At 37.4% G+C, this 72,089-nt stretch overlaps 4 protein-coding genes, 3 long non-coding RNA genes and 1 other non-coding gene across 8 annotated transcripts in view; 3 read left to right on the top strand and 5 right to left on the bottom strand.

The window, feature by feature from the left end:
- The window catches only part of LOC143722404 (uncharacterized), a 5,346-nt gene extending 4,268 nt beyond the window's left edge, over window positions 1-1,078 (top strand). Inside the window, exon 3 of the long non-coding RNA XR_013196879.1 lies at window positions 237-1,078. This is a non-coding gene — a long non-coding RNA (uncharacterized LOC143722404). The remainder of the gene's footprint in view (window positions 1-236) is intronic.
- An 8,921-nt stretch (window positions 1,079-9,999) lies between these two features.
- Window positions 10,000-11,462, bottom strand: foxd7 (forkhead box D7). The gene has a single exon (XM_077213811.1). It carries the CDS (start codon window positions 11,211-11,213, stop codon window positions 10,293-10,295), a length of 921 nt encoding a protein of 306 aa, XP_077069926.1. The 5' UTR covers window positions 11,214-11,462; the 3' UTR covers window positions 10,000-10,292.
- Window positions 11,463-34,333: 22,871 nt separating this feature from the next.
- Window positions 34,334-51,741, bottom strand: LOC143721480 (uncharacterized). The gene is made up of 3 exons (XR_013196741.1): window positions 51,692-51,741; window positions 50,113-50,381; window positions 34,334-34,789 (listed from the first exon to the last, which is right to left on the bottom strand). It is a non-coding gene; the product is annotated as an uncharacterized LOC143721480 (long non-coding RNA).
- On the top strand, window positions 50,082-50,684 carry LOC143721481 (uncharacterized). The gene is made up of 2 exons (XR_013196742.1): window positions 50,082-50,198; window positions 50,271-50,684. It is a non-coding gene; the product is annotated as an uncharacterized LOC143721481 (long non-coding RNA).
- s1pr5a (sphingosine-1-phosphate receptor 5a) lies at window positions 51,709-55,729 on the top strand. Its single transcript, XM_077211900.1, has 2 exons — window positions 51,709-51,913; window positions 52,979-55,729. The coding sequence occupies exon 2, from the start codon at window positions 53,216-53,218 to the stop codon at window positions 54,413-54,415; it is 1,200 nt and encodes a 399-aa protein (XP_077068015.1). The 5' UTR covers window positions 51,709-51,913; window positions 52,979-53,215; the 3' UTR covers window positions 54,416-55,729.
- Window positions 55,730-56,990: 1,261 nt separating this feature from the next.
- spc24 (SPC24 component of NDC80 kinetochore complex) lies at window positions 56,991-60,824 on the bottom strand. Its single transcript, XM_077213810.1, has 6 exons — window positions 60,739-60,824; window positions 59,620-59,813; window positions 58,858-59,002; window positions 58,178-58,282; window positions 57,298-57,374; window positions 56,991-57,212 (listed from the first exon to the last, which is right to left on the bottom strand). Exons 2-6 carry the CDS (start codon window positions 59,792-59,794, stop codon window positions 57,106-57,108), a joined length of 609 nt encoding a protein of 202 aa, XP_077069925.1. The 5' UTR covers window positions 59,795-59,813; window positions 60,739-60,824; the 3' UTR covers window positions 56,991-57,105.
- Window positions 60,825-61,288: 464 nt separating this feature from the next.
- kri1 (KRI1 homolog) lies at window positions 61,289-71,381 on the bottom strand. The gene is made up of 19 exons (XM_077211899.1): window positions 70,951-71,381; window positions 70,236-70,312; window positions 70,039-70,144; window positions 69,838-69,940; window positions 69,610-69,670; window positions 68,500-68,549; window positions 67,885-67,975; window positions 67,682-67,759; window positions 67,446-67,558; window positions 66,713-66,845; window positions 66,493-66,588; window positions 66,044-66,214; window positions 65,790-65,865; window positions 65,148-65,254; window positions 64,887-65,058; window positions 64,593-64,723; window positions 63,365-63,429; window positions 63,055-63,150; window positions 61,289-61,978 (listed from the first exon to the last, which is right to left on the bottom strand). Exons 1-19 carry the CDS (start codon window positions 71,024-71,026, stop codon window positions 61,489-61,491), a joined length of 2,292 nt encoding a protein of 763 aa, XP_077068014.1. The 5' UTR covers window positions 71,027-71,381; the 3' UTR covers window positions 61,289-61,488.
- Window positions 64,435-64,533, bottom strand: LOC143722507 (Z30 small nucleolar RNA). Its single transcript, XR_013196915.1, has one exon. It is a non-coding gene; the product is annotated as a Z30 small nucleolar RNA (small nucleolar RNA).
- Window positions 71,382-72,089: the final 708 nt, after the last annotated feature.

Below are 72,089 nucleotides of genomic sequence, written 5' to 3'. Positions count from 1 at the left end.
ATGGAGAACAGGCATTTTTAAAAATGAGGGATTGAGGCCGATTGTACTAGAAAAAAAGATGTTTTACCCCAAATCCTGTGCAGCTTCCTTTGAGCTTGGTCTATTGGATTAAGGATCAGAAGGGAATAAGCATCATTTTTTCTTCTGATACAAAGTGTGAGGTTTGGCTAAGTGTCCACTATGAATGCCAGCTAATGATTTTTTCTTCCATAACTCATTCCAATGCCTTTTAAAAGTCCAGGTCCAAGTTCTTCTACGCCGCTGCAGACGTTAACGGGAGAAGAGCGGAAAACCAAACCAAAGGTTGAGGAATTGGTGAGGTTAAGAGCCAGTCTCCTCGCTGCTGGTGGTCCTCAAACCTCATGTAGTTCCCATAGCAACACCCAGCGGCTGAGGGTGAAGGGGATCTCGAATAAACCACCTGACCGTAGGCAGCCTGACCATCACCACGTCAGCATAATCAAGCTTTGGGCCCATTGAAAAAACACGGCAACAGTAACCAGAGACTGCAACGCACATTAATCCAGTTCTGTAGCCTCTGACCCATTTGTTAATTATGCTTCCTGTTCTCTTCCTGATTACATGACAGCAGATTTTTAGCTCATTCACAAAGAAATCAGCTAATTGTGCAACTCTGGTTGGAGGGGGTGGGGGGAGGCATCATGTGATGTTATTATGCTTTTGTTAAATTTATAGTTGAAAACATTTTTCATTCAAGAAACGCCACATTGTTGTGTTGCACAGTGAGACTTTGACATTTCAAAAATTATTAAAGACCCATTGTGGTGAAAATAAAGTTTTTAATGTTGTTTATATGTATATGTGCTATTTTTAATATGTTTTGAAACCAAACATGTGCAAATTCACAAGTCAACACCAGTGTTGGGTGTTTTCTACTTAGAACTGAAGTGAAAAAAGACAAAAAAATGCCGTTTGAAATCATTGGTGTTTCTTAAGTCACAAACTACCTTAACCAACCCACGTCACGAGGGGGGTAGGCTTTACCATATCGTCTCAAGAGAAGCCAGGTTATCCTTGTACATTTTTCTATTGATATGAAAAATAGGGTATATTAAGCAATATAGTGGAGTGGGTGCATTATGTATATGATGATGTCTATTATGATGTTATGATGAACTATATGTCTTTCTCCACTGACTGAGTTATTCATAGTGTTTTTAAGGATGCTGATTTTTAGAAAGCAGCTGTCTGGCTCTGAGATGGCGAACGAGAACATGGTTTTTGTGACATTAGCAAAACATTATTAGCTGTTTGATAACATAGTCAAGCCAAAGGGTAATCATAATAATTACTGTTATGTCTGACGTTGTAGAGAGAGATACATAAAATGCATTACTATGCTGATGCATCGACTTAGACAAGCCTGTATGAGTGAATGGAGGCGGGGCTCATTTGCATATTAATGGGTCCACATATACTAAATTAAGCAAGGGTGTAGAATTAGATTCAAGGCATGAATAATTTTTTTCAAAGGAAAAAACTATTAAATATGTCATTTTGGTGCTCAAAGATGAGTTTTAAGGGCTAAAATTACTGACAGCAGAGAATAATTTACATTTGAAATTTAGCTTTGGCCAGTCCATACTACTATTGACACTAACATTACCATTTAGAAATAGTGTGAATATGCTGTGCTGTTATGGATTCTGCAGTAGTCTGATTGTTCCGAATAAACTTAGGACATTTTACTTCAAATGTAACTTTTTTTTAAATCTGTGTGTATACTACAATTTGAGATGGCCTGTCAGTTGTCTGATTTTGCACACATATATGTGTTTGTATGTATGTGTGTGGAACTTTTTTATAGTATGTTGTATAACTTACATTTTAAAAAGTGACTAAAAACCTTTTTTAAACAGTTCCGCTACATTTATTTATGCATCATAACACTTATTTACACTTACTTACTAAACATTTGAGCACTCTTCATTGTGCACTGCTTACTATATTTTGCAGAAAGAAGTCCACAGTGTTAGTATGCTCTTTTATAGCAGCAGGTTCCTTGACCCAGTGTGCACTAAGCGTGAGCATCAGGTCTCCATGTGCATGAAAGCAGCAGGGTGCCTCAGAGGTTAGCAGACAACCATACACCACTTCTTAACATGAACACATTAAGCAGTCCTAATTAAATTTCTCTTTTTCGTTCTCTATGGGCCATTTGCACTTCCTTTTTTCTGTCTCAATCTTTCCCATTGCCGTTCATTCATCTGCTCTGCCCATTGGTGGAGGAGCATGGCTGACGTGTTAGCTCATTCCCCTTCTGGGTGGCTTTCCTGCTGTATTTCACTGTCATCTACTGGCAAATTGATTTTGGCAAAGAAACCAGCTGGGGTGGGAATGGGGAGGGGGCAAACGCATGCACACATTTCCCACATACATTACACATTGAAGCACTGGCATACATGTGCACGCAAATGCATGTGCACTACTTGGTCATCCCTCAAATAAGTTTGACTCAACAGTGAGCAGAGGCCCTTTGGTTCTGGAAAAAGGATACAAGCCCACTGACGAAAGGCGAAGGGTGGAGGTGTGGGGTGATTTATAACTCAGTTCAGAGCAAATGGAGAGGCAGAGCGGCACAAGTTTTGCCAGGAAAAGCACATGCGTGTGTGTGGTGCTCATGAAAGTGTGTGTGAGCGGAACTGGTCATTTGCGTGACATCCATGGCTACATCAATTGCTGACATCACACAACATCTTCTTAGTCTTCCCTGTCATTAAGGATGTGCCCTGATCACTCTGTCCTAGTCTCTTGTAGTAGATCATTATTGTCCCTTTAAAGGGAAATTATGTTGCCGTGTCAGATTATAAAAAGGCTGTTAACACCTGGTATTAACATCCATCTCTGGTGAGCCGATCACAAGTGGACAGCTGAGACAGATTGCTGTTTACACTGGGTGTTTTCATGCATCTCAAATGTGTCTCCTGTGAGCACTTGTGATCAGATTTCATTGATGGGAGAGTCTCGGACATTTTACTTAATATGTCAGTGTGTTGCTTCTAATTGATAAAGCGCCAAAAGTCAACACTTGGTTGCTTTTTATTTTATCGTTTCAGTCGGAATGCTTTTAGTCGAGCACCTGGCTTTGTATTCTAATGTTATTGGATCAAAAGAGAGTGTGTTCTGTGCTTGATCAATGATCTTGTGAAATTTGAGATCTAGTTTCAGCAACAACGAAAAAATTACTTAATTTTAAAACCAGTCTCAAATCTGATTATCTGATCACTGTTCCTCACTGGTGGAATGACCTGCCTAATTCCACACAAGCATTTTCAAGAAACAGCTAAAGATCACATCTCTTTTGTGAACACTTTGTATTTTCATTAGTCACATGTCTTCCTTTGTTTTTGCTTTCCCGCCACTCATTTGTTTCCATGGTAACCCTAATTAGTTCACCTGTCTTACCTGTTACCTCGTTAGTCTTGTCAGCTGTGTCTCGTTTCCCTGATCTGTTTCCTTATGTATTTAAGCCCTGTGTGTTGCTTTGTTCATTGTCTAATCGCTGTCCTACTAAGTGTGAACTTTCTGTCAGTCTGTACCTGTTTGAATATTATTGTTAGTAAAAGTTTGCATTGGAACATTTGATTCTCCCTCGTCTGCCTGCACCACACCGTGACAGGTACATTGTAGTGGCCTAGTGTTATTTTTACGTGTACTGTTAAGTAAGTTTGTTCTTGTTGACAAATGTAAACGTACAAACACACAAGCCAAACAGACATAGTCTGTTATTGAGAGGGAGAGACATTATTTTATTTAAATAAATCTGGTTTTGACCAATATCGTATGTTATTGCCTCCAATAATAAAAGTTTGAGAACTCAAGCTAAAAAATTCAGCGAGTTATAGGTGCTGAAGCAAAAAAGTGTTACAACCATCCCCGGTCTCCCCATAGTTTTTTTTTTATTATATAATTCCCCAATAAAGAAGCAAATAAACAAACCAACCAGCTCTAAGAATCGTATTGGATTATAAACTTTAATTTTAAACTAAACAATACAAGGTGTTATTAAGTAGGTTAATGAACTACATCCCATGAAGCATTGCAGTATTTTATAACATAGGCTTCATGGGAGTGGGTGGTCTGGAACATAGATATGTATACGTAGATGCCACATTCGACTGCTCCGGACACGTCGGCACCCACCATGTTGGAACGGTCAGCGTGTTGCCACTCACAGTAAGTGACAACACACAGTAAGTGGCAACACTGGTCTATAGAGCAGTCGAATGTGGCATCTACGGACTCCATTACGTAACTCGCCAGACTTCATGGGAGTGGGCGGAGCTAAAGAGATCTTTTGGTGCTTTGCTTGTTTCGACTCTCTGATGGGGGAATTTTCTGTACAGCATCATGAGTAATGTAGCTAGTTTTCACCACAAATTCCACTGTTAACACTTTCCCTGCGATTGATGGAAATTTCCATCATTTATGAGACAACGCTTCCCTGCCAATGATGGAAATTTCAATAATTTATGAGACGCTTCCCGCAATTGACGGAATTTTCCAGCTTTCTGTGTTTTTACTGTTTTACGGTAAGGGGCGGTTACGCATCTTCTGAAAGAGTACTGAAACTCCTGATGAAAACACAAGCGAAGAAGAAGCAGAAACAAAAGGATATCATAATGTAAGCAGATTCATATGTATAAAATAATGCGATCATCAACATTAAACAGCATATAAATCAAAAATGACTAATATTACTGACTAATATTACTGAATGAAATGTCGACCGAGGACGAGCAATAGGAATGCGCAAGCTTTGGGGGTGTTGAAGGAGAAAATGAATGGATATTTTACTTCTAGAACCTGACTGTTGCACTCAATTGTCTGATGGATCTTGATGTGGGATTATGGGTTGTGTAGTTCCACAGAGGGAATTTAAGAAAAAGTATATCACATTTTTACAGAAGCATATCCTCATTATTTTTTACATAAGAGCAGGTTGATATATACGTTTTTCGACATATATACGATCTATTTTCTTGAATTTGCGAGGCTTCCGGTGTCATCCGGTTTAGCTGAACAAAAACAGTCCATTATGCTGACTGAATGTCAAAACTGTTTTACCGTTTACTACATGGTGTTATTCTTAGTTATTTAGACTACCTATAGCAGCTAATGAATCTGAAGTCTCACACATCCACCGAAAATAGCTTAGTGCCTTGTTCCATGTTGCAAAATAAGTTGGATATCATTGCTTAAAGTCCCACTGTGGTGGAGATCAAGGAATGTGGTTTATATGTCTATGTGGTGTTTTTAATATGCTTTAAGACAAACCATGTGCAAATTCAACGCAATTGAGTATTTTCTCATTAAAACTCTCTCAAAAACACGGTTTGAAATCGCTGGTGTTTCTGACGTCACAAACTACCTTGTAACCAATCAGGTCAACGTGTGATCGTCCACGAGTGGATCTCTGAGCTGGTGTGAGTGAGTGGAGGCGGGGCTCATTTGCACATTCAAACAACTGTGTATACTAAATTAGGTAAGGTGTAGTTACAGTCACGCTATTTTAAGGCATGAGGATTTTTTTTTTCAAGTAAAAAACGTTTAAATATGCTATTTTGGTGATTGATGAGTTTTAAGGGATACAATTATTGACTACTAGGGGACTTCAACGTTTAAATTTGATCTAAGGAATTGACCTATAGTTTCATCCCTTAAATCACTTTATTACCTTTGCAGCTCAAACAATTAAATAGGCCTACGAGGAAAATTATTTTCATTTAATTTCATTTATTATACAGGAAAATTTAAGAGCAAAAATTTAGTTACAGTAAACGGGCCTGACTCAGTTTAAAAACTGGTTTCCAGCAGGTTCCTGTTCTGCAGCAACATAGAACAATGAACACAATTTCAACACATTTATACAGGACATTATTATTGACTAGACAGATACAAACAAGTAAAACATTAAATACGGGAAAACAAGACTAAAAACAGTACATAATCAATGTGTACAAGTATGACTATTAAGAAGAAACAGTTTATGACTTTTTGAAATATGTGAAGGGCGAAAATGTTCGAATGTGATGGGGAATGTCTCTCAGATTTTAGTGTAAATATTGAATAAAGATTTCTCACCGTAGTTGTTTTTGTATGGTGGAACTGGAATGAGTGCCTGTGAGACTGACCTAGTAAAGCGTAGTGGTCTCATATTGTGTGTCGGAAGAAAACATGTGTGCCGGTGAAGAGCTATTTTGAATCTGAAAATAAAATGCAACAACGTGACTGTTTACGTAGTTCTGTTAAGTCAAAGCATTTGTGCGTGTGAGCGCACTGCAATGATGAGACCACTTTGGAAGATTACTGTGGATCTTAAGTGCTCGGTAATATGATGAGGGAACAGAATTTTCCTCTTCTGGAAGGTGCGTGGTTGGAAGGAGTCGGATATCCCAGAGAGCACCGCTGCAGCTCTGCGTCTTTGTTTTGCGTGATTGGAGAAGAGAGGAGACCTGCACGAGCTGGTACAGGCTTTGAGAAATGATTTTAACCACCCTGTTTAACTTGGCATGAGGAAACAGAGGAAAGCGCCTCGCGGGTCAGGTACAAGCAGACCTTTAAACCGAACCTGCACGTTCTTTCCCTTGTAAAAGCAAACCGTATCGGGTGTAAGATATGAATTATAATTCATCATCGCTAATAAGCTCGGGACTCATGCGAGCGAAGGCGCTGGCAGCACTGCTGGAGGGTGTCATATAAATAGCAATTCATCACAATCACAATATTATTAACATGCTTAATGTGACACTGATGGACCGTGAAGTAGAGTTTTCACAGATGACGTATTCAATTTCAGACCACAAATGTATAGGGCTTATTATGATTTCTGTCTTAGTACATGAAATTACTTTATTTTGATTTAAGTTATGGGTCTTAGACGACTGTTTGACTGGGGAAAATATAATCTCGCAGATTGTTTTTGAGAAAAACAAACTGACAGATGGGAAAGACGATAGCCTTAAGCAAGATGTGGGAGCTGGGTCACACATATGCTGTGATGGTCATTGTTGAAATAAATATTTGTCTCTATATCTCTGCTGGGACGCGGCTAAATAAAGGCAGTTATTCAAAGCCAACAACAGTGGAATCTTCCTGTGGGTGATCTAAAGACAGCTGTACACATTTACACTGTGAATTTTCTTGTGCTCACACACTCACAAAGACACACTCTTTTGTTTCCTTTATTTTGTCAGGTGCGGGGAATTAAGTCTCAGGTTGGCCTTATAACTTTGGTTTTGGCTCTTAACGCTTGTTTTCTCTCTCTCTCTCTCTCTCTCTCTCTCTCTCTCTCTCTCTCTCTCTCTCTCTCTCTCTCTCTCTCTCTCTCTCTCTCTCTCTCTCTCTCTCTCTCTCTCTCTCTCTCAAAGATGAATTCAGGGCATTTAGTTACCAAGCTCTTTGTCCAATCATTTAAATTAAAAGAGAAAGGCTGGTAAATGTCAAACACCAAACCACAGTTCAATACCCTAAACATAGCCTGTACTATCATGTCAGAAAATTAACGGGAAGGTAGTTTTACTGACTCAACATTCCTAAAGGAACACTGAGTTATAGTGCAATATAAAACACAGACACAAATGAATCATTTCTGTCCAGCTGATATAACAGACATCTGACGTTTTATTCACATAAAAAGAAAATATATTAGGCTACTGCTTTATATCTGACGGGTCCAACATTTGTGACCAGTCTTAATTATTTTATGAAGCATTAGCTCCCCCGTGGCATTGGGACGGTCATCGAACAGAAAACAGGATTAAAGCACGTGATTCCATGAGTTGAGATGAATTCCACCCATCATGGCAGGACGGCACACCAAATCACAAGCTTGCATTACATTCATTTAGTGAAACAGCACACACACTCAATTTATAAACACTGAAGGACGCTAAATGTAGCCATGCGTGACATTCCCCCTCTCTCTCCTGGCGTTTTGCTGTAATTTAGCTATACCGTATTGTTTTTTTAAGTATTATTTTACAATGTATTTTAAAAATTCGATTAAAGTTCGACTTTTTAACTAAAAATAATTTTAATTTAACTTTGGATTCACCATTCTGCAACATAAAATGCATATTACTACTTTATAAATAGACCATTTTAATTTGAGGAAAAGTCACCCCCCCCCCCTCCCCCCATCCCCCTCATTATTTGCAATTCCTTAACGTTATAATAATAGTAGGCTAGTATTGGTAGGAGTTAATATCATTCAAATTCATTATAATGCATAAAACAATTAAAACTCAGCGAGATGTGAAGCATACCTATAGCCTATACATAAATATTAATATATTTAATAAACACATAGGCCTACAGTATTTGTTTTAACTCTTTTCCCTCAGAGACACTGACCACATTATCTTTATTGTCTTCAGCTGGAAGTACCATGTGCTTCTTTTCTTTCCATCGCCACAAAACTGTGTATAGGCCATTTGACATTATAGCCTGCACAGATTAAAAAGCGCATTACTTTACACTCTGAATAATAAAGATTCCAAATGAGTGTTTTAGCATCCAAAGCCTTCATGGAAACGTCAAAGCCAATAATGAACCTTTTTTCTTTCTTTTTAAGAGTTAGAGTGCACATAAAATCTGTGCACAAAAAGTTGTCGTTATTCTGGTCTATTGTTTCCCGGTAGAAATATAACTTCTTAATAATTTTATGAATTTGGTGACAAAATGATTTGATCATTATGAAATCATAAAAAAGTTAATAATTTCAAGAAATAAAAAGAAGGCCCCAAGATGCCTCCTTTTGACTAATTCAGGACTAATAATAGACTCCGAAGGGGGATCAAAATGAAGCATGCGGTCATGTGATTATATTGGCTGTATGCTTGTTGTCTTTGAAATCGACAATTGAAAACTAACAGGGTCAAATGATTTTTCATACTAATAGAATAAACACATGGGCATGCGCACATGCAGCTGTCAAGACTCCGCTGAGCGTTTGGAGATGATTATTTACAGTGTGTGTTCAGATGGAAATCTGCTCATGCTCAGGCGAGATGTGTATTTGTAAAGCGCATTTGAGACTGATCTGGTTGATTTTTTCCGTTTTGCAAGCTTAAACTAATAAACCGACATGAGAGGTTCTCACATGAGACACGTGTTAAACTTCTTTAGATTTTTTTTATGATGGAGATAGGATATAATCGAACATCCATTTAGTATATCAGTATCTGTGGTTGGTCAGAGATGCCAAAATGTCCCACTGTAGATGATTTTCAGAGAAATCTTACGTCTATGAGGTCATCATTTTAACCATAGAAAACAGCATGCCATCCATTCATTTCAAACGCTAAATTAAATCAGTTCATTGAAATAAATTCTAAATATAAATAATTATGGCTGTTACAAACTGAAATACAGGAGGTGTTTTATAATGCAAAATATACCATAACAAAAACCCTCCAATAAATAATACAAACCCATATTCCCTTTAACATCTTCACACACTTTTCCCTTTTAAATCATTATAATTCACTTTTGGTAATTATGTTGTTATATATTTAAGGCCTGATTATCATTTTTACGTATCGAAACTGAAAGGAAAGCACCTTATATTTTACCCTCATATTTTTAAATAAGTTGGGCACTTTCTAAACCCTGGTTATATTTCTGACAAACAATATGAGTTTAGATGTATGCCTATATGCGTCTCAGAATTGCCTATTTTATAAATGTGAATTCATATTAATGAGAATGAGATTATTCATAATGAAAATTCAAAATGTTATCAATCGATTTCTTACCTGATCTTACCTTTTTTGGGGGGTGGTGGTTGCTTATTTAATTGTTTTACCCTGCGTGAACGGAAAAATGGCCCTGCAGGATTTACAGCATACATTTTGCAAGTAAATCACAATGTGTGTTAATCAGGAGAAAAAAAACACATATGACGTTTTCTGGTTGTAGCTCATAAAGAAAAGAAACATTGTCCTTGCCAAATTTAATAAATAAAGAATCACGACGTTTATTGTGCGTTTAAAAATGCCAGTTTATTTCCGTCAAAACGCGAAAAGGAAATTCGTCATTTAAATAGGCTAGCTGAATCATTCGATATTTAATCATTCCAACAAAATAACATGCATCAATAATCATTTTCAGCATGTAACAGAAATACATTCACTGAATGGTTTCCGGACAGAAAATAAACTCAAAAGTTCGTTAAAATGTTCGCAAACATTCGACGCGATGCTCTGGATAAATGAAGTAATTCCTGAGAAAAAATAGGCCTATAGTTTCGTGTCCAAATATGCGCTGAATTAGTCATTGACACTAGCCAGGTGTCTGTGTTTAGATGACAAATCCACGTGGCTGTGCACATTTTGTAGCTTCTGGTACTCGTACTGAAAATTGAGGACCCGAGGGAAGCCCACTGGATTAAACAGTGATGAAGACGCGTATGGAGAGGTCGGGGCCAATGCACAGGCGAGGCCAGGGGAGACAGGCTCGATAGCCACTGTTTGGGACTGCGGGAAAGACTTTGCTGCTACAGAGTTCCTCGAGAAAAGCGTGGATAGAGCCGGTAAAATGCCGCCAACAGGTGGAACCCCGATGGGTTGATGGAAGCCAAACGGGTAGATATCCAGACCCGGTACTAAGTGCGCGCAGGACGCGCTGAGCCCGTACGTGCCGTAGCTGAGGTTCGGGAAAGCGCTCGGCTGCAGCGCTTGATCTCTGAACATCCCAAATTTGAAGTGCTGCCGTTTAAATCGCTTCCTCCTCCTCAGGAAACTTCCGTTCTCAAACATATCCGATGAATTGGGATCCAGAGTCCAGTAATTACCTTTCCCGGGATTACCCGGCTCGCGTGGCATTTTCACGAAGCAGTCGTTTAGGGAGAGATTGTGTCGGATGGAGTTCTGCCAGGCTGGGAACTTCTCTCGGTAGTACACGAACCGGTGGCTGATGAAGTCGCATATCTCGCTGAGGGTGAGACGCTTCTTTGGGCTCTGGAGGATCGCCATGGTGATCAAAGCGATGTAGGAATAGGGCGGTTTCACCGAAGGGCTTTTGCTCGAACTTGAGGGACATATGGAACTGGGGACGTGGTCCTTATCCCCCTTGTTATGGTCGGATGCAGAAAGAGAGGAGGTCGAAAGATGTTCGTCTCCAGACTCCTTGCCACCTTCTCCAACCACGTCGACAAAGAGGTCATCCATTAAATCAGTGTCCAGGGTCATAATCCACAAGCTGGAGACGCGAGACTGGTTCTAAACAAACAGATGCCACGCGCGAGTCTTAAACTCTCTCTCTCTCTCACCCGGGAAGGTCTGTTCCTGGTTGCTCAGATCACTCTGGAAGATGGATTATAAAGAGACGAGCACGCTAACAACTCAAGATTGAATCCGGCCAGACAGGAATCTTCAATATTCGAGCGCAGGAGGTCTGGAGAGCTGCGCGCACATGCAGTGTCCATCGTCCACTCCAACGCAACTGGATTCCTGCAGCTGTTCGGGAATCAGATGACGATGATGTCATGACGAAGTTCTCAGGAAGAAGCTCCACTCCAATGAAAACAGGGCAACTCTACCAGGTTCTGCCCGCAGAAAGAATCATGATTGATATCATGTCACTGAAGGGCATTATGATGCTTATCCTCTGTATAAAAAAGAAAGGACTCCTTTGACTGCTCGACATCTTTTTTTTTTACTAACAGAAACTATATAGGAATTACTAGAAATAAATTACCACAAAATTCACCAACACAAAAATATTATGGTCTATCCTATGATTATTAATCTCTACACGTAGCTTTTACGTAAATCGAATCAGTTTAATGAAAAATACCGAATTAGGACACTAGGAATACATAACGTTACATAATAGTTATGGTCATTTTGTATCCCTGACATCATGTAGGCTATAGCCTACTAACGTGTATTTATTAGCCAAGCAGTTGACTTTACAAAATTCATACTGCCTTATGTGGTCTAAGGTAGCCTATTACATTTGTAAGTACAATCAACTTGGATGTTTAAGTCATTTCAACTTAAATTGCATTGAACTGACTTTCAAAAATTGAGTTGAATCTTTTATAACTAATAAAAAAAGTAAATTGCTCAACTTATTTTGATGATTTAAACCATATGTAAACATATGTTGTTATAATTTATTGATCATATATTTTTTTACAGTGTAACTGGTAGTTTAATTATTGTAATGTATTAGCCAATGTATTTAATGTCTGGATTTAACAACATCAACAATAATAGGGTAAAAACTAATAATTGAAACTACTTTAAAGAAAGTGACTATAATGCAGAGCATAAAAAGAGAAATAAACAGATAAATGTCGTCCAGCTTTGAAGCAACGAGGCTAAAATAAGAAACACGTTTATAATAGGCTTATCATATTATCTTCGCACATATGTTTTCTCTTTACAAATAATATCTTGCATTTCCCATTGCGCTTAAAGTATAGTTTTCTTTAATGACATGGTGAAAATTAGGTAGGCCTATATCACATAAAACTGTCGGGTCGTTCAGATGAAAGAGAAACATTTTTCGCTTGCATTTGCCTGCTGAAGGCCGTTTGTTCAATGATGAATCTCTTTGTTGATGATTTCTAAATTTCCTGCCCATATAATCTTATTGATACCGGAGCCCACCGAGAGATGAGGTGGGTGGGCATGATTTCACAAATCTATCACGCATGTTCTCGGATTGGAAACAGGCCCAGCGAGAGAGAGAGTGAGAGAGATGAATGAAGGATGGTTTTTGGACGCGAAAACGGGATAATACAAACCCGACGCCGCAGTTCCACATATAATGTGTTTTAATGTGGTATTCATGGGTAGTGATGATGTGTTGTTCCTGTAGGCTACAAATAGAGACGACAATACAAATGCTACGACTTATGCTATGTTGGGATTGTAAAAGATATGTGGATATTAATACGATTAATATTTTGGTTTTATATTCATAGCCTACTGTAAAGTTGGCACTTATACAATTTCATAATATTTTTTGAAATAGCCTATCTGTTGGGTAAAAACAACAAACAAAATACTCAGAACATGTAGGCTACGTAGCCTATAAGTTGCCACCACGTTATAAATTTAGGCTATATAGGTTAGGCTACAGCCTAAAATAAAACATGATTTAATAAGCCTACTACCTGAAAGAAAATTACTTTTAAAAACACACCATTGATTGGAGTAGAAAGTGTGACAGCTAACATCCCACTTTAAAATTGCCTACAGATATAATTCGTTAAATTCACACTGCCTCGTTCGGTATCGGGGTGGCGGGAACAATATTTTATTTTATCGCGAATGAAAACGAGGCTTGAAGGAAGTTTATTAAATATAGGGTGTCGACAGAAACATCAGCTGACGTAAACATTGTAAATACATCTTTACAAAATTAAAACCTGCTGAAAAAAGCTTGCACTCACGATAAAACAACAAACAACAAAAAAGTATGGCGTCTTCCCCGAATAACCCAATAGGCCTTGTTTTATAGGCTATAGGCTATATTTCTTTTTGGCAGATTCGTTTAACGTTTTTCTTATTACAACGCGAATGACTATCATTTTACTAGCCTAAATTTGATTAGCCAGAAATTACGGCCCGTAGGCCTATATTCTTTTTTAGGTTACTTGTGTAGGCTATGTTAATAACCGTAGGCCATGTAGCACATTCTTGCCCTCAAAGATGTGGCTGTTTGCCGATGGTCCTGACCTCACCTCGGAGCTCGATCACTGCTCGTCTGTGAAGGAAGCCTTGAAGGAAAAACTCCACACAGACTAAACACACAGCGCCACCTTGTGACAAAATTCAGATGTTCTCCTGCTGTGGAAGATGATTTTTATTTTATTTGAGTTATTTCATATAAAAAGGAAGTTATTCTTCTCAAATCAGCGTCAATAAACATACTCTGTGACAGCCTACCTCAAATTTGTTGAAAGAAATGGATCTGAATAGAGACTAAAATAGTTATTTCTTAAAGGGTAGTTCACCCAAAAATAATAATTCTGTCATCATTTACTCACCCTTAAGTTGTTCGAAACCTTTATGGGGTTCTTTCTTCTGCTGAACACAAAATATGATATTTTGAAGAATGTCTGTAACCAAACAGTTGATATCCATAGTAGGCCTATTTATTATTTATTTCATGCTAGTCAAGGGGTTCCATCAACTGTTTGTTTACCCACATTCTTCAAAATATCCTCTTTTGTATTAAGCAGAAGAATGATTTTCATACAGGTTTGGAACAACTTGAGGGCGAGTAAATTATGACACAATTGTAATTTGTCAAAAATTGAAAAAACTGTCCCTAAAAACTGTTAAAAACGGTCCCTTTAATAAAAACCAAGAAGAAATGTTCATATATGCCACATTGCAGGCATAGCTGCTGCTTACTTGTTTGTCATTCATGTCACATCATGTCTCATTCTGGGCTACTGAAGACAGCAGACAAACCTGTCCAGCTTTTTCATACTGCTTCTCTACACATTTAAAGACAAGGACATTTTACTGATTTACTGATGTGAATGATGAATATCCTTTAATGGAGCTCCAGCTAAAATACCTGTACTGAAATAAAGACGTAATGCATGCTATTTAATTCTTTGGTTTTCATAAACTACAGTTACAAAACACCTTATATTGTTACATTTACCCACAATTTTAAGATGTGCATTCAAATCTAATGATGTGGATGTCTGATGTCTGCTAATGTCACTTATACGGCCTCCTTCTCTCCATTTTCATCTCATTTTCTGGATCATTGTCATAAAAAGATTGTCACTCTTTTATTTATTTATGCTGGTATTTCCTTGAGAAAATTTCTAACTAGTTGATAATGTATTGCCTTTCATGTTGTTCAATAAAATGACCAGTAGGTGTCACCAAAACACAACCGTTGAAACTATTGGCCGATGTCATCACAAGAGCACCCACCAAGCCCTTCTAAAGTCTTTACTTTTTGATTTTTTGATTTGGGGTACTTTAAAAATGTTTAGGACATAGCTGAAGATTTATATAGGTATAATGGATATAAAAAATATACTATGAATATCCAATAATGCAGCTCCAGCTAAAATACCTGGTAGCTACCCTACTGAAAAAGAAAAACAACTTTTTTTTATAAACTCCTGTTTTATTTTAATACACATTACATGGTTATATTATTTGTTTATACACATTACATCACATTACATCGTTAATGTTTTATTTGTATAGGGACAGATACAATAAACAGGCGAAACGGTGACAACAGCCATCCAATGCGTGTATCATAGTGCTTATAGCTAAAGCTAATTTGCAGCACTTGTCCCTAGAAGGGTTTTTATAAATAACAGTTACAACAGCAAACAAATCAAAAGAGAAAAATGAAAAAAAGAAAGAAAAAAAGGAGAGAAATAAGAAAACGTCTCAGGTTACGTACAGTGGGGGAAATAAGTATTTGACCCCTTGCTGATTTTGCAGGTTTGCCCACTTACAAAGAATTTAACGATCTATAATTTTAATCATATGTACATTCTAACAGTGAAAGACAGAATCCCAAAGAAAATTCCAGAAAATCACATCATATGAATTTATAAAAATTGATAACCATCTGATGAGGAAAAACAAGTATATGACCCCCTACCAAACAGCAAGCATTCTGGCTCCTACAAGCCAGTTAGTCTTTCTTTAAGGCCATGTCCACACGGACACGGGTATTTTTATAACCGGAGTTTTTCCTACAGCGTTTTAAAAAAAAATCCCGTCCACACATGCTCGGTCTCCGTCTACATGAAAACGTAAAAACACGCAATCAAGCGCGGTCAAGAGCATGCCACGCCAGCAGGCGGTGATATAAACCTTAACCCTAAAGCCACGTTGGCCAATCAGAAGCGCAAATCTGATGTCAAACACAGCTGATAACGGCGCACACTCTGACGTCGCAAGGCAAAAACCCCGGTTTCACTGTCTACACGACAACACTGTAACCGGCGTTTCTGAAAATCCTCACCCTGGCAGGGGTTTTCAAAAATGTTCGGTTTCAGTGCGTTTTCGTGTGGACGAACGGCCGAACCGCGTAAAAAAAGTCACGGTTATAAAAATACCCGTGTCCGTGTGGACAGGGCCTAAGACACAGCCCCAATCCCAACCAATTATCTACATCAAATACACCTGCCTCACCTCGTTACCTGTATAAAAGACACCTGTCAACACCCAAACAACCAGCATCCAACATCACCACCATGGGCAAGACCAAAGAGCTTTCTACGGACATCAGGGACAAGATTGTTGATCTGCATAAGGCTGGGATGGGCTACAAGAGAATCGGAAAGCAACTTGGAGAGAAAAGATCAACTGTCGGTGCAGTTATCAGGAAATGGAAGAAGCACCACACCACCGCCAGCCTCCCTCGGTCTGGGCCTCCACACAAGATCTCGCCTCGTGGGGTGTCCCTGATCATGCGAACGGTGAGGAATCATCCCAAAACCACAAGGGTGGAACTGATGAATCAACTGAAGGCAGCTGGAACCACAGTTACAAAAGAAACGGTTGGTAACACACTACGCCATCATGGATTGAAATCCTGCAGCGCACGGAAGGTCCCTCTGCTCAAGAAGAAACATGTACAGGCCCGCATGAAGTTCGCCATTCACCACCTGGACGACTCAGAAGAGGCCTGGAAGAAGGTGATGTTGTCAGATGAGACCAAAATAGAACTTTTTGTCCTCAACTCAACTCGTCGTGTTTGGAGGGCAAAGAACACCGAGTACAACCCAAAGAACACCATCCCCACCGTCAAGCATGGTGGTGGCAACATCATGCTTTGGGGGTGCTTTTCAGCCAAGGGGACGGGACAACTCCATCGTATTGAGGGGAGGATGGACGGGGCCATGTATCGTGGAATTCTGGACCAACATCTCCTTCCCTCAGTGAGAGAGCTGAAGATGGGTCGAGGATGGGTGTTTCAGCACGACAACGACCCTAAGCACACCGCCAAAGCAACAAAGGTGTGGCTGAAGAAGAAGCACATCAAGGTTCTGGAGTGGCCTAGCCAGTCTCCAGACCTGAATCCAATTGAAAATCTTTGGAGGGAGCTTAAAATTCGAGTTGCCAGGCGACAACCTCGGAACCTGAAAGATTTGGAGGCTGTCTGAAGGGAGGAGTGGGCCAACATCCCTGCCGAAATGTGCACAAACCTTGTCACCAACTATAAAAAGCGTTTGACATCTGTGCTGGCCAAGAAGGGCTTTTCTACAAAATATTAACATGCTGTTTGTCCAGGGGGTCAAATACTTGTTTTTCCTCATCAGATGGTTATCAATTTAAATAAATTCATATGATGTGATTTTCTGGAATTTTCTTTGGGATTCTGTCTTTCACTGTTAGAATGTACATATGATTAAAATTATAGATCGTTGCATTCCTTGTAAGTGGGCAAACCTGCAAAATCAGCAAGGGGTCAAATACTTATTTCCCCCACTGTATGTAACCCTGGTTCCGTGAGAGGGAACGAGATGCTGCGTTGAGACGCGGTGGGAACGCTCTGCGTGATTGCGTCGTGAAGCACGTGTATAATCAGTCCAATGGAAGAGCTAGACGTCATAGGCGGGTGACGTCATAGACCAGGAAGCTATAAAGCACACCTGAAAACAGACCGCGACAGCTTCTGAAAAAGCCTGAAGCAAGTCGATCAGGGCATGCAGGAAGTATGGCAGGAAAACGCAGCGTCTCGTTCCCTCTCAGGGAACAAGAGTTACATACGTAACCTGAGACGTTCCCTTTCAAGGGAACTCGAGCTGCGCTGAGACGCGGTGGGAACCCCATACCCACTACGCCATAAAGACAAATGCCCGTTCTGTGTGAAGTCCTTGCGCACACTAAGAAGCAAGCAACCTAGCCCCAGGAGTGGAGAGGTGTAAGTCATAAAATCTGACAATGTATGTGGTGAGGACCAGCCTGCCGCATTACAAATCTCCTGAAGTGGAACACCCGAAATTAAAGCCTAGAGGCAGCCATACTCCTGTAGAATGGGCCTGAACAGCCATAGGTGAAGGCTGTCCGGCCGCCTCATAAGCAAGTGAGATAGCCTCAACTACCCACTTGCTCATCATCTGTTTAGATGCCGGGCAACCTATCTTAGGTGACCCGAAGCAGACAAATAATTGTTCTGATATACGCCATTGAGCAGCTCTGTGGACATACGCATCCAAAGCCCGGACAGGGCGTAACAGATTAAGTTTTTCCTGATCTGGGGTATTAAAGTTGGAGGACAGAAGGCCTGCTGCACAAATGACCCGCACATTTAGTAGGGACCTAGAAATACAACCCGACCTGGGGTGAAGAAATACTATCACCATAGCAGGTGCAAATCCAAGTAAGTGTAGGCCTCAGCCTCATGTACCACGGAGAAGACGAAATTAAGGATCTCTCCTCAGAGATAACCCAGTAAAGAAACATTCATACAGAAATCAAGTACTGTACCCATGGGGCAGAAGCAAGATTCAGAACAGCATATTTAGTCTTCTCGTGGAGGAAGCTATAGACTGGAGTATGGTCTCCACGACCTCGGTCGAGAGACCTGAATCTATGAGCTGGGCCCCCTCAGAGGCTGAGCCCACAGTATCCACAACTCCAGAGCTCCCAGGAGCAAAGATATCGGGAAAAGCGTATAGGTGTAGCGGCAACCACACCTATTACATCACATCCAGTCCAAGCGGAGCTGGATGCGTGAGGGAGAACCGCACGGGCAATGCATTGTACAAGCGATGCGAAAGGTCGACTTGTAGTTTGACCGAAGTTCTCCTTAAGAAGCTCCACCACCTCGGGGTGAAGTCTCCATTCCCCGGGCACAGCCCCTGCCTCAACAGGATATCTGCTCTGATATACGAGACCATCAGTGTGTTGTCCGGACCCTTCGCCGAGCAACCACTCATGATTGCCCCCGACTTGTGAGGGAAGCATCCATCGATAGCATTATGCGTCGACAAGAAGCCCCCAACACTGGGCCTGGGCGAGGAACCAAGGTTCTTCCACAAGACCGAGGCACGAAGGCATAGCCGCGTGACCTTGATCATGCGAAAACGGATTTCCCCTCGGAGAAAATCCCTTGGTCCTGAGCCACCACAGCAGGGGTCTCATGTACAGAAGGCCAAAAGTAACTACGTTGGAAGCAACTGCCATGAGCCCCAGCCAAAGACCTTTCACTGAGCGGCCACTCATGACCGCCCCCCATCCTGTGAGGGAAGCATCCGTCGATAGTGTGACGCGTCGACAAGAAGCCCCCAGCACTGGGCACTGGGCGAGGAACCAAGGTTTCTTCCACATGACCGAGGCACGTAAGCATAGCCGCGTGACCTTGATCATGCGAAAACGGATTTCCCCTCGGAGAAAACTCCTTGGTCCCGAGCCACCACTGCAGGGGTCTCATGTACAGAAGGCCAAAAGTAACTACGTTGGACGCAACTACCATGAGCCCCAACAGTCTCAGAGACTGTTTTGCAGTGAGTGACTGACCTAGTTTCACATTCTTTACGGCTGTGAGAATCGCAGAAATACGTGCAGGAGACAGACGTGCTTGCATTGTTGTCGAATCCCATAATACACCTAGAAAAGTGGTCCTCTGAGCTGGGAGGAGTACACTCTTTTTGGTGTTGAGCCGCAACTCCAACCCCCTTATGTGGGACAGAACGACATCTCGATGTTGAACTGCCGAAAGCTCGGACTGAGCTAAAATCAACCAATCGTCGATATAATTTAATACGCGAATGCCCTGGAATCTCTGAGGAGCCAGAGCTTCTTCCACGCATATTGTAAAAGGTGCGGGGTGATAACCTAGGCCGAAAGGAAGAACCCGATACTGGTATGCTGCGCCCCTGAAAGCAAACCTCAGGAACCTCCTGTGATGAGGATGGATAGATAAGTAAGCGTCCTTTAAGTCTATTGTGACCAACCAGTCCTCGGACTGAATCTGTGACACAATCATATTTAGCGTAAGCATTTTTTGCTTACTTTGAACTTAAGATTCTGAAACCTGCTGTTTAATTGACGCAGGTCTAGAGTAGGACGCAACCCCTCATCCTCTTTTGGAACAATGAAGTAATGACAGTAAAACCCTGACTGTCTGCCGGGAGGAGGAACCCCTTCTACAGCTCCTTTTGCAGAAGTGTCAGTACTTCCTGCTCCATAACCAAAGCCTGCTCGGGGTCCACCACAGTGGGGAGGACCCCTAGAAATCTGGGCGGACAAGAACCCTCCTCGGAGGATCGTATGGGGACGCTGACACCTCTGTGCCCTGAACGGCGAACCGGCAGGGAACAACCGAACTGCCAGTCCTGCGACCCTCCTCAGAGAGTCGCACCCCAGAGGGCGCCGAGGAGAAACGATTTCTCAAAACCGTCCCTGCCCCGGAGGAGCCCTCAGAAGCCTGATAGCCTCGTTTTTACGACAGGACTTCCTATCTAAGCTTTATTAGAGATGACGACAGTCCTCAGATCTTGCCTACCTCTAAATAACTTAGTTCCTACGACCCTCCTCTGAGGTATATTAACCGATAATAACGGTTAAAAGTCATCAGTTGTACTTAACATAAAAAATTGTGATAATCCCTTTAGGGGGACAAATTAAAAATTTAGGCCTAGTTATTTAATACTAACAAGGACTTGGTCAGGTACTTCCGACATCCACCAGCAGAGGCGAGCTGGGCTATTCTTGTGAGCCAAACCTTGACCTCTGTCTTAAATAGTTTTAGAGCAACAGTTTCCTGGTCATTTATCTAAAACTGACTAGCATTTGTAAATTCTGCTCCTGGAGGATCTTGCACTAATCATTCCCACTCACATGACTTATTAATCTGACCCACCCAATTCAAGTAGTGTGTTAGATGATGAAGTCATTAAAAATGTGCAACGCTAGCAGCAGCAGGAGCATTGAGAAACAGGTGTTTTCATATTTAAAAAGATGACACAACCCCCCACAGCTGTGCTTTTCACACTCACATTCAAGTTTGACAGGTGACAGTTTCAGATGGATTTTTAACCCCATCTCTTGTTAAACTCTGTGCACACTTCTTGATTTGCTGCTTCAGGCTTTCCTCACTTACCTGACAACTGTTAACAGCCCACACACATTCACACTCACCTTCTGCTCTCGGCTGCTCTCTGAACTCTCCCATTGTTGCTCACTATAAAGTGCTCCCGCTAGAAGAGAGAGTTTAATCAGACATCAGTCACTATGACGTGTCGACTTGCATTATTCTACACACGCAGGCACGCACGCACGCAAGCACGCACGCACACACACACACACACACACACTATAGTAACTGCAGTGACACGCCTTGGGAAGGATTGTATTTAACATAAATACTAAGCACTTAATGGTTTAATGGTAGAAAATAGGGCCTGGAAAATAGTGGTAGCCTACTTGTGATAATCACTTCAGGAGGACAACTGAAACATTTTTAGTAACTTACTGTAATAGTTTAGCTATTATTTATCATTTTGTTTTTATTTTTCTTGCAATAAAACATCAATATATATATACATTTATATGTGCATTTATAGTATAAATACATTTGGTAACACTTTAGATTAGGTACATTTATTCACTATTAAATTAGCATGCTTATTATTAACATACTGGCTGTTTATTAGTATTTATAAAGCAGATATTATAATGCCTTATTCTGCATAACCATATTCTTCTCTTAACCCAACCCAATATCTAAACTTAAACACTACAATAACTTACTATAAGCAGGTAATTAGGAGTTTACTGAGGGATAACTCCTACTTAATAGTGAACTAATCTAAATTAACCATCAATTTTATTTGACATAAATTCAAGAAAATTCATGAATGCAGCCAACACTACAATAATTACGTAAACACATACTTAATTTTTTTAATGGGGTAAAACGGAGTAAAATGTGGTATGATGTCATTGTGAAAAGACAAGGGACTGTTGAGTAGTAATGAGATACAATGGTGTATTTCGGTGACAATGTGTTATTGTGATCCTGGTTCCAGAGGAAGGTCCAGGGCAATGATTATAGGATAGTGTTACCTCTGTCGATGGACATAGCAATGCATGCATGAAATAGATGGATGGATGGATGGATGAATGGATAGTTTTTTGTGAAACTAAAGGCTCAAGGGGTTGACCTTTCAATGCATGTGACCGAAATATTTTAATATTGTATAAGATTGTGTAATATTGTAATATATAATATAATATTGTAAACTCTTTGTGAATGTCTTGCCTTTAGAGAAGTCAATCTTGTACTAGAAATGCATACTCTTAGAAAATCTATCTTTTCTCTATCTTTAATCTAGATCCAGTGGAGTCCTGTTCATCATTCCAGTAAACAAACACTGGCAGCCGGGTCTGAGCCACCGTCTCTTTCATGTGCAGTCTGAGTTCATGGAAATAAAACCCTGATCCATATAAACCTTCAGAAAGTTTTTGGTGGAGCAGAATTAAAGCATCAGGGCTGCGAGAGAAAATGTGATAACAGCAGTTGTGGGTTAAGTTTATTGGATATGCACTACAGATGTTTATGAACCACAAAGATACGACCAATGAACCAGATTTTATTGCACAGTAAACCCTATCAGTGTGATCAGGACCCCAATACAAGAACATTTGGCTGTACATCGAATATTTAGTACAATAAATAAATGGAAATTAGATATTGTTTTCATTTGAAATGATTTTACTATCATAATTTTTTTTTTTGGCTCAAATCAGGCTAAAAAAATGTATCTGTTATGCTGGTCCAGCTAAATAGACAATGGCACTATCAAAAATATAATTTGTCTAAATCTAAAACGTGAGCTTCGTTATTATAAAAAAAAATATTTTAAATATAGCCTATATATATTTTTTCTTCTTCTTCATAACATTAATAAATTATATAAATTATATAAATTATACACACACCTAAAGGATTATTAGGAACACCTGTTCAATTTCTCATTAATGCAATTATCTAATCAACCAATCACATGGCAGCAGCTTCAATGCATTTAGGGGTGTGGTCCTGGTCAAGACAATCTCCTGAACTCCAAACTGAATGTCAGAATGGGAAAGAAAGGTGATTTAAGCAATTTTGAGCGTGGCATGGTTGTTGGTGCCAGACGGGCCGGTCTAAGTATTTCACAATCTGCTCAGTTACTGAGATTTTCACGTACAACCATTTCTAGGGTTTACAAAGAATGGTGTGAAAAGGGAAAAACATCCAGTATGCGGCAGTCCTGTGTGCGAAAATGCCTTGTTGATGCTAGAGGTCAGAGGAGAATGGGCCGACTGATTCAAGCTGATAGAAGAGCAACTTTGACTGAAATTACCACTCGTTACAACCGAGGTATGCAGCAAAGCATTTGTGAAGCCACAACACGCACAACCTTGAGGCGGATGGGCTACAACAGCAGAAGACCCCACCGGGTACAACTCATCTTGCCTGGTCTAATGAGTCTCGATTTCTGCTGAGACATTCAGATGGTAGAGTCAGAATTTGGTGTAAACAGAATGAGAACATGGATCCATCATGCCTTGTTACCAGTGCGCAGGCTGGTGGTGGTGGTGTAATGGTGTGGGGGATGTTTTCTTGGTACACTTTAGGCCCCTTAGTGCCAATTGGGCATCGTTTAAATGCCAAGGCCTACCTGAGCATTGTTTCTGACCATGTCCATCCCTTTATGGCCACCATGTACCCATCCTCTGATGGCTACACTCCAAAAAATGATTCAAGCCCTTCTTAGAGGTGACACATTTAAATCTAATTTGCTTTATTTAAATAAATCTATTTAAGATCATATGTGTAAATATATTTAATTGGTTTAACTAAAAAATTATTAATAGCTCCACTCAAAAAAAATATTCATTGGATGAACTCAATTAAGTTGTGGGCAGGATTTCCATCCAATAAATATATGTAGCCCCAACTCAATCTGAGTACATCCATTCAACAGAATGTAAATCAGTTAGCCTAACTCATTTGTAATAAATAGATGCAAAAGAATATAAACGAGAGAGGCTAGCATATTTTTAACAAATACTTATCACTAACCAGAATGACTTTATTTCTGTCAGGCGTCTACAAATGTTTTATTGAGAATTAACAGGGGTTTAACTCTATGTTTTCCATTTGAAGTCACCATAACAGTGATCAATGATTCCATTAGTTGGGCTCTTAACTCTTATTATATCTATTGTCTTTCTTTGCTGCTGTGACAGTGTGTTTGTTAAACACATTTGGAGCAGCAAAGAAAGCTAAAGTGAAATGAGATCAGCTGATGATGGTTAATGGTTGATGGTTTTATAATCATCATGAACCAGACTGATTCACTGAGGTATTTTAATCTAACAATTATGTTTTTTTCACAACAAACCTTGTTACTGCAGCATGAGATCAAGCATTATTATAACAATAAGTTTGAAAACTTTAACGAACATGAGCACAAAAAATCAGTTTCTGATGACACACACAGACATCAACAATCAGCGTATGAATCTCAACAATGGTGACAATCACAAATATTTAGATAAACAGATTAATTCAGAACATCCCTGAAAAGCTACTAATTCACAACAAACACAACAGCAAAAAATAAAAGCAAATATTTAGAATCAAACAAAATTATAGGACAGTTCAGCTGCATAATTTATTCATGTTGCAATGCATGCTGGGAGTTTTGTACTATGGTGGTACCCAGCATGCATTGCAGCAAAGTACTTTTGATTGTCACCATTGTTGAGATTCATACGCTGATTGTTGATGTCTGTGTGTGTCATCAGAAACAGACTTTTTGTGCTCATGTTCGTTAAAGTCTTCAAACTTAGTGTTATAATATTCCTTGATCTCATGCTGCAGTAACACAAGGTATGTGTTGTGAAAAGAAACGTGAAAACATTATGGTTAGATTATAAAAACCTCAGTAAATCATTCTGTTTCATAATGATTATAAAAACATCAACAGGTAACCATCATCAGCTGATCTCATTTCACTTTAGCTTACTTTGCTGCTCCAAATGTGTTTAACAAACACACTGTCACAGCAGCCTAAAAAGACAATAGATATAATAAGAGTTAAGAGCCCAACTAATGGAAACACTAATCACTGTTATGGTAACTTTAAATGGAAAACATAGTTATAAACCCCTGTTAATTTTCAATAAAACTTTTGTAGACATCTGACAGAAATAAAGTCAGTCTGGTTAGTAATAAGTATTTGATAGAAATAAGTTAATCAAGTCACTCATTTATATTCTTTTGCATCTATTTGATACAAATGAGTTAGGTTAACTAATTTACATTCTGTTGAATGGATGTACTCAGTTTGAGTTGGGGCTACATATATTTATTGGATGGAAATCCTGCCCACAACTTAATTGAGTTCATCCAATGATTATTTTTTTGAGTGTACTTCCAGCAGGATAATGCACCATATCACAAAGCTCGAATCATTTCAAATTGGTTTCTTGAACATGACAATGAGTTCACTGTACTAAAATGGCCCCCACAGTCACCAGATCTCAACCCAATAGAGCATCTTTGGGATGTGGTGGAACGGGAGCTTCGTGCCCTGGATGTGCATCCCACAAATCTCATTCAACTGCAAGATGCTATCCTATCAATATGGGCAACATTTCTAAAGAATGCTTTCAGCACCTTGTTGAATCAATGCCAATATATATTTATATTCAGTATATAAATTAATGATAATATTATTATACTATATAAGTAATTTTTCATTTATATAGCCTAGTATACATTATATAATAATGTAAAATATAATATAATGTTATTATTGTGTATGATGCTAAATTGCACAGATTAGCATCATTATAAAACAACATTTGTCTGTAGATAAATGCAGCGATTGACCAATCAGAATGTAATATTTAAATATTTAGAGAAGTCATTCTTGTACTAGAAATTCATACTCTTAAAAAATCTAGCTTCTCTCTATCTTTAATCTAGATCCAGTGGAGTCCTGATCATCATTCCAGTAAACAAACACTGGCAGCCGGGCCTGAGCCGCCGTCTCTTTCATGTGCAGTCTGAGTTTATGGAAATAAAACCCTGATCCATATAAACCTTCAGAACATTTTTGGTGGAGCAGAATTAAAGCATCAGGGCTGCGAGAGAAAATGTGATAACAGCAGTTGTGGGTAAAGTTTATTGGACACGCAATACAGATGCGTTACAGATAAGTTGTTTTTAAAAAAACAACTTATAGTGTCCAACATGCATTTACAAACTTATTTTTTTTAATGTAACAATCACTGTCATTGTGAATGTGGCCTGTGTAAGACTTGACAAGGACAAGTGTCAGCTGCTATCAGTGTGTGCCAAAGGTCACGACCCCCAGGGCAGGGTGGATGAGCAAGGTCAGTATCCGATACTGGAGTCTGGTTGATTCTCTCCTTAGCTCAGCATACTTTCCACATGGCCTGACCCCCGTTCACCTGTGCTTCGTTCCCACAACTGTTATCCCGCGAGAAGATCCACTCAGCAGTCCATTGCTTTAAATCACTCGTTGTGCACTGCACACGTGTGCTCTATTCAATGAGTGCATCACTGAATCTGTGCAGTCAGGGGATTCACTAATTATTAAAGTGATCAGTCTTATTCAGGGAAGGCAGATAGGCGTCAAAGTCTTGAAATGACCTTCACTGATTAAAGTGTCTTGAGGCCTTCGGGCACTTCTGCAGTGTGAGAAAATCAATCTGTTTGGCTTCTGTGTGATTAATTGAAGTTTACTGTGCAGCTTTTCTTTATGAGTCAGAAGAGTTGTTCTCATGCTGCCTGGGAACAAAAAAACCAACCTTAATTGACCTTTACATTTACTTTTGTCTAAGGCAAGCATTACTATTACTATTGCTCATAGTTCAGGCTGGTGATTTGAAAAAAATTCCTAATAGTAAGTATTAAACTTTGCCATTTAAGTCCTCCACCATTTGTGCCACAGACATAAATCACGCAACATTTTTTGATTTATGATGTTTACCGGCTGGAAAACAAAAAAGGTGAAAACATCACATAGATGTATACTGAGTGAGGAACTTGAGCCTTCAGCTTTAATGAGGAAAGACTGAAATCTCAAAAGCAATTATGGGAATTCATTTCACCAATTAAATTGTATAGAATGGTCTCATAAATATTGCTTTTTTTCGCTCAAATGTATATATGTCACACTGGCTCAGCTAATGTATTCTAGAGAGAGAAAAAACAACCAAAATGTTAATTTGCTCTCGCAACTAAAATGTGAACTTCCTTATTATGGAAACATATATTTGTAAATATTAATATAATATAATATAATATAATATAATATAATATAATATAATATAATATAATATAATATAATATAATATAATATAATATAATATAAATAAGTTAAGTTTTTTGTTTTTATATAATATAATATAATATAATATAATATAATATAATATAATATAATATAATATAATATAATATAATATAATATAATATAATATAATATTGATTAACTGCACAATAAGAACGGGAACATGTAACTAAATGGGGTCAATCTTGATTGTGTCTTCAATGCCAACACAAAATGATGTACGCAACCACTTTACTTTCATAATGTAATGTATTTCCATTTGAAACAGGATTTAAAAAAAAAAAAAAATTAGGTCAGGACCTTTAGGTGAGGTTTTATTATTCAACTGTTGGTTAACATTGTCCAATAGCTTGCGTGGCCTAGATGATTTCAGCCACAATAGAAAGGTGGAACGAGTTAGTGTTTTGCTAAAGGATTAGAAAGGCAATCAGGTTTTTCTTTAGAATAATGTGCACTGATGAATCAATCACATTTAGACAGTTATTACGAGTGAATGGATTCAATGTTCATGTAATGTTGAAAAGCATGCTGGCCACATTTCTTACAGCCTGCTGTGCTCCTTAAAATGGCAAGTTTCTTCACAAAACAGAACTTACTTTTAATACACTCGTCATTTAAACCACAAAAGGTAACACATGCCAAATTTAACTTATCTCATCTTTACCCAGAACCCTGGGACAAGTCAGAACAAGCAAAGCTCCATCTCAGCCAAAGCTTTGTTTAATCAACTTGCCCAGTGACTCTAGCAATTCATGGGAATTCACACAAAACCTCCTGGCAGCAGCTCATGGTTATGATTAAAAACAGGTTTGAAATGACACAGCTGATATCTGCATGTGGGAAAGTGGTTACACGCTTCACCCACGTAAGTGAATTGAAATGAATCAGTCGTGTAGCTGTCCTCCTACGGCCAATACTATTCATTTTCAGTGCATCAGGTCTCTCAAAAACATCACACTGGCAAAATCAGACGCAATGGACCCGCACGTCTCATCCTAGTGTTTCTCTTGATTTATGCCTTCCAGCGAAGGAGAAATCGTGGAGAGATGTGTTTTACAGTTGCATTTTCACCAGCCTGTAATTTCATGACGGCTCTGACAAGTTAAGAACATGGTGAACTCCAGAAAGCAAATCATGTCATATAAATCAAGGTTTATTGTACAATTTACACTGGGAAAAATGTTTTGTTAGATAACCTTTTAACAGGTACTTCATGTAAAGCCCTATTATATACGTTTTAATTATTCCTAAATTCATTTTCCCCCCCAATTTAATGGTTAAATTAAATGTTAGTAATTAAAAAGCATGTCTAATTAACTGCAATGATAAAAAAAAAGTTTCAACAGGTGAAGTAAGTGTACTATATGGAACAAATTACAGCAAGATTGCAGATGAAAACGGATCTATTTATGGACCAGTGGTCCCCAATCCAAATGTATATTCCATGATACCTATGTTAGATGTACATACACCTTGTCTATACTGTGAAGCTTATGCTGGCTATATATATCTATCTATCTCCTTTTTCTCTATGGATGATATACAGGCTTTAGGGGAGTGATAGACATAGGGATGTATCCATGTATATTGTACCATCCAGGATATTGTATTTGTATGTTGTGAATTTTACTTTTTGATCTCAATAAAAACAAGTTCAAAAAAAAAAAGTTTCAACAACAATTTATTAAGCTGACAAAAAATCCATTTTAAGGGCCCTATGAAATGCATTTTAATTTTTTTTCCAAATCACGTGTTTTTCATTTTCTAGATTACATTTTAATGGATTAATTAAAAAAAATTAATAATCAAAAAGCATGTAAAAAAAAATCTGTAGCTTTTACAAAATAAAACTGGCAGCAGTGGTTGCCAGAATATTTCTGTAAAAAATACAAGACAAATGTAAAAATATATTTACAGAACAACAACTTATTTTAAACTTATTTTAAAATGTAAAAAATATATATATACACATTTTAATCCGGTAAATTCAACAGCCTTTTCTGCTGAATTAGCAAGGCCACAATGCCACTACAATCTATTATGTACTTTTCACATATACTGACATCAGCCATAATAACAGGAGGAAAAGAGAAAAGCACATGATTAAGTTCATCACCTAGCTTTTCCACAAGATATGGATCTGCACACAGTGTCATGCACACAAACACAAAACATGGTAACATACATGACACTAAAACATTTATTAAACAACTGAAGATGGACCATAAAACCCTGATGTACATAACTGATAAGAAAAAAAACTATGAAGAAATAATAACTACATTTAAAAAGCATCAAATGTAAAGTGTCACAGGGAATTCTGGGAATGTCAGATTACGGGTTTTCACTGTAAATTATAAGATGATTTGTTCTTTTTACTTCCAAAAATGGCACACTTAATAGTATTTTACTGTAAAATAACAAGTTTAATGTAAACATGTTTAATGTTACAAATGTAAAGTTTACTATACGTGCTGTTAACCAATTAACTGGTTTTTATTGTCGCATTTTTACAGTCTTTTACAATTAAAAATACAATCATTTTTTACAGTGAACAAACATTTATTATTATTATTTTTTAGACATCTGAGGCGGCATGCTTCTGCTTTGTCTGGTAGCTTAACTATTTTTTTTGTCTTAACTGACTGAATAAAACCTCAGTATCAAGAAGAGCTTTTTTAAGGGGCAAATCAGGCAAAATTTGTCCTTGAGTTGCAAACTGCACACATTCACTTTATATAAACATTTCCCTGGAAGAGCCTACGGATTGTGGGAAGAGTTTTCAGAGTGAGTGGGCAAATACTTTAGAAGTAAATAATGAAGAGTGAACATGCTAAAATGCTTCACTCCCAAGCATTCCCAATAATTTCAAAATCATTTCTGACAATGGCGTCTTAAGCTTATCCATAAGGATTGATCTGGCAGCGAAGTAGAAAAAGAAAGTTTGTTTAGAAGTTTTGAGATGGGCTTAAACTGTCCACAGCAGCTTTGCAATGTGCCAAATGGCAGATTTATGAGGGCAGGATATACCGCACAGTGTCTTCATTGTGTTTTGAGCATGAGGTATTCTGGGTAGCTTAGGTTAGAGGAGAATTTCATTATTTTCACCCTAGAAGAACAAATGAAACCCATAACCTTCACACACTTGTTGAAAAACAGGCAAATGCAAACAACTCTTGCTAAAGCTATTGATCATATGGTTGGTTAGTGATTGGAACAAACCCCTAAACTTAAGTAGCTATTAAAGGGGTCGCATTATGCCCTTTCACAAAGTCTTTATTTTGTTTTTGGGGTGTACTAGAATATGTTTTCATGCTTGATTGTTCAAAAAACCCATTATTTTCCCCATATTTTACATATTAACGATGGCGTCAATTTCTAACCATTTCAAGCCCGATTCAGACCCTGACAATGTTAATGAACACGATGATTGTGCTGAGCACTTTGCAAGCACAAGTTTCACAGGACGTTTCAGAGTGGTATGTTTTTTTGTAATTTTATCATAAGATGTTATCTACCATTTTATTATTATTGTCGGAAAACTATGGTAATACAAACAGTAATGGATCACAAATCCATGGATAATTGCCTAAAAGGCGGTGAACAGTCTTACAAAACCAAGAGCTTACAAAAGCTAAAGTAAACACTATATCAGTAATGTAATATTAGTTAGCAGGCTAGCGGAGACAAGGCTTTGCCCTTCATTTACATCATAGCTAACATAGCAACTTCATAAAGCTTATAAATGGAACTGTTAAAAGAAAACACTATTTAAATAATAGGACAAACTGCCCCGAGTCCCGACAAAATGGGAATGGCTCCATCTTTCATGAGAAGCTTATGTGCCTATAGCCTGTATTGCACTCTCTTCTGGAAGCTGTTATCCGTAAAATGTGCAGCGCACCGACAAACGTTGAGGTTATAATGTTCAGGAACAGTGTTAAAAATAAATTTTAACCTCTCTAAGTTCATCAGCCTTAGGACATACTTTGTCCGGGGTGTAAAAAACAGTGACAACAACCCTTCCTCTTCTCTAAAGCAGCCCAACATGGCCTCGCCCCCTTTGTTGTGTGTTCCCGGGGGCAGGGGTTATGTACATTTTAGGGGTTTTGATGTCACCAACCCGGGAAAAAGCTTGTTGTAGTCCCTACCAGCTGTCAGTTGTAGTCCTTAAAAAGTGATTTCTGTAAAATAAAATATATCCCTTTACATTTTACTTTGAGCATCATAATTTTGCAGATGTTGTTTAAGCTCAAACAGGAATATTACACACCAAGCAAAGTTAAAGTTCAGCATGTAACTCATCACGCACCATGTTACATTTCACATTTTAGTCATGTTGTACTCAAATTCCTATATTTTAACTAACACGCTCAAATATAATGCAAATGAAAAGCAAATGCCATTTCAAAACAGATTTTGTTGACTGTTGCGATATTTACCATCAAACAATGGCAGATGTTAAGTGTGTCAACACTTGATTCTAAGTAAACACTAGAAATGTGATTAATCTCTAAGTCAGATGAATAACTGTAAATATGATTGAGTAATATGAGTAATCAACTCTAAGAAATCTCTTCAATATCCATGATGCAGTTTTTTTAACCGCCTCTACTATGCTATTGGTGCTGAGCAATTCATCTTGCACCATTAATACCACAGATATGAGTGACACCTGAAATCGTGCAGCTTATTGAGAGGTGCACTATTGCTTTTCTGAGTGATAATATTTATAGTAGACTTTGCTTGGTTGGATATAAAACAGGAGAAAATATCTCCCACTTAAGGAGAGACCTAAGCTATAAAATGTACCTACTGTAGGCTATATACAGTATACTTACAATGCAGCAGTTTCCAGTTGAAATGAACACTAGTGGCAGTAAAACACCAACAAAACGCATTTTATTCCTTTTCATGCAAATTACGATTAAAGGAGCAGATTATCGATTAATAAAGACTTACTTTTGCACAGTTCCTTGCACAATGTTCATATGTCAACTCATACATTTTGACACTTGCATTAGATTACCAGCTCCATAGTAAACTTATTCGTTAGCTCACCTGGTACAGCGTAGCACTTGAGATTCAGAGCGCTCGTGAACGAGTCCCGTGAAAGTCACGATAAAAGAGCTCAAAGACTTGTAAAAGGAGCTAAAATGTAAAAGTTGCAACAGCAAATGTGTTTTTAGTTCACGTTGCCTTTTAGTTTTCGTGTAGGTGATACGTTAATTTCAAATGCAAGATCTACCCTTATTATTACTGATGTTAGTTTAACTTGTAGAGGGCAGCCAGTAGCTCTTTTCATCACTCTTGCTGTTGCTGCTGGTTCTTATATGATTCTTTCTTTGAAAACAATCATTGGGATTGGTATGACAAATGATTTGAGGATTATTTTACACAGCCAAGCCTGATTCATGTGGACACGGGCGCCTGTCCTAAAGTCTGAAAACAGGGAGAAATTACATCAAAGTCTTGAGAATAATGACTGATGTTGACTAGTGAGTTTGGAAGCTTTCTTTGGCAGCTCCGCTCTCCTTCTTTTCTCAATCTCTTTTTATTTTTCTTTATTACTCTTTCTTTTTCTTTCTCCATCCGCCCACACGTCCTTTCACGGGCTTCCCAGGCCTTGGCAAAAAAGCAACCACTTCAAAACTAACAGCCTGGGCCTGTTTGTCTGCCAGTAAGGTAGGAATCATATTTCCAGAAAAAAATGACAGATGAAAAACTGCCTCGGATACACAAACACTCAATTCTATTGTGTTGAAAGTCTGAGGTTCAGGGCCATATAGCTCAAGGAGCTGCAAAAATATTTTAAATACCGGTGAGCCTTTGCTCCAGGGTTGGCCCGTGGTAAAGTCTGCTGTAGTGCACGATGATGGTGGTCTAGTTACTGAAATGATAGAAGATACACAGAATTTGAATTCTGTGAATTTGAGTTGTTTAGTCTTTGGACATGTTGGTTTTCAGAAATCTGAGAAAATTCCTGAACCTGCATAACAAGAATTTAATAGTTCACACAAAAAGTTAATTAAAAGTTTTGTCATTTACTCACTCTCATGTCGCTCCAAACCTTTATGACTTTCTCTCATGCATAAAAAAACACAAATGGAGCTGTTAAGCTAGATACCGTTTCTCATTAATCGGGACAAAAAAATAAACAAAAGCATGTTAATTAATAGCCACATAGCTATTTAGCATTGTTTTAGCAAACTCACAGTCTGGCACAATTCTGGGGAAAAACACACACTTTTCAGTGATCCAACGAATTTAGGTTAATACAATTAAGCACCGTCGTACATTTCTTTTCTCATTGAATATAGACCTTATTCAGAGTAGCGCCATGACAGGTATGTAACTGAGGCAGTGAGGGAAAGACATACCGTGTTTTCAATGGCATCCACTGTAAAAAGCTGTATAAAGCTCCAGATCACTTATAATTTTCCACAGCTCATATTGTCTGTTTTTTTTTTGGTCTACTGACATTTCTTGGAAAGATATTTGTGCAGTGATTCATCAGCAGAACAATCCAAAAACACATTAAATAACTGTTCAACCCACTGAAGAGATGCATGACTATCCCTCACAGCCTCGCTTTCATTCCCGTTAAAAATCAAAGATGGCGCTGCTTTGAATAAGGTCTATAGTCTTTAACTTGCAAACATGTTACATAATGAAAATGGTATAGGTTGTCAATAGGTTGATAAGAAATTATTAGTGAAGTGGTCAAAAGATGTTGGACCCATAGCCATAGTGCTCTCACACACACACACCACACACACACACACACACACACACACACACACACACACACACACACACACACACACACACACACACACACACACACACACACACACACACACACACACACACACACACACACACACACACACACACACACACACAATAATTTATTTCCTGTGATCATTACTCCAGTCTTCAGTGATTCAGTCTTCTGATTATTATCAATGTTGAAAATGGTTGTACTGCTTAATATTTTTGTGTAAGGAGTGATAGATCTTTTTCAGGATTTTTTGATGAATAGAACATTTGTTTGAAAATGGATGCCTTTTGTAACATTAACATTGTGTTAACTGTCAATTTCTGCATAAAGAGGTGTTAGAATAAGATTTTTCCCTTAAGATAATTTCTTTTTCCCCACATTTATTCTATAAGTGTCCTTCTTAGTGGTCAGCATTCCTGAGCGGGGCCCCATGCAGGCACTACACTCACATTCCTCTTGACCACACTTGGTTAAATCCTGCTGCTTCCCTTCAGCTCTGCACAGAGCAATCCCAGAAGCCAACAGCTGACCGCAACAGTGCCGTTAAAATGTGTCCGGTTTATAATCAAACTGGTGCTTGGGGGTCAAAGGGCCAATCCAAGGCTTTAAAAAGGACACTGCAGAGGTAGGCGAAAACTTTCACATTCACACTAAAGAGAAAACAAAAGACAAGAGTTAGTATGTCACAGTTCTTCAAATGCTACTCTAAATTTCTTTTAAAGAGTTTAAATCATTTAAAAAGTTTGAGTTCAGAATTGATTACAACCATAAGGCCTCAAAAACTTTTGACTTAACACCAAGAGACCACCCAGAATGCCATAGCAACCACATAGCAACAAGCTAAAAAACACTCAGAAGCAAGGGCATAGCAACCACACACAATTCTGATAATAGCATGGATGAAACTGACAAGTGCATTTTAATTAATCTCCACACTGTTTCCACTTTCAGTTTTACTGGCCCGGAAATTCTGTTCTTATTTATAGTGGTTACTGTAACTGCACATCATGAAAAATAATAAAGTTTTCAACTTAGATATTGATAAGTCTATCACATTTTCTTTTATTATATTAAAAGTATGTTTCTTCACTGTCTCTTTAGTAAGATTAGTGTTATAGTGCCATTAGGTTTACGTCATAAAAACTCTCTTTTTGAATCTGTGTTAAGACATATTAAGTCAAGAGCAGTTGTACATTACCATTCAAAAATTAATACATTCATTCAGCAAGGATGTATTAAATTGACCAAAGGTGACAGTAAAGGCATTTATAATGTTATACAAAACGTTTTAAATAAATGCTTTTCTTTTAAACTTTCTATTCATCAAAGATTCCAGAAAAAAAATGTTTATTGAGCATCAAATCATCAAGACTGAAGACTGGAGTAATGACACTGAAAATTCAGCTTTGATCACAGGAATAAATTACATTTTAAAATATATTACAATAGAAAACAGTTATTTAAAATTGGAGTTTTTACTGTATTTTTGATCAAATAAATGCAGCCTTGATGAGCATAAGAGACTTACCAACCCCAAACATGCTAGTGTAAATGGACAGAAACAGAATAAACAAAAACACAGGGGAAAAAAATATTGGCAAAAGTGTAAAACTGAGTGATAACCAAAATAAAAAACCTGTGGTCTGAGGGTGGCAGCACCTTCTTTACTCAAGACTGTCAGAAATCTCAAGTGTGTGATTCACACACACCAAAATCTTTCTCATGGACTCGTGCCTGTTTCTGTTGTGTAATTATAATACCCTTTAGTTGTGTGTGCTGCCTCTTCACCACTGCTTATTGACCTCCATAAACTAGATCATGTAATACGGTCACTATGTGAAACACAGCTCTTAAGTTTCCCTTGTTCTGATAAGAATTGATCACTGAAAGTTTCTTTCTGGACCCCAAAATGGTTCAATTCTGGAATTTCTGTGAAACCCCCTTTTGGAAAACTTTATTTTTAGTCAGTTACAGTGTTTTTAAAAATATAAACAGTGGTTAAAGATGCACAAGGTCTGTGATGTCAAAATGGCAGGACGTGACGGGGAAACTCAAGTGTGCTCTGCTCATTTCCAGCAAAGCAGCTGTGTCAGATCCTGACGCTCCGCACGCACTTGAGCGCGCTGGAACTGCGCTCACCCCTTAACACCACCACCTCTGACCTTATGACCTCGCCACTACTCGCATTCAACCACAGCTGCTTCCCACAGATTGGATGAGATTGTACATTTGTGTAAAATGCAGAATAGTATGTTTCTTTTTTTACCCCGGCCCTTCATGATTTGAATTACTCAGGATGCAGGGTTCACAAAACTATAGAGAAACCTATGAAAAATAAATTATTTCCTTATACCCAGAAGAGTCTACTACTCACCGTAACACCACTCACACACATATATAAAATTAAATATAATTTTATAGAAATTTAAAATAATATTGTATATAATAGAATTTTAGAATTACATAAAATGATGATTATATATTATTGTATGTGTGCATATGTGCGCGTATATACATATATATATATATCAACACAATCTCATGAAAGTGCGTATCTATACCACGGATGTTATTTCTCCTGCATATTATATGCCAAAAATGGTTTTAGCGTGTGTATGCTACGCACTAAAAACCTCTTGGGTAGGATTAGGGTGGGTAGTGCGTCCGTATTACACGCCATAAAGTGCGTATCATATGCACGCGAAAACTGCGTAGCATATGCACGCAAAAACTCTTTTTGGGATATAAATGCCACGAGAAATAACATTCATTGTATAGATACGATACGCACTTTCATGAGATCGGGCTCATTTATATATATATACACACACTATATTTATATACTACTAACTTACTGTATGGTGGTACAGTAAGTTTGTAGCTTCTGTGTATAAGGAAAGAATTTATTTTTCATTGTTGATTGGATATCAAATCACACCTAGTTCACTTTAAACTGAAAATTCTTTAATTATTTGCAAACAGATTCAGTCATGTTTTATTTTGCCTTGGGGTGGAGCCAGGACTGATATAAAAAACAACTTGGGGGCATGAAACCCTCCTTATACCATCAGAAAACATCTATATATATCTCATCTGTATGTGTGGGGACCATTTGAGGATATGAGTTTTTGATTACAAGACATGATAAGATCCGGTGGAAGGGTTTGGTTAAGATTGTTGAGACATTGAAAAACCAGCTATGGATATCTCTCTATGTTGTGACATGCCTGAGATCATTAATGATAGCCGTGTCCACGATTGCTGACAGGAGAGCTGTCCAGACAAGATTTTAGAGCATAAAGCAACATAATTATATGACCTACATTATTATCCCTTCAGACAATACCTGGATTAACAACATTAAGATGTTTCATTCAGACTGTAGGATCTTTCATTACATTGTTAGTTACACTATACATCTATATTTGCTTCCTCTAAATTATGTAACATGTAATGATTGTTGGCTGTTTTTGATTGTTTGTTTAAAAAAAACTCACTGCAAGCCAGGTTGAATTCAAACAGCTGCAATACCTGATCAGAGACACAACAACTGCCTTTCACTTCGGATCAAAGGAAGTTAACCCAAGTCAAGAACAATCCATGTGACCCCCCAGTATCCTGTGGCATACGGTCACACAGCTCATATCCAAAACAAGAATTTTATCAGTCTGCAAACTCATCTTTTCTACAGCACAATGCATTCTGGATTCTTGCTATGTCAATTGAGGATAAGGAGCAATTTAGATAAGAGTATCTTAGGGTCTGTGGAAACCTTTGAAAGTTCAGGCTATTTACAACATTACTTCTACTAAACAAAAGGGTGAGGAAGTTAGCATTGAAAGCAAAAAGAAAAGCTTTGAAGCGAGACGTTAAATGTTTTCCATACAATGAAAGCGAATGAGGATATTTGCAGTCAAGGTAAAAAAAAAAACGCATCAAAAGTATTGTATGTCTTTATAACAGCGAATGAACAGACCAAAATTTCATGTCATTTATGAACTTTTTATGATAAATAATTCCCTAACAGATTCAAATAAGACATGATTTGATATTTAACTACAATTAAAATTAGTTCTTACATGCACAAATGTAGAAATGTGAATAAGAATTGATAGTTGTGTATTGTTTTCAAAGTTAAAATATTTTAAAATGACATTTACCTTCTTAACATGCAGAGACAACTGAAAATAAACAAACTGTTGTCTGATTGCTACAAAATATTTTAGAAATTGCTCACTGAAAAATCAGAACATCTAATGGCAGACGATGGGAGTGTTTGAGGAAACCTGTTTGAAAACGGACATTATTTTTGCACTTCAATTTGGTGGCGCTATTATTGGAGAAATTACGGCATTCAGCATTAAAGTGTATTCTTACTTTACAAAAAAAGAAAAAACTGTCTTGGGACTTTAGAAGACTTGGAATATAGTACATGGACCACTTTTACGGCGCCATTTCTTGGTCACTAAAATCTGTCATTGTATGGAAAAGAGCTTCATAAAGGGGGAAAACATTGCAATGCTGATGATAACTTTCCAATAACATGTTAAGACTAAAATCTGTAGTAAAACATTTGAAAAAGAAATGGCACAGTAGAAACAGTCTCCCTTCTTGAGCCAGTCAAGATCTCCTTCAGATTGTGGCTCTGGAAACAAACAAAGCAAGTACAGGAATGTATGTGATGTGGAGCGTCTGTTTTTTTTTGTGTGTGTAATGGAATAAGTCTCATTGGTAAGCAAATGTTTCCTGCGATACAAAAGCGACACAGACATCAAAGCAATATTTCTATAGTTATTTTCAAAAGAGCTTCCTGTCACTCATCCAGGCTTCCATATGTTTCAGAGTCGTCTCAAATTTAAAGGACACAGCAGGGATTGGTTTCTTAGAGACCGTTTGACATCATGTAATGACAGGCCTCATTCTCCAACCCCCAAAACCAACAGAACAGACGCAAGGCCAAGAAAAAGGAGGAGAGAGCAAGAGGCCGAGAAAAGGGAGGAGAACAAAAGAGCGGTGAGAAGGATGGAAAGGGTGGAGAGGTTTAGGAAATTGCCCCATTAAAGACAGAGATTAATCTCTGGTGGATCCTGGGGTCTACTAAATTACTGGCTACGTAGAGGTTAATGTCAGAATAACGCTGAGAGGAAATGAACCGATGTGTGGTTCTCACTAATTTCGACATTTAGTGTTTAGTATGTATAGTGAAAGCGTTGACGCCTTTCTCCAACACATCTGCAGTTCACAATGCATTTTGTTTTTATAAATAACTCTACGTGTGGACACATTAAAGAGCGTGCGCATTTACACGCACTTCAAGCGATGTGACAAATGGGGATGTGAAACATAGAACGCATTTTGTTCTATTATACTCAGAGATTGCCTACACTTAATATGGGCGTATTCATGACTGTTTCCAAAGCTGATTCAACCATACACAAATCTTTTTCATTTGAGATTTTATCTCAGTACTGTGAGAAAAAGTTGGTTTGTGGTTACCTTATCTTAATAAAATCTAGTTGCATGCTTCAGATTTTTGAAAAACACCATGAATGATGCCAAAATGTGAGGAACATTTTACATGAACTGAAGAAAATTTGCCAACATCATGATGCTAGAGTGTTAAATTATTTCTAGTGTATTTCTTTCCAATTAATATAGGTTTTTAAGTGGTTACTATGGGGTTCTCTCAGTGATTTTTAGCATGTTGTTATGCAGTTGATATAGTGTTTTGGGTGGTTGTTAGGGTGTTGCTATGCAGCTTCTAATGTGTTCTAAGTGATTTGTAGCATGTTATAATCCAGTTGATATAATGTTTTGGGTGGTTGTTAGGGTGTTGCTATGCAGCTGCTAAGGTTTCTAAGTGATTTCTAGCGTGTTGCTGTGCAGTTGATAAAGTGTTTTGGGTGGTTGTTAGGGTGTTACTATGCAGCTGCAAAGGTTTCTAAGTGATTTCTGGCGTGTCGTTCTGCAGTTGATATAGTGTTTTGGGTGGTTGTTAGGGTGTTGCTATGCAGCTGCTAAGTTGCTCTAAGTGATAGTTTGTTGCTGTGCATTTGAAATAGTGTTTTGGGTGATTGTTAGGGTGTTGCTATGCAACTGCTAAGGTGCTCTGAGGGTTTTTTTAGTCTGCTGCTGTATGATATAGTGTTTTGGGTGGTTGTTAGGGTGTTGCTATGCAGCTACTAATATGTTCTGAGTGATTTTTAGTCTGTTGCTGTACAGTTGATATAGTGTTTTGGGTTGTTGTTAGGATGTTGCTCTAGTGTAATACTTGATTTCCAGCAAGTTTGCTATGCCTAAAATCTTTTGGTCTTAGCAAACACCCCAATTATACAATATCCATGCAAAACTGACTGCTTTCACTAGAAATCCCAAGGAACCATGGTACAGCATCTAATAAGTCTTGAGGAAATAGCCTTGTATGCGCAGGAGTCTAAACAAGAGGTCAAAACACAATAAGACACAGATAAAAAAGGAAATACAAAAAATCTGAGAAATAACAGGATGTTCTTGATAACAGACTCGATAACAGTGGTGTATGGAGATCCTCACTGTTAGCGCTATCAGCTCAGAGACTGATAGCATCTGACCCCCTGTTTCCCAAATGCTGATAAGCACATTTTTTAATACTGTCCAGTATTAAGGAGTAGTTTTCTACATCTTAGTGGTATCATTTTATATTATATTAAAACGCAAAACAATGCTTTTGCTTTTCCTATCATGCCAGTGTTGGTATAGATAACATTGTCAAAGTCCCTGAGAATCGTAACTTTCCTAGCACCTAAAATAGTTAGCCACAGTAAGGGTGCTGAAAGTCACAGCTACTCCACCCTGAAAACCACAGTTTAAAAAACAAAAGGTTCAAGTACTCGCAGCATAGGGTCACAAACACAAATGTGAGAACTGTGCTCAGTAACAGGTTGCATTTAGTGGAACACAAGCGCATTTAGCATCTAAAGCTAATGCACTGTGACACCTATAGCACTTGTGTTGCCTTTGCAGAAGTTGCATTTATTTCTGTCATTATTTCTCAGAAAATCTAAATGGTGGTGGTGGTGGATGTTGTACTCTCGGGGATACTTGCTATATAGCTCATAATGCAGTCTATTTAAATAATTCTGTTTAATCAATCTAAATCTGTTCATACTAAAATTTGACTGGTCAATCACTAGTCGATATTTTTACATTTAATATTTTCATTGATTACATATATAGCCATGCTTGTTTTGTGTCTCTCTAATCAGTATGTGGTCTTGTTCTTAACAAAATGCAATAATGTAAAATCAAATCATGTCCATTTATTAATTTATCTGGACTATATAAGCAGAATAATGTTCGGTTAGTTGGTCATTATAAAAAAAAACAACAACAAAAAAAACCATGAGAGTAATAAAAGTTCTTGATCACCTAGCGGCCTAAGCATATGGTTTACCAAAATATGAAGAGGAACACAGTGCAAATCTAAACAATCATCATAGGCAAAAATTGGTGTAGCCTAGCTTTTGCAAAATGTATGGTCTTTAACGAAATGAGGATGAACTGCATGTTTAGATCACACCATATATGTTGGGTCATGGACAATATGGTTTGTCAGTTACTCACGATGAACTAAAGGTTAGAATTACACTCTCATAGAACTTAAATTTCACATATGTGATACATTTCACATCTAATTTCACCTGTTACACCTGAGAATTGTGTTTCCACTTGGAGCTCATTGGTCACTGCAACAAATAATCGTATACAAACTATTAATTGGTACATCAATTGGCTACTAACCTAATGGAAGTTGCCTGCGCAATTTCACTTCATCACACCCGAGACGAGAGAAGAAAGATCTTATTGTTTCTAATTTTTATAATGAGGCGCCATCTAAAAAAATGGCCAAAATTCACAGCGAAACTTATATCTTATTAAAAAGTAGGACAACAGACAAACTTACATCTGACAAACAAGCTAGAAAAGACACCATAAGGTGAAAGTTCACTTTCAGGTAAATAGTGCCATTTTTTTCGGAAAGTGACAGATTCGGTCAACAGATCCCAGTCCACAAAAATGAAAAACACCAAACTCAGTATCCCCATTTCTCTCTGTTTCCTCAGGAAATTGTACAGGGCCACTTCTGTCTGCTCACTTTAAACATGTCTGACTGCCATTTAAATCCCCAAGGACAAATACATTTTGGGAAAGGAAAATTTACATTTGCTTACATACTATGGAAAGGCATATACTGTATTGCACAGAATGGACTAACTAGTATTTTTAGTGTCAATGTGTCCATTACTATTATTGCTTATTGAAGGTTTATCTTTGTCATAGTTGTTAGCTGTGAAGAACAATTTGAGAGTAAGGATGATCTAGATCTAACTGGTTTTGGTCTTTGGTCAAACATTACGATGAAGATCGACGTCATGTGACCTGCTTGTGTTTGACAGATCAGTTTACATAAACATACTCTAGAGTTTGACTGGATGCATGACATTCGACATCAACAACAAAAGATCTGGATTATTATTATTTTCTCCTCTGTTTTAAAGCCTGTTTATATTAATGTAAAATATGCATGCTTATAGTTAAATTGTTTAAAAAAAACAAAAAAAGGTTTTACCCTGCTGTCTGCGTCCCATGAGAACAGACATGTGACCCACCAGTTGAGAACCACCGATATGAAGATATAGTGGGTTTGAGTGATGTGGATCATAGGAAAAATAGGTAATCTATTTAGAGAGTCTAGATCAGCTTGGAAACCACTGAACATTTTTTTAAAGAAATGATAAACATGGCATGTGGCCAGAGGAAGTTTAACACCAAGACAACATTCAGAGACATTTTGATGGGAACTGTCCTGTGTTTAAACTAAATTTCAGTAAGCATAACTCAAAATCTTGGCTACAAAACCGTCCAGGAAATTTAGTAGCATTTTATTGGCTTTTATTTATTTTATTTTTTCAGCACAATTTTCAGCACAAAACAATGAATGAAATAGCTAGAATATAAAAGCTAACAAACTATCAATACTATGATTTAGGAATGTGGGACAACTCACCCCAAGCTGACATTTACAAAATTACATAATCAAACAACTTCTAAAAAACATACATTTGTGTAATTGGATTTTTGACTCAAAACCTTAAAATTAAAGAGATACAGCCCAATTTGCCTGTGTGACAACTAGCCCCGGTCTGTTGTTCTACTACTTGAATTTATTCAAAGGAAATGTTAGCCTTTCAGCTAATGAAATTTGTTTATATTCCATCTTAAAGCATGTTTGACATAAAGACATAATGTGAATGTCTTCAGCATTCCAGTCCTGTCTGCCAGCTGAGTATATTTCCTATAATGTAAACACTCCCACAGCAGTCACAGAAAAGCACATCTGCTCCTAATGAACTATGAAATAATATCTTTATATATTCTTTTCGTCTTTATTGGTTACAATGAAACTGTAAGTAACGTATATGTTATGAATCGAGCATGCTAATTTAGCATGTAATTAAATTTGGTCAGTATTTTTCAGGCTATATATTATTTTTTATTTGGCAAAGTATGCTAAGCTACTAGCATGTGTTAGCCCACACCGGCTATAGCCAAGCTAACAGGGAACATTCTCATCAGTTTAGCTAACGTTCTGGCAAGGTTCTCTTATAGTTTATAAACAAATGTTCTTCCAGTAAAGGTCATGGAGCTGTTGTTCAAAGTTATCTTTAATAATGTTCTCAAAACGTTAGCCCAAAAACGTTATTTAGACATTGTTTTGTAAGCGTTTTTCTCTGAAACGTTTTAGCTCTAACTTTTTTTAAATGTTACTGCTTGTTTCAAAATGTTCAGAGAACATTCAAAAGTAACAATCCCATATTGTCTGCAAAATGATAAAATAGAATGCTTCCTTAACGTTAATGCAACCAAGAAAAAACGTTTTTAAAACATTTAAAAACTGGCACTTTTGATGTTCATAACATAATGGCATAATGTTAGCTATGTTTTTGTTTGCTGGGAGACCACATTTAAAGTTTTCAAAGGATAAACACTAATTCTTAAGTTAAGCAATGTCACCACCATAAATCCCTCCAATCAGCATAATCTCTGGATTTAGCACAAATTAAGATTTGGGCTTGTCGTAAAAAGTGTGCATTGTGAGTGGCCTGTGCATCACTTTTTAACATATGAAAGAGCTTTTTGAGATTTAGAAAGCCAAGCTGGATCTGACTAGTGTAGGGCAATATTCCAGTTTTAAAGCCAAAGAAGTCCCGAAAAGGAGTTTAGAGAGAGGAGGCCTACACCTTTTGTGTATTTTACAAAATTCCACACATTATCCTTGCCGCAGAGATTTGCCAAAATAGTAAACAAGCCGAGTTATTTTTTTCTTTGTTAATGAACAGTTCACTCAGACTACAAGCTTTAATGATTTCCAGAGGCACACTTGAGTCAGCCAATAACAATGCTACCAAAGGAAGAGAAATTCACTTCTTGTTTGGCTGCAGTGCTGTTGTGACCGGATAGAGCCCTGGTCCATAGTCCGCATGGGGCGATCATGAGGTTTCTTACACGTACAGACGTACGTACAGATCAGCAGGACACAGGCTATGTATAAATCTTTAATTCCACCCAAAATTAAATGTAGAACTGGGTAATGGAGGGTGAGGTAAGCAGCTGTTTAAGGCGGGAATACTTGAACATGGACCTCCCAAACTTTCATTTGGAACAGCAACTGTTATTCAAGAAAAGTCTACTTTTGCATTACTGGGGGATTTGACTGCTTAGTTTTGAAAATATTATTAAGGCTTATCTCAAAAATGTTATAGCCTACTTTAAGATCCATCAGCATGCATTGGAAAGAAGTGTTTTTAATCTGCGTTTATGTTTAGGAATATCAAGCCACAGTCTGCAACCTTTCTTTCATGAAGTCCAATAAATGTAACTTGATTGAACCATACAAACCGCCTTTAAATACTTTAAAAGGGGTTCAGAGTAAATAAAAAGACTGTGTAATTGCTTAAAGCTCATCTTGTAATACTACCCTTGACTGGAGTGAAATGCCTCTTTAATAACCATCTACACGATTAAATTGCGATTAAATTGAGGATCTGCACCAGTCCATTCTTTAACCACTTAGCATTCCTAGCCTCTGGACATTGTTAGTTTCTAGTGATGTGATTATGTTAGATAATGGATGTAAAGTTTATAGTTGTTAATATTGACTGATTCATGCAGTCAGTTACCACTGAGTGTTCTGAACCAACCACAACTCACCAACCACCCCATTTCTGCTCCACTCAAGAATCTTTATAACCACTTTGAAGAGGTTTTTATCTTTGAGCTGCCATCTTTTTAAAACAAAACAGGAAATTTGGATGAGAATAGTCTAAACATAGTATTTCAACTCCATCTATGGCCCCTAATGTGTGAAATTATATTCACAGTGCTTAAAGCTGTGAAAGTTTTCTACGTCTTTTTGGATCTTTGTTGTGATTCATTTCTCGTTTCTCTGAGCAAATAAACTCTAGACCACAGTGTGTCCTCTCAAGAATGTTTATATCTGATCTCTCTACTACATCAGACCCCACTAGTTGTCTTCTAGAATTAACTATTTTTTTTAGAGATATTCTTGGTCATTGGAGCTGAAACAGCCTCAAGTGCCAAATAATTTGGCGTCTGGATCTGATTATGAGGAAATTACTCAAAAAGCGAGAAGGACCATGTGTGAACGTGAACTTTCAAGCACTTCTGTGGGGGTGGATGGCATTAATATCAAAAAAAAATTGCAGAATGGATTTTTTCTCATGGTTTGAGTCTTCTTTTATTCCATAAGCATAAAGAGAAATTCAGAGAATAGAAGGACTACAGACCACGACAAGTGTCACAAACGTGACAAGAAAATAAAATATCCGACACAAATTTAAAATCTAGTAGAATCTAGCTGCCATCCTAAAGTATACTATGTTTTTTTCATAGCCTTTCAAAGTATACTCCACACATGTGCTCTAGAAAGTTTCATCTTTGTCCAGTGTCTGCGCTGTTTTACTCCAGAAGTTATGACTGAAAAAATGTCTTCGTATTCTTTTAAACTAAATTTGCGGCTATCTCATAACCCCCTCACACAAGTGCTTGTCAATGCGTCTCACCACACCAGTATTTTGTTGTTGTAGTTGTTGTTGTTTTTCCGTCTCTTTAGTTTCGAATTCTACTGTGACACAACGGCTCGGACCAGTGTTGCCACCTTCTGGTCAACTGATTAGTGCAAAACAAATTCAGTGCGCATGTGCGATGGTTACAAAAATGTGTTGGTGCACGTACAATACATGCGTACTCTGCTGGTGGACCCTCGAGTGCGCGTAAAAACCGAAGTATACATTGGGCTAAAGTCACGGTCACACTAGAATTTGAGCATGCAAAATTTCTTCGGACACTGCAACAGTCGTGAATGATATGACTTCATGCTTTGCAGCGTTTTTTTATAAACATGAATTCAACATAAAACAAATAGTAATTCATTCAAAATGTAAAAATATCCAATCTACTCGATTGACTGCAAAAATATGCATTCTTTTAATTTAGCCAAGTCTTCTAGCCAATGTTCTACTGGTCGTGAAGCGAATTCGCAAGTCAGATTTCACTAAACTTGTACTTTGGAATGCATTGAAATGCAAAAGTTTTCGCATGAGCTTGCGTTTCCGGTCTTATGCATTTGCATGCTTACTTGCTCAAGATTTAACGCTTTGAATCAGACTCACTTAGTGAATCGTTCAAAGCCATTACTGTTGAAAACTGACTCCCTGTTTGAAACGAGAGTCATTTTTCAGTTTTGACTGATTCGAAATGAACCATCAACCAGTGTTGCCAAGTTGGGCTACTATTGTACTAACTTTAATTTGTTGCCGCAGCCACGGGTTGATATTTTTCCGCGGGTTAAAGGTTAAAGGACACCCCTGGCTGGTTTTTCATATGACAATATAATTAAAGATGCATATTTCAATCACAACAAAATTTTTATTATTTTAACATACAATGTCTAAATGTCAAGATTAACAGACCCTAAGAAAAAGTTTGTGTGGGTAACAAAGGCCTATTCGAACCATAACCCAGACAAAATGTTACTTTTTTTCCAAACAGCATCAAACTGGAACATATGTAGACTTAATACAGCTAGAGAAACACCATAATTTCATAAACTGCAACTTCAAGGGCAGGCATGATTTTTCAGAGGGGTTTATAGGCTTCTTAAAGAGAGCTTTCTCATGAGTCACAACCATCCCACTTCTTTAATCCCCCGCTTTGAATGTGGGAAAGCGAAATTTCCCTCCATCTTTTGTTCATAGGACTGAATCCCAGACTAATGCCTAAATTCAAAAAAACAGCCCTTCATATCTACCCTCAGATGTGTGGAGCTGTGGGGTTACTGGACTGCACAGCGTCATAGACCACTGCATTACTGTCTTAGTTGAAGTCAACAAGCATGTAAATCCCAAATGACAATGTGGTGAAGAAATACTGGAGAATGGGAAACCATTTTATCAATGAGGTGGCAATTGTATATTTATGGAAAAGGAATGACGCATTATCTTTAGTGACTTCCGGGGCTTATCAGAGAATGTGTTAGATAGAGAACAAGGCAGAAAAGAGGGGAAAGCGAAAGAATGGGGGAAGGTGTTGAAGGAATAGTTCACCCAAAAATAAAAATCCTGTCGTCATTTACTTGCACTATTTTCCATATAATTAAAGTGAAAACTCCAAAATTACGTTTGGTCTTGAGAAATGTGAGAACCAATGGTGTGCCATTGGAATCTGTGCTGTTTTTGTAATGCATACATAGTCCATTTTAGAGAGTAACAGTGAATACTAACAAGGGAATGTGCAAATGATGACAGGATTTTTTTTCCTATCATTGTTGTGTCCAAGACTGTATGTTTAAAACTTGAATGAAACGCAATGAAAGTCAGTAACTAACAACAGGAGGTTTATGTTGTTTCACTTCAAATCTCAAGTGGGAAGAATTGGTCAATAAGTTCATGCAGGAAATGATGAGATTTGTTGCACTATATAAAGTCTATAGTATACATGTTGGCTTTGAGTATAATCAAAATGTTCCCAAATGGCCGTTTCTTCCTGTGTTTATTTGTACCAGAAATCCCTGCTGACCACAACAGCATCCATTGCCACAAAACGCTCTCTTTAGTCTCCCTCTGTTTTGCATCAATAGAAATTCCAATTTGGCAATGAAAACTGCACATTCGGATGCATTCAACTGTAATCTAAATTTTACAGCTTGAGATCTGTCAATACAAGACGTCGTTCTCTCGATTGCAAACTTCTCAAGAAATCTCAAAGCAATTCTAGCTATACTCCAAAAAGCTGCAAATACTGTGTGTCAAACAAAATCCCCCCATCACCAGACGACAGATGAGTGTCACGATAGGGGGCAAATTCGAATAACAAAGGACCCATCGTTCAAAGTTTGTTGTGGCTGTGATAGGCTCACTGTGTTTAACCAGCATTCTGGCCAAGGGCTGTTTACTGAATACAACATGGTTGAGTCGCTTTGGAGACAGACAACGTGGCCTCAAAATGAGTCCCAAAAGAGCGAAAGTCAACAAGCAACGGAAGAGAAAATAATCCACGATTTTTAAATAATAACGTGCCAGTGTCAATCGCTGTTCCCCTGCAACACCACTGAAACGATTTTTTAAATAAAGAAACTTATCTTGACCTATTTTGACCTCTTCCGTTCCGTTTGGAACTTTTCTAATTCAATCTAGACATTCAAATGTTTCATCCACATATTTATTGCTTTAAAATAACAAGTTATGCTTACTTGCAAGAACATAATAGATCAGATCTGTTGTAATTTCTGGTATCTTAGGCTTTAGACAGTTGGGCAGGGTCAAACCCACCCCCTCATAGGACACAGGAAGTCTCATGACCTCATAGGTCCAGCCTTTCCACCAAGCCGAGGACAAGAAGACACGAATATAGCGCTTGAACTGAACTCTCTCCAGAAGGAAACCTAAGGCAAAACTTCACCTATTTTATTGAAACTATGATAAGCTTTGATTATACACAGATGAGATTACCGTCTTGTTCTTCTGAATTGGTTGGTAGGGCACATCAAAAACATAAATGCATCATAAGTTGGAAAAACATCCAGGTCAAATTCGGCCTGCACAGCTGGAATAATGCATTTATTTAATGGTCATCTAAAAGTTTGTTGGTTTGACAGAAGTTCAATAATTTTTTAGTGGGCCAATGAGTCTCTCTGTGCGACAACACAGCGAGTTTAATTACTGAAATTGAATGCCTTTTTCCCACACCAGACACCACCATAGCAGCATTAAATTAAGGGAGTTTCTTTCCATCACTCTCAACCACAAATAACAACAATAAAATGAATTGAAAGAGAAGGCTGAGCTGTTTAAAGTTTGTGTATTCAGCTAATGCGATTTTGCCAGAGAGAATGAAGTTCAAATTGATTGATTTGGCAACATCTTTGTAAGTTCATTTGGATCATGTGGGCTCAAACTTGTGATTTCAAGCTTTTTAACACTTAACTGATGATTTGAACACTTAACTGATGAAATTTCAGTCAATTGAATAAGAGAGTCAACACAATAGTAAAGAACTGAATGGCCCAATGAAGTCCATGACAATGCATGAGTGATGAATAAAGACAAAAGAAAGCACAACAAACAATCAAGATTATATATGTAGTTTAACTATAGCATTGCAGTTTCACCAGCGGAATCTAACAAAGCATTCACGAGGGAATTTTTTTATTATTTTTTTATTTCATTTTAATTTTTTTTTTTATTATTAGTTTTAAAAGAGGGTGTTTTTACTTTATTATAATAAAAACTAAAACCTAAAAAAATATATTGTTTTTAGTTTTTACTTGAAGTAAATGCTTTCTGAGTTATGCATGAGTTATGGTTCCCTCAACAGGGGAAATGCATATAAACTTCCATCTGGAATTGTCACCTACTTCTTAAACGGGGAACCTTCACAATCACATCTGTATCACAGGAGCACCAGACATTCAAGTGTCTGAAACAGGAGCCAAGAATCAGGGTGAGCCAACAGTCTCAGTGGGGAGCACCAGAGGAGAGTGCATGATTATCAGGCCTTTGTGTGTAAATGTAGGTAACATGCTGAGCCCAAGATATCCAGACACAGCAGGAGCGATGAGTCTGTCTGCTGGCTGGAGCTTCTCATAAGGAGGTTGAGTCCTTCTGATAATGCCATTAGCGGACCCTGAGGGCAAGAAGCAACAAAAAAAAAAGACTGATAAAGCAAGTCTATGTTCACTTCTGGCACTCCGGCCACCCACTGGAAAACACCAGAATGTGCAGAGCACTGAAAATATGTGCCCCTGCTGCCCTGTGAACAGGTGAACAAGACAGACTTCTCCCACATGCTTAACTTCTGCCAGGAAAAATTAAAGAATGCAATGCTTGGTACTTTTTCCTATTTCATGTCGTAAAACAAAGAATCCATCTTCCATGTGTTTTCATCATCTGTGTAAAGGCATAGTTGCACAATAAATACTTCAAGTTATTCTGTTTGGAAAACGAGTGGCTGTCCTATTCCATAGTTTGCACAGAGGGGACACAGTGTTCCTCTTGAGTGCTTTGTTCGGCACGGCCCAGTATGACCTCATAGGTGGTTCTCAAGGAAATCCCTCTCCCTTCGAGGTACAATGACAAAGTTTCCTGTTTAAGAAAGCAGGATCCGGCTTCTGACTTACTCACACTCTCCGCTGCCTTATGTAATTCCTATGCAATTGCAAGACCGCTCATGTTTTATCATGTGCCTCACAATTATAATGACTAAGGTTATTTATTTAGTCATTCAACTTGTTTGTGTAACTGTTTGCACGTCAGAGTGACGGAAGGGAATACTGTCGAGGACAATACAGCATCCTGCATTACAAACTCTGAGAATTCAGTAGTTCTTAAATTAAACCAAAGCAAGAATTATTCATTTTAACTTTCTATTAGCAGCAACCATAGGTCAGTAACAAGTAAGGATGCTGACCCCAGATCACACACATACATAAAAAACTTTTTTAATAAAACAAATTTTAGGACTGCAATCTTGAACAACGTGTAGACCTCCCTCTCTCTCTATATATATATATATATTGTAAACAATTATATGCGTGATTTACCACGACTTTTGAGAAATCAACTTAATGTGGTTCAGATAACATAATATTTTGCCTTTCTATTTATTAAATAAAATAATTATTTAATTTATTTATTCTCCTTCATTGTATTAAATCACATTTGCAATCTAAACAAACTAAACATTTAGATGTGTGCTTATGTAGGACTATACATATATAAAATATATAATCATCACCAAGTAAAAAGTACTAAATGCTTAAATCATTATTTTCAATATTTCTTTCCACATAACATTGATTATTAAGCCCAACAAAAGTATAAATAAATGCTTCTAATTCACAAAAAGGAAATTATTCACATTTGCTGAATTGTATATTTTCTAAAGATATAGAAAAAAACGTCACGACAGTGACCCATTTTATAATGTCAACGTACCTGCAAGTTAGCAGAGCAATTCATTACCCAATAAGTGCTGCATCAGCAGCCCAGCAGACAGAAGAAGAAAAGAGCTGAATGCCAAGACCAGCCCACTGCAAGACAAGTCTTCTTGATCCAAACTTCAGCTCCCACATCAGCCTTGTCAGATGTGCGCAGGGCATGCGGGAGAGTTAGTGGAGCAGAGGATTTGTCACTTACACACAGCTACGAAAATAAAAGGTACGTTTATTTACACGAATACGCGAGGTTACATGTGAATATAGATTAGCGAGACGTTTAAAGTCAGTTTAGGAGAACTGAGTTTAATGTCAACTCGCGTGCATGGTTTTGCATGGATGCGGACTTTGAGTGCATTCACAAAGTGTTGTTTAAAGTTTAGCCAGTTTATAAAACTGCAGCTGTATGCTATTTATAATAAAGCTTCTGTGTAGCCTACGATTGCTTAAACGAGGTCAATACGGGGAATAGTGTTGCGATTATTACGCACTGCATTTTTGCGGTCGTTTGATTGTCCTATGGCTTCTGCGCTGTAAAAATGTTAATAATTTGAACGGTGGAAAAATGCTACGGTAAACCTGTTAATTCGTTAACTAGGTCTCAATGCCACATAGACTACTATGAAAGATTAACTTGCACAGAAAATATGGAGAAAATGTTTTAGAAATGTGTATTTAACTCTACAAAATTCTACAGTACAATATTAAATTTATGTTTTTATATCTGTAAAAAATTTATATTATTAGTAGGGTAACATTTTACAATAAAAAATATTAAATATAAAAAATTGCATTTAAAAAAGGTTAGTAGGCTATATTAACATTAAAAAAATATTTACTGACATAAAGTCTGTACTTGCAACAATACAATAGAAATGTATGCAGACAATACTTGCAACATTGCCACTGTATTAGCTTTATGGTAAAAGTTTGGCAGCTATAGCAGCTCGTTTTTTATTTATTTCGTTAAAGTAGGCCTACTGTTAAAAACAGGATTTTTACTCCCACCACACATTCCCGTGATATACACGCAATTTACTTTATTATTAAAATAATTCTAGAGTCCTATTTATTCATTTACATAAAAATGTATCTACTGTCTACACTGAAATAAAGTATTGGCCATGAAATTATCATAAAAATGTGAAATACGATAAATGCTAAATATTCGGTTTATCTGCATTGTTTTACCTGCGACTCTTTTGTTTTTTACTATTAAACTGTGTTTACAATATTTATATTCTAATGTCATAATTATTTAACATTATTTTCTAATGCTTTATTTCAGTTCCCTCTGGTGGCCTTGGAAGATATAGCAAAGCTGTGATTTGAAGGTCACGAAGTAAAAGAAGTGAATATTTCAACACAAATAAGCCTGCCACACTTTCAGGATATATTACTGCGATGTTAAATCCTCCTGAGAGTTGTTTTACGTGCTTTGGTGGAATATGGCAATAAGAGGGACTACATGTTTAACAGAGATCCTTAAGGAAAGTTTTTAAGGACAGCAAAAGAAGTAGGAAAAATGGAAGCCTCATACGCTGCTAGCGCTGCCGTCGCTCCAACTCTGCCGCCGATGACCCCGTCTCCAGGTTACCTGCTCCGAAGGTTTCGGGAGTATCAGAGCAACGCCGTCATCGTGGCCCATTACAACTTCACCGGAAAGCTGAAAGAGAACAAATACCGGGATGGACTGAAACCCGAGGCCATTGCGTTTCTCATCATTTGTCTTCTCATTGTGGTGGAAAATGCCATCGTTCTGGTGGCAATATGGAAGAACAAAAAATTCCACATGCCCATGTACTATTTGCTGGGCAACTTGACGCTGTCTGACTTGCTAGCAGGCTTCACTTACATGGTGAACATCATAACTTCGGGGGCAAACACTCTCAAAATGACTCCAGTACTGTGGTTTCTCAGAGAAGGCGGTGTGTTTATCACTCTTTCTGCGTCTGTCATCAGTCTCCTGGCTATAGCTATCGAGCGGCATGTCACGATGGTCCGGATGAAGCCGTATCAAGGGGCCAAGCGTGGCCGAATGTTCGGTTTGATTGGTGCAAGTTGGGTCCTGTCGGTGCTCCTCGGCATTCTCCCCATCATGGGCTGGAATTGCATAGGAAACCTGGACGAATGCTCCACCGTCCTGCCTCTTTACGCCAAGAGCTTCATCCTTTTCTGCATTACCGTGTTTACCCTGGTGCTGCTGGCCATCGTGGTGCTCTACGTGCGCATCTTCCGCATAGTGAAGTCCAACACCCAGCACTTAGGCTGCGCTCCTCAGCGCAAAGGTATGGCGAAGAAGTCCCAGAAGTATCTGGCTCTGCTGAAGACGGTCACCATCGTTCTCGGCGTCTTCATCGCCTGTTGGCTGCCGCTCTTTGTGCTCCTTCTGCTGGACTTCTGCTGCCCTGCTCAAGGGTGCGAGGTGTTGTTTAAGGCGGACTACTTTCTGGGCATTGCTATGATCAACTCGCTTCTAAACCCCATCATTTACACCCTAACTAGTAAAGACATGCGTAGAGCCATTCTGAGACTTGTCTGCAGCTACTGTCTGCTAACAAAAGACGGACAAGTGAAGAAGTTCGGCATGCCTTTCCTGGACTGTAGCACCAGTAAGGCAGAGGTGCCGTCACACAGACTTGAGGGCCTGGAGACGACGGTCTCCTCTGGGAACATCACACCATCCACTATTAAAGCCATCTACCCCAGGATATTAAAGAGCTGAGGAAGAAGAATGCAAAAGTTCCATCGGACACAGTCCAACTTCTCCTGGTTCAGTTTGAATATTTATAAAACTGACAAGTGAACAAGTCTGAGGTGCTTAGAAATGAAAGCAGGAGAAGTATGAGAGATGGAACACAAGAATGTCACGTTTGGGACTTATATGCATTAAAGCAAAACATGAGGCTGTCTGAGAGCGTGGTAGATCAGATAAGTGGAATTTTTTTACTGTGACAAATACCAATGCTTAAAATGGACATTCTGCAAGACAAGAGCTACGGTCTCTTGTTAAAAATAGGATTTTAAACAGCAAATTACACAACTGAACTGAACAAAAGCGCAAAAATTCTTTGAAAAGAACTCTTGTGATGTTATACAAGTCTCGTATGTGCGTTTCCAGAAATAATGAGCTTGGGTAACGAGTCATTTTCACCTCCAAATAACAGATGAAATGTTCAGAGACTTTGTGGTGAAAAGACGCAAACAAAATGACGGGTTGATGCCTCCACACACGAGCATGTTAGTCCTCGGGAACTTTACGAATACATATGCACACAAATAAAAACTGCAAGGCATGTGACTATTTTTAATCTGTAAGATGTTTCCTCTTACAATCTTATTTTTAGGGGAAATACACTCTTAGAAGAAAAGGTTCTAAATAGAACCTTAAAGGGTTCTGTCGGGCGCTTCATATGTAGAACCTTTTAGGAGGTCTTATCATGGGATCATTTGAATTACTTTTGTAATTAAAATCATTTTTAACTTCAATTAAATTTTAGGAATTTAACAGCTCAAACATACTTTATTAGTAGAAAAAGTGAAACAACCCTTTAAACATGAAAGTATTATGCAATCTTTTTCTCCTTATTTAGAACCTTTTTGTCATAAAAGGTTCTTTAAAATTGAAGCCCTATTGTTCTATATTGAAGCCCACTGAACCTTTTTTTCTGAGTGTACTGTTTTTATGTTAAAGCTCTCTTTAACCAGTGTGCTATACTTGTCTATGTTTTCCTATACAGTAATTGGAACAATACATTATGTGGAACAAGCTATATAAATATTGAATATTTTATAAATATTTTATCAGAGTTTTGTATGTTATTGTATGGAATGCCAACATTTATGTGTAGCAGTTTGACTCTGCAGTGATAAAAAACAGCACTGACATTCAAGCAATATTGTATTTCTGTAAAAACTTGTCTGTGTACGTAAAATGATGCATTGGTATGTTTAAATGTATTTTTTTCTTGATCCTAAATTATGAGCCTTAAAAAATCTTTTATAAGTGCATTAATTAAAAGCTTAGTGTTTTCTTGAATGTTTGCAATTTGTCTTTTGTTTAGTGACAAAACATATTTACACAAATGTGACTTGCGCTACATATATTTGAATTTCCTTCTAAATGTTTCATCGTTTCCCATGAAAAATAAAACTAGAGTGTGACAAAATATAGATATGTAGGTGTATGTAAATACAAAAATGCTGCTCAAATGCAATGAAAAAGTTTTTCGAAGCCAGTCGAGCTGATTTCCAGTTGGCTCAATCACACCCACACCACATGTTAACCAAGCATAAACTAAACTATAATGTGGTTTTGTCTTTTGAGCCACACTCAAAATTTTCTCACTGTTCTGTCTTTGCAGAAAACCCCTACAGAAAAAAAGGCCATAAGCTCGTGCCAGTCCGGATGTTTACTGAAGCTGAAAAGGCTCGTCTCTGCACCTCAAGGGCAGAATGTGACTCATTTTTGAAGTTAGACAAGTAAAGGTTCAATTGCTCATGCAAACAGAGTAGGATGAGTAGGCTTTTGAAAGAATACCCATCCTAGGCACTGACAGAAATGAAATATCCCAAAGTGATATTTAAAAAGAGTGAAAGTAGTGTAGTGAAAGTAAAGAACAGATGAGGAAAAAACGTGACTTGCACAAAGCTTTGCAATCACTATATAAAATCATTGTGGTTGAAAATGAAACCGTCTCTGAATAGATGTTATATATCCTGCATTCTCACACATTATATATTTAAAAATATCTATTAAAATATTTAAATTATATTTAGGCAGGAGCTTTATAAAATGACTAAACTTAAAAAAATAATAAGTTCTAACCATTTTTTATTGACATGTCGATACTATCTACAACAATGTACAATAAAAACACTTAAGGATTGAGCACAGCAAGACTGAAATGAAAAAGCAGTTCGAATTACAAACAAAATGCCTATTCACACCGAGAGAAACTAAAAATAACTATCTCTCATGTTAATGCCAGATACAACCCATCTACACCTGTGTTTTTAAACATGCTGCATGTCCTTGACAATCATTTTGTGTCAATTTTGTTAAAAAATTTCTTTGTAATACTTTTTAGTGTAATGTTTCCACCAGTGTGGTGCAACATCTGCAAAAAAAAGTTCAGATTCTCTGCTCTATGGAATTAGTAGGAGATCCTTATAACAAGGGATGAATAATAAAAAAATATCATAACCTGTCAGTCTGAGCATGCAAAAGGAGCATTTTCAGTCTGTGGGGGGTAATTTGTGAATGCATAGTGACATCTTGTGGTGTGTGATGCAAAAGGTAGTGATTAAAGCCAATTTATTATCAGACTTAAAACACATGTCTATAGACACACATATATACACACATATAAAAACAAACAGTAAATTAGCGAACACGGTTCATGTGCATCAGGTCTACCATTCAGTATTGACCAGGCTCCACAGGTCATCGCTGACCTCACAGGGGGAACGGGTGGATGTGTCTATGTTGATAGGGGTTGCCACGTCCGCACCGTAGTGAACTGCCAAGAGACAAAAGGGACATACAGTCTAGAATATAAAGCTAAAGTTCATCATCCGCATATATAGTAAATGTGTCAGGATTACCTCCCCTGAGTACGTGCGGTTCTGGGTCCACCTCCAGCTTTATCTTGGTTACTTTATTATAGAGCTGAGCAATATATCTAAATCAGATGGGCAGGGGAAAAAAATACAAAACAGATTGTTTTTAGTGGACATGATTTCAAAGCAGTCTGGCAATACAGACTTCACCATATCACTGTAGTAGGGCTACCACACAATCGGACCAACGACTTTGCATGACTTCTGCATTCGTTTGTGACTTGATAACATAATAATAAAGATTTCTGAAGATTGCCAAATTCAATACCGTTCAAAAGTTTGAGGTCCGTAAGATTTCTGTTTTTTAGCAAGGTGGATGTATTACATTGATCAAAAGTGACAGTAAAGACACTTATAATGTTGCAAGAATCTTTTTTCAAATAAATGCTGTTCTATTCATCAAACAATGCTGAAAAAAGGTAAGTTTCCACAAAAATATTAAAATCGTCATGAAATGGAAGTTGTGAGTTATTGAGTATCAAATCATCTTATTAGAATGATTTCTGAAGGATCATGTGACACTGAAGACTGGAGTAATGATGCTGAAAATTCAGATTTGATCATAGGAATACATTTTAAAACAGAAAACAGTTATTTTAAATAGTAATAATATTTCACAACATTATTATTTTTACAGTATTTTTGGTCAAATAATTGCAGCCTCCGTGAACATTAGAAATCTTACCGACCCCGAACTTTTGAAGGGCAGAGAACTGGACAATTTCAGCAGGTAGAGCCATTACTATCTAGTCCTTTGTCATTATAAACACACATCTTTAAGACGATTACCCTTTTTGTCCCAACTATACCAAGATCTTGAGATATACACTCTCACAAGGTGAACTAAAGCCAGTCCAGTTCTTACATAGCTGAAGGAATGACCTCAGTTGTGTCCTCGTCCACTTCCTGTTGCAGGGTTTGAATTTCTTGCTCAGCATCTCTAAGTTTTTCCAACTCTTTCTGTAAGAATCTGACCCACCAGTTAAGGAGAAAAACACATCGAGCGAACAAGCAAACAAAGAACAATGTGCATAATCGAAAAGCAACTGAAACAACACTCATGATTTATTAAAGGGATAGTTAGCCCCAAAATTAATCTGTCATCATTTACTCGCCCTCAAGTTGTTCCAAACCAGTATGAGTTTTTTCTTCTTCCGTTGAACACAAAAGATTTTTTTAAAAATATGGGTAACCAAATAACCCAGGGCCCCATTGACTTCCAAAGTATGGAAAATAATAATTATATGGAAGTCAATGGGGTCCATCAACTGTCTGATACCAGCATTCTTCAAAATATCCTCTTTTGTGTTCAGCAGAAGAAAGAAATTCACACAAGTTTGAAACAACTTGAGTAAATGAATTAGATTTTATCTAAAAACTCATAGTTAGAGCGTGTGATTGGTGATGCGCTAGAATTACACATTCAGCAACCACAAAGTCTGTGTGCATCAAATGTATAATGTTTCTTGGTCATCTGACGTCTACAGTAATGTAAATAAATATGGCCAGAAGAGCAGGTTCTGGTTCAGGTTTTGGGAAGGATACTCCTGCTCTGAGTCCAGGATTTGGCTTTTGGACAGACTCCGCTGCACTTCCTGCTCCATCCTCTCGATCTCCTGCACCATCTGGCTCTTCTGCCGCTCTAAATCCAGAAGCATGTGGCCGACCACTTCCTCTGCATGCACAAGATCTTAAACACAGAGAAACGTTTCAAGTTTAACATTTTTTTAATATCCAAATGTTTAGTGCTCATTTGCCAAAATGTTCAGCATTGTACTGGGATTGCGCAAAACAGTATCCCACAATGCAACATGCCTAAACCTTCCATTTCCATTGAGGTGTAAAATTAGCAACATGACTTTTAGCATCTTTTCCTTGATTTATTATTTATTTTGATCAAAACTAGATTAAAGTCAGCATGGAACGAAAAATGCAGCACACTTTTCCACCTTATTGTTACATAAATACGACTTTTCCACCTTATTGTTACATTAAATACGCGTGAAACGGCTTCTGGAACAAAGAAAAGGTCGGATGGGACTTGATTTTGTCCATGGGGAATTGATTGGATGGTTATAGTTTGCTATTGGTCGATCTCACATGCAGACATCTGATTTCATGGTGACTTTAAAAACACGAAATAACCATGTTTATTTTCTTATTAGAATTAAACATGCAACATGATTGGGACATGTGACAAATATGGTCGAGTGACTACAATATAGTAATTAATTGCTTTTTAACGCTAATTTTATCAGTTAATATTCATAAGCAAGTTAAAAGTTAATATTAGTACTGAAGTAATACCATTTAAGATCTCGGTTGTAGTCTTCTTGGTCTTGATGTGGTGGTCAAAGAACTCCTGCAGGTTTTCTCTTGCTCCTCGAAGTGCGTTCTCTGCTTTGCTGCTCTTGATGAACTCAATCAATGTTTCCCCGGATTTCTCAAGGACGTCATCTTGCATCTCTTCGTTCTGTGACATGTCTGCATTAATTATATTTCTGCAGAAAAAAGGATACTTTCATCCAAAGCAACTTACATATGAGGAACAAAACAAGCAACTTGCCATAGAGTCAACTATACTCATAGTATGCAATAAATGTCATGTTAAAAAAAAGAAGATTAAACACTAGAGCAGAGATGAGATACAAAAACAGATCTGTTATACTATTAACAAAAAATGACTACGTTTGAGTTATAGTAAATTTATTTTTAACCAAACCACTAAACAGTTTTGCTTGTAAAGAGTATTATTCGGGCCTCAACAATATTTATTAGTTGTTGTTTTTTTACAGTTCATGGCATTACCACAAAATTAATGTTTTTACCTTTAGCAATGTAAGTTTTCTAGAAAAATGTATATGTTTCATTAAATGTCGAGGTTTCTTCAATTGCAACATGTTGGAAATTCTACAGCTGTAACGTTAATAATGTAACTGTGTAAACGGCATACAGAGCTCTCAAAATACTCTTATTGATGCTTGCAGTGTCATTTTTTACAAATTTATCAAAACCATGCTCATAAATAAAAAGAAACTTATAAAAACAATCACAATGTAGTATAGCCTAACGTTACATCACACAAAACCAAACATTAAAGTTAGCAAGGAATTAAAAATGGATGTACAATATCGGTGAATGTTTATAACACAGCAAATCATTAGTTAGTAGCTCTGTTAGGTGTTAAAATATATAGTCTAATACGAATGGTGAATAATTTATATTAAAACCACAAACTTGAGCAAACACAAACAACAACTCAAAAACAAACCTGCCAAAAACAACCACACAATAACGCGTTCAAAAATACATGTTTTCTTTAATCAGTCAGTCTAGCGTTTAAAACACTGATCCACATAACAAATATCAATGAAAATGTACAATATAGCGATGTTCTGCAATGTTTTTCTGAGTAAATAGTCTCACCCAATGCATGCGCTGTTTATCCGGATTTCAAACTGGTGGCTGTTTGGCGCGCGTTCCCCAGCCGCGCCTGAATAAAAACCAGCCTCAATACCTCAAGCATTTGTTTAAACTAATCACGTTCATTTCTTTAATATAGCACATCATATATAAAATTTATTATGTGCCCATCTAACCCGTTTAAGGTTATTTTTCAAAACGACTCAATTTCAGTCAGGCAACTGTGTGCGACACCTAAATATGGCTTGTCAAGTCAAAACCATAGACGTATTTATTATGTCTATGTGGATTACCCTTTACTGTCTAGGGGATAATCAGCTACAACGTCATGGTTTACTTTTTCACTAACCAAACTTGTTTTACTTCTCATTTTGACAAACAACAACAACAAAAAATCTTTGAATTAAATTTAAATAAAATTCTACTTTGAAAATTTGTTTTATTTTAAAAGGGAGTCTGAAATAACTTATAAACTAAGGATGAAGACTAAAGTGCAATATTTTTCCGTTCGCAACAGTAAAGTGGTCAAAGCAAAACATGAAGAAAACAAATGTGAAAAGAACTGTCTTTATTTCCACAACAACTCTCTTTTATACATTTCTAATAATAGATAAAACATTCAGGTAACAATGATGAACTGAAAACTTTCCAGATTAAAGCAGTGTTAAAATTAGAAAGACAGTTTCTGGTCCCACTCATTAACTTTTTTTTTTCATGAAAAACTCCAACTCAAAATGGCATTTAATGTCAGCCTCATGGTTTGCTGTTTTTCTGCTGCTTTTCCTTTTTTTCTCGTTCTTTCCGTTTCTGTCTGTACAGCTCTCTAAAGTAGAGTCTCTTTGGATTCAGGCCGTAGGCTTGGAGTCTCTGTCTGCTGAACTCTCGGCCAGCCATCTTCACCGTCATGGATCTGGAAAGCAGGCGTCCACCTGGCCGCCTTGTTTTCTTTTTAGGCCATTTAGGTTTGTCTGTCCTTTTACTGGCCACCTCCTCTTTCGGGGTTACTGCAGTCTCTTCCGGCTTCATCTGTTTCTTAGGAACCAAGAACTCCTCGTCATCCTCCCCTTCGTCCTTTGCAGTGACTTCTTTGAGGTCCTTGATGTCTGCTTGCTCTGGAAGGCTTTCAGATGTCTCGTCTGTCAGATCTCTCTTCTCCATCGTGACCTCGGACTGCTTTAGACGATCCCTCGTCTTCTTACCCACCTTCCCCTTAGACTCCATCAGCTCCTCCTCACCAGCGTTCCTGGGTAATAAAACACAAATACACAAGTGCTTATTTGATGGGAGGAGAACATGGTTCTCAGAAAAGCATTTTTAAAATGTAAACTGGTGCAAAGCTCAGTATCATTTGTATGAGGTTCAAGGATTTTTTCTATTTTTTTTCACATTTTTACTTGCCCAGACAAAATTTTCACTGGCTTCAACACAAAAGTTGTAATAAAATAAATAAAAGTTATTGTCTTTGTTGTTTTTGACCCACAACCTTTATAAATAAGGTTGTGACACCAAAAACTACTAGCTTAACTTATATACATTTCAAATATTGTTAAAGGTAAGTAAACTGTCAGTAATAAAATAAGAACAAATAATCAAATTATGAGCAATAGCACAAATAGAACAAAAATACAAATTAAATAAACACTGCTTTCCATGTTTTTCAGGTAAGTCTAATAGTAATTTTCAGGTAGAGAAAATCAATAATCCAATGTAAAATAGAACTGCATACAGTCTTCACTGTATAAATTATATATAGGTTAATTCTTATTAAAGTTATTCAGTCAAGAGCAGTAAGTGATTGATTAACATTAAAACAAAGACAGGAGCAGGTTTATTAGGCTGCTGTCACTTTAAGAGCCGCAGGGATCCCATATAATGTTACACGTGCATTTTATTTAAATAACTTATTGTTCACTTAAGATATAACAGACTATGTTTACTAGGATACTCGCCGAGTCCGGTGTTTTTTGAAGCAATTTTGTGTGAATATGTCAATCGCAAGACGACAGCATTCGCACGCTGTCTGAGAAGAGTGAGCTTCGAATGTGTGGACAAGCAAAACTTCTCTCACTATTGAACTGAGTTCTCTTGAATTAGTTCTGAGTTTCGTGTCTTCTTGCGCTTGAATATTTAAATTGGCAAGGCTTAAAAACATGTGCAAATGATAAACTTTCGTGATGCTGCAGCGGCCCAATCGGGCAAGCCACAGTTGCATCAACTGTCCCGAGTGACGTATACGCTTGCCCTGGGCTATCGAGCCGTCCTTATTGTCGAGCCTGAAGGTTCTGTTTTTTTTACTATGATGTTTAAAGGGACACTCACTCATTATACAGAGACACAAACACTTGCTGTTTCTTCTTGATATTCTGTGCTTTGATCTGGAAGTTCTTCACGTCACAATGTTCATCCCTCTCTGACCTAAACAAGGAAAAATAAAGCAAAACGCATCAATTTATTCCAGGGCAGAAGAATAATCAAGAAAAACAAGAAAATAATTGGAAACTCAAAATGTTTATGACCTATTTATTTAGCTGAAGGTATTTCCCCCACATAATTATTATCACTATATATTCCAAAACTTCAGAACAGTTCCTGGGTATTTATATCAATGACAGAAACTACTGTACGCTACCTGTACATGCAGGTCTTTCTCAGTGAGCACCAGCGGTTCAACTCCTTTTCATCTGCTTTCAGGACCTATGGAAAGAGGTTCAGGTGAGAATAACATGGAAATATTAGCCAGATGATTTCTGATTTTTTCCCCCTCAATAAGATACTAGTAAATAAGTCAAGAGAATAATTAATGATAAGTTATCTGTATTAAACCAGAAACAATTCTGTGCCTCATAATAATTATTTTCCTGTTTATTACAAATAAATGAGAGAGAGAAAAAAAATCGATTAATACTTCCGTTTAATGTTTTGAGAGAAGTCTCTTTTGCTCTGAGGCTGCATTTATTTGATCATTAATAAAGTAAAATAAGTAAAATTGTGAGATATGATTCCAATTAAAATAATTTTAATGTATTTTAAAAATATATTTTATTCCTGTGATGGTAAAGCTGAATTTTCAGCATCATTACTCCAGTCTTCAGTGTCACATGATCCTTCAGAAATCATTATAATTTGATGACTTGATGATCAGGAGACATTTCTTATTATCATCAATGTAAAAACAACAACAACAGTTGCTGCTTAATATTGTTGTGGAAAACGTGATACATTTTTAGGAGTGTTTGTTTAATAGGAAGTTCAGATGAAAAGCATTTATAATTGAAATAGAAACCTATTTCTACCGAGAAACCCATTTCTATTTCTATAAATAGAAATAGAAAATAGCGTATGTGTGTGTAAAATATTTCTACATCTTTACTGTCACTTTACTTTGCTGAATAAAAGTATAAATCAAACCCCAAACTTTTGGATGGTTGTGTGTGTGTGTGTGTGTGCGCATATATATATATATATATAGTAATAAGTAATACAACACTGTAATTATTAATTATTATTAAATCAATAGTTTTGACAATGACAACTGACCATATGTTTCAGATAAATTGTGCATCCTTCATCAAATTCCATATAAAGCTCAGGCACCAGCAATGAAAGATTTACTTGTAGCTAAAACATACAGCTCTCAAATCCTCTACGGTCTAAATGTGAGACAAACGCTAATCTACAATGGTGGTCTTTAAAGCAGATCTGTTCAGAGAGAAGATTACAGTCCTCAGACCCTGGTCAGAGTTATTCCCGAAGGAACAGCAATACCAGGTCAGACACAATCGCAGCTCATCAGCACAGAACTCAATCATCATCAGTCAATGATCATCCCGGCATTACTGTTGCTCGCAGCTCCTCACCTCATCAGTGGACAGGCCGAAGTCATTCGGTACAACTTCTCTGTAGCGAAATCTGCATGGCAAGTCATCAATGATGTCCTCATAGTCCAGTTTATAGTACTCGTCCAAATACTGCTCAAAGGTCTTCTCCTCTGGAAACATGACCAGGACAAATAAGATTTTAGGATTACACCAGGGATTATCTATGAATACAAGTGTGTACATTTTTGGGGGGATTTTTTTTTTTGTTCGACCAATGACAGTGTCCTGTTTGAAAACTAGACATTACATCAGTTTTAAACATCTAACACTCACTTGGATCAAAGACGGGCTTATTTTTGTTGATGATCTCAGAAAAATGGGACTTCTTCCTCTTCTTTCCCATGAGAGGGGCATCCTCTTTGGTCTTCTTTTTCTTCTCCTCTCTCACTTTCTTTCTCTTCTTTTTAGAAACGGGCTGTTGACTTGGGTCATAGTCAGCATCCATCTATTAAAAAAAAATTCAAGTGTGATTAGAAGCGGACGCCATACAATAGTTTGCTGTTGCATTTGTGCCTCAATGAGAAACAATCTTACTATAAAGTCAGGATCTTCACAGTTGGGCTGATTGTCTTCCTCCATAGTATTCTCTTCCTCTTCCTCATTCTCCTCGTTTCCCACCCATGTATCCCAGTTCCAATTTTCTAACCAAACACAACATTCACAACACGAAAAAAAAAAAAACATCATCAAAAAAAGTTTCAATAGTTTGGGGTCAGTAAGATTTTTTAAATATTTGTAAAAGAAGACTTTTATGCTCACCAATGCCGCATTTATTTGATCAAAATACTGTAATAACAGTAATATATGAAATTTTATTTAAAATGACTGTTTTCTATTTCAATATTATGTAAAATGTAACTTATTCCTCTGATGGTAAAGCTGAATTTTCAGCATCATTACTTTCCTTGCTTAATAAAAGTATTAATTTCTTTCAAAAAAGGAAATATGCATGTGAACATCCATCCAAGAGACTAGTGCTACACGATTAATCATATCGCAATCGCAATGTCAAGCCTATGCGATTATATGACGCAAAAAGTGGCGATTTTATATGAAATAAACAAATTAGGGCTGTTAACGTAATTAACGCAGCATCTGTTATTTTTTTGTCATCCTTTGGCTAGTGTTACATGATTCACCCACAATCGTGCAGCACTACTAGAGACACAATGTTACCTTCTAAATCATCATCGGCATCAAACTGTGGCTTCTCGTCCTCTTCCTCTCCATAGTATTCATCCCCAAAGAACTTCTGCAGATGAGAATGAAGAATGTGAGAAATCAAGTCCATGAAAGTACATGCAGCTTGACGTAAATTTCAAATAGCTAAATGCAAATTATTTTCATCATAAGCTGTGACTTTAGATGACTCTTGACATGCAGTTATGTTCCAGACCTACAGTTTATTTAATGGGTAATTTCTCCCCCACCTGCATGAGTCGGTCATGTTGCTGGGGGTCAAAGTCTCCCTGCAGGTCAACGTCACTGAAGGCCAGCTGCTCATTTCCTGTCAGTTCCTGCAGATGCTTCAGTTTGTCCATGATCTCGGCTCGCTTCAGGTTCTTCAGTTCCTTCAGCTGTTGCTGCTTCTGTTCCTTCTCCTACAGGATGTTAGGAATGGGAATTGTATGGAATTAAACAAATCTGATTCTGAACCTACTTGCATGAAAAGATTGGAGTAATGATGCAGAAAATTCAGCTTTGACATCAATTACATTTGAAAGGATAATCAAATAGAAAACAGTTATTTTAAATTATAATAATATTTTACAATGTTATTGTTTTAATGTATTTTTGATCCAATAAATGCAGGCTTGGTAAGCGTGAGACTTTTTTATGATTCAAATAAACCGCAAAGTTTCTCAAAATGATAGTTTACCTTTTTCTTCCTCTCTTTAACCTCCTCCCTCTTCCTCTTTCTTCTGTCATCTTTGCTTCGGACAGATGTGGCAATGTTGCGTGGATATGTTTTGACCTGGGGAGGAATAGAGGGTTCATGGGTAATGGCCATAAGAAAGAGCTTTGCTCTTCACGAAGACACTCACATGGGCATTTAACAGAACAAAGAACAAATCAGGCTGATGTTGACATCCTCTTACCTTTCCAGCATCAGGCTCCTCAAAGCGGAAGTTGTATTGCCTCTCAAAGTCTTCCTGTTTATGCAGGAATGATTCTCCTTCATCCTCCGAGTCATCCATGTCATCCTGCATCAGCTCATTGTAGGTGGGGATCCTAAAAACATTCACAGATAGAGATACTTACACTACCGTTCAAACCTTTGGGAACAGCACGATTTAAAAAAGAAAATAAATTAATACTTTTATTCAGAAATGATACATTAAATTGATTAAAATTGGCAGTGAAGACCATTATAATGTTACAAAAGATTTTTTTTTAAATGCTTTTCTTTTGAACTTTCAATTTATTAAAGAATATGAAGCAACTGTTGAAAATACAGCATTGATAATAATAAGAAGAAATCAAATCATAATATTAGAATGACTTCTAAAGGATCATGCGACACTTAAAACTGGAGGAATATGCTGAAAATCACAGAAATAAATTACATTTCAAAACACTGATTAGTTATTTTATATTGTTAATATTTCACAATAGTACTGTTTTTATGATCAAATAAATCCAGCCTTGGAAAGCAGAAGAGACTTATTTTGTAAAACAAAAAAATCGTACCGACCCCAAACATATGAACAGTAGTGTACTGTACATTTACATAGAATTACACAGTCACAGAGCTCGCATCTGAAAGGCTATTTGTTCATGTATTTGCATTACTTACTGACTCAATTCTGTAATACTCCAAACAAAACCCACCTCTCTTCTTCTTCTTCATCCTCCTCCAGGTATCTCTTGTTGAGCATGTAGTCTCGCAGGAAAGACTCTTTCTCATCCAGCTGGGGGTCGTTCCAGTAATCTCGCAAGTATTTCTGGATTTATATCGAAATTAGCCCGGGCAACATCCAATCATAAAATAAGCAAGAGTGAGTAAAGCCTATAGTTATCAACTATTACATCCTAAAAACATCTTCAATCCAGAACAAGACACTGACCATGTCCTTAACTTCCTCCGGCCCCTCCAGCTCTGACTGACCCTTCAGCCATTCCACATAGTCGGCTTCCTCTTTGTCCTTAAGAAAGCAGGAAAAGACAAGCACAAAGAAAAGTTTGATTTAATTTTACACAATTATCCAATATCAGACTTTAATATCCAGAAAATCAACTACAGCATGTAAGTGACTATCAGTTTCAGCACCTTCTCATCTTGTGTTTTGGTTCTCCGCGTCAGCAGCTGTCCGTCACCATCACTGTCCTCTTCATCACTGTCTTGCACAAACTTCCGCAAACTGCCAAATTAAAGTAAAGGCTCAAGTAAAACATATAGTAATGGAATGAATTATATGAATCTGTCATTATTTACTCACTCTCATGTAGTTTCAATCAATATGTCTTTCTTTTCTCCATTTCCATGTAGGAAATATTTCATACAGGTTTGGAACAACTTGAGGGTAAATAAATGCTAACCAGTGTTGAGAAAAGTTACTATTAAAAGTAATGTTACAAATATATATAGAGAGCTGTCAGTCGATAAATAGGAAAGCAAAGTAACTTGCATAACTTATTTTAAAAAGTAACTCGGATATTTTGTTGTAAATTTAAAAGCAATTTGTTACTTTACTAGTTACTTGAAAAAAAGTAATCTGATTATGTAACCCACGTCACTTGTTATGCGTTACCCTAAAACACTGATGGTGACAGAATTTTTACTTTGACTGAACAACCCCTCTTTCTCAAAATTGATAAATGACACATAGACAGCTAAGTAATTGCAAACAAACAGATAATGATGAAAAGACAATCTCCAATCTACCTTTCCTGCAGATCCTTCTGTTCTTGGATATAGGTGGGAGATGCAGCTCTCTGGAATACAAACACAAACACATTCACTTATTTATTATATGTTAGACATGAAGCAGGTTTAGATACTGAAGAAGCCACTTGAATGAGTGAAAAAAAAAATATCATAAAGGAATAGTTAACTTAAAAATGATAATTCTGTCATCATTTACTCACCTTCATGTCAAAAGAAAATATTTTGAAAAATGTCAGTAACCAGACAGTGGAATCCATAGAATCCAAGTCAATGGGGTCCATCAACTGTTTGGTTACCAACATTCTTCATAATATCTTCCTTTGTGTTCAGCAGAAGAAAGAAATTCATACAGGTTTGAAGCAACTTGAGGGTGAGTAAACAAACAATGAATTTCATTTTTAAGAGAACTATTCCTTTAAAAACCAAGTCCAAATTTCCATTTGAATTAAAGCTGCAGTCTGTAACTTTTTGTTAAAAATTTACAAAATGTATATAGTAAGCGAGTACATCATGATTCATTCATTGACATAGACATAGACATGACATAATCCATTTTCCAAACTGTGTTTTGTCCTATCCTGAATCACTACGGTACACCTATAATAAGTGTTTATATTCAGACTATTTTAGACTGGTACTACTGCGGAGTAGCCCAGTACCTGCGTGACTCGTCATAGGCATAAATGGAGAGAAGTAGCTCCGGGTACAATATTCTTCCGCAAGACGCATGGCAGCTCTGTTTCTTAACCGCTAGAAGGTACAGACTTGAGCTTTAATTGTATCTGTCATTCTACAAGATCCTAACACAATTAAAATCTTAAGAGACCCTTTGACATCCAAACACAATTTTGAATGTCAACGTGAAAATACATTCGCAACCTATTTTGCTTCTGCAAATTAAAGTATTTCATAATAATAAAACAACATTCAACAAGAAAAATAATGCTTAAAAATCATAGTCTTAAGTTTTTGTTTTTTTACATGACATGATGTGCATAGATTAATTGTGCTCAATAAGACCAGTAACATTTTCATATTAAAAAAGTAAACAAGGTCAATTTTCATTCTGCATTGGCTTTCAACAAAGTATATCTGAAGTATAATTACCTCCAGCATCTGTTTGGAGACTTCTTCATCAGCACTGCCATCCTCATCATCATCATATTTTCTAACATATTTATAATATACACCCAATCAGAACATGAAACAGATCAGTTATCTAAATACTATAATTGATTGTCATAATGCTTCCACCATTTGCACTTTAATTTAATTATTAAAAGATATGTAAATACAGCCACAGCTTTCATCATTTATAAACACATGATTTCTTACCCTCCTCTCTCCAGGATGATCTTCCTCTCATAGTCCTTCAAGAACATGGGTTTCTCTGACTTTTTCGAAGTGGACGGTTGCTCATCGCTGCCTAATCCAGATGCTGTTTATTAAGACACAGATAAAATCACAGTGTGCTGAAATCAGTACAGTCTCCTTCAACCAGAGTAGAAGATCAAAAAGTGAAGATACTTTACATACTGTCCTCGGTGTAGAACTTTGCATCTTTCTGATAGATTTTTGGATCCTTCTTCTTCAGAAGCGAGAGCGTTCTGTAAAAATCCCTGTCCAACTTTGGGTCCAGCTCCTATATAATCATTTAGCAGAGTATTAGACATGGAAACCTGGGTATGATGTTGGCAAAGGGGTTTCAAACAAGAAAGTGCTGAATATTTTACCACTTCGCTCTCATCAGAGTCCGAGTCAGACGAGCCAGATGAATTCTCCTCATCCTGGTCTCCGTAACGGTCCTTCACTGGAACATTCAAAATAAGCACACAGATTTAAACTTTATTTAAATTAACAGATTCAAATGCACAGTTAACTCCAAAATTGAAATGTATAATTGCCCGTATGACACAAAAGGAGAAATGTAGCGCAAGCCCAAGTTGTGTCTCTCAGTGTTGTGAAAATACTACCTACATTGTTCGTTGTTAGTGTCAAATTATGATATATATATATATATATATATATATATATATATATATATATATAAATAAATATTTAATATATAAAGCAGGCTTACAAAATATATACTTTCTAGTTTATAACATTCGTGGTTAATAACTTACCAGAGTTTGACTTGTAGTAACTTTATGGTTACCATGGTGGATTTTCGTATTTATAAAGTCAAAGAATAGTCTACTTAGATTCTCTTTATGAAGATAGACAAACGTTAATATTAATAGTTATAAACATAACTTAAGCTACTCGACAACAATACGGAGACACAAATAAATGACTGCACATTTAAGGTTTAAGATTGATATAGGGAGTGTTCACCATATTCAACACATACAATATACATATAATAAAATGCAGATTATTAATATCTGAAAATCTAGTAAACAGCCCTTGCTTGTGTTTCAATTGTAAGACTTTTAGATAACTTACGTCTCTGCAGTTCTTCTTTCTGACGATATTTCTCATATTTTTCTGCGAACTTCTTATTAATCTTGAGGTCCGACATGATTGTTTACACCTGTATTAGTATCTTCTTTTTTGAGATCAGATTAATATCTCAATAAATCAAGTAATTTTCACGTTAAACATGTTCCTCTGTCGAACAGCATGGGCACGTGACCTACGACCCTCTGACGTCATAGAGTTCAGGCCAGGGTTCAAATATCTTCTCCGACAGTGGATTTTTTTTTACTAACAATTTATTTCTTCGTAGAAATTAAACCATCTATTTTGTCACAGATTTAGAGCGTATATTTTGGATTTTGGCTAAAAACGTACGTCTTTGTTCTTCCGGTGGCTTCTTTGCGGAAGAGGTAGGCTGCGGTGGACATCCAACCCCGCCCACATCCAAATGTGATGTCAGAAGCTTTGTCCAATAGGAGAGGGTTTCCGGCGTAGGAGTAGGTTCAGTGGGTTCATGGTTTTGGTGTTTGGTTCAGACCTCTAGAGGGCAGTAACGTTATATAATGTGATATAATAACCCGTCTAACAAAGAAATGTTGGTCTATGACAGAAATTGTTTTTCGATGTCGTTAAAGTTTCGTTTTATCAATTTCTGTAATCTGTGTGATCTTAATCTGATTTTGTATAATGCTCATATATAGCCTATATTGGTCTATATTGGCTTAGGTCAACAAGCCACTGTGTCTCAGACAATAAGTTGATTTAAAGAAAATTTCTTTAGTAGGCTAACATAATAACAATAGTAATAATGAACATTTATAATATATGGTGAATTCAGGGTGATTGGGACACTTTTTGCCATGGAGATGACTTGTAAAAAGTGTCCCAATCAACTTGAATTCACCTACCAATCTATAATGAATTTAATTATATTAGTTGCCTAATATTAATACACAAACATGCATCATATCCTCACAGCCGCCACTATACCCTGGCCTCTGTATCTGACTCAATGTCGCACCTATACTGCGATTATGGAGAAAGGTAAACAATTCCCTTTAGTACATATAGGTAGGCTATGGCAGGAGGCCAAGGTACATAAAAAACATAAGGATAAGTTCAGAGTGCAGCTTTTACCTGTTATTCACTGCTTTGATGTTCTCTTG

Source organism: Siphateles boraxobius, unplaced genomic scaffold (genome assembly GCF_051911475.1).
Source record: "Siphateles boraxobius isolate OS27281-9 unplaced genomic scaffold, OSU_SipBor_1 66, whole genome shotgun sequence".
Classification (NCBI taxonomy): Eukaryota; Metazoa; Chordata; class Actinopteri; order Cypriniformes; family Leuciscidae; genus Siphateles; species Siphateles boraxobius.
The sequence above is the reverse complement of the archived record's forward strand: the minus strand, read 5'-3'. Positions and strand labels throughout refer to the sequence as shown.

Coding starts and splice junctions, on each gene's coding strand:
- foxd7 (XM_077213811.1), bottom strand. CDS start 11,213: ATGACCCTGGACACTGATTTAATGGATGACCTCTTTGTCGACGTGGTT.
- s1pr5a (XM_077211900.1), top strand. CDS start 53,216: ATGGAAGCCTCATACGCTGCTAGCGCTGCCGTCGCTCCAACTCTGCCG.
- spc24 (XM_077213810.1), bottom strand. CDS start 59,794: ATGTCACAGAACGAAGAGATGCAAGATGACGTCCTTGAGAAATCCGGG. Junction 57,375..58,177: donor GAGGTCATTCCTTCAGCTAT/GTAAGAACTGGA, acceptor CATCTGATTTAG/ATATATTGCTCAGCTCTATA. Junction 57,213..57,297: donor ACCGCACGTACTCAGGGGAG/GTAATCCTGACA, acceptor GTCTCTTGGCAG/TTCACTACGGTGCGGACGTG.
- kri1 (XM_077211899.1), bottom strand. CDS start 71,026: ATGTCGGACCTCAAGATTAATAAGAAGTTCGCAGAAAAATATGAGAAA. Junction 65,866..66,043: donor AACATGACCGACTCATGCAG/GTGGGGGAGAAA, acceptor TCTCATCTGCAG/AAGTTCTTTGGGGATGAATA. Junction 63,151..63,364: donor AGAAAGACCTGCATGTACAG/GTAGCGTACAGT, acceptor TTCCTTGTTTAG/GTCAGAGAGGGATGAACATT.